At 39.9% G+C, this 72,089-nt stretch overlaps 1 protein-coding gene across 6 annotated transcripts; it reads right to left on the bottom strand.

Moving 5' to 3' along the window:
* Positions 1–40,480: 40,480 nt before the first annotated feature.
* Positions 40,481–71,575, bottom strand: PDK1 (pyruvate dehydrogenase kinase 1). 6 transcript variants are annotated; one of them, XM_054723532.1, is made up of 11 exons: positions 71,327–71,575; positions 69,326–69,467; positions 67,054–67,125; positions 64,306–64,490; positions 63,898–63,993; positions 62,093–62,170; positions 60,582–60,658; positions 58,700–58,798; positions 48,738–48,848; positions 45,400–45,513; positions 40,481–43,371 (listed from the first exon to the last, which is right to left on the bottom strand). In XM_054723532.1, the coding sequence occupies exons 1-11, from the start codon at positions 71,511–71,513 to the stop codon at positions 43,231–43,233; spliced, it is 1,302 nt and encodes a 433-aa protein (XP_054579507.1). In that variant the 5' UTR covers positions 71,514–71,575; the 3' UTR covers positions 40,481–43,230. The 6 variants fall into 6 exon arrangements, 5 of the variants coding, with proteins under 5 accessions (XP_054579507.1, XP_054579508.1, XP_054579509.1 ...); XR_008557549.1 differs by lacking the exon at positions 40,481–43,371 and adding an exon at positions 47,239–47,526 and having other exon boundaries at positions 45,448–45,513; XM_054723533.1 differs by lacking the exon at positions 62,093–62,170.
* Positions 71,576–72,089: the final 514 nt, after the last annotated feature.

Here is a 72,089-nt window from a genome sequence, read left to right as displayed (position 1 = left end):
TGTTCTTTTTGTATTTGTTAGAATTTATTACAGAGGAATTGAAGAACAAATGACCAGCCACTGTCCAAGGGTTCTAACAAAAAGAGATAATTCATAATCTCAGAGCTTTGAGACAATAGCTTCGAACTTTATTTTTTACACCTATTCCCTTTACTGTATTAATATGCCTATATTTTACATAAATAAACATATATTCTTTCAACAACAAAAATATAAGATAGGCAGTGAAGAATTTTTATTTTAGAGGTTTTTTTTTTCCCCCTAAAGCTTCTAAGACCTCTATTCTTTCTTTTGAGTAAAAAAAAAAAAAAAGCATCTATACATTTTATAAAGCCTTTTATAAATGTACAAATACCTAATATGCCTGAGCCTTAATTTTTTATTCTATGACTCAGTGACACTAATTTTAGTTTCTTCATTAAGAGCATGAGATATATTCATTTAGTCACACATTTAACAAAAAATGTATTCACCATTTCCTGTGGGCCTATCTGTACCGAACTATTGTCTATGGTTTGTATTGCCTTATGTGGGAATGTCAGCTGCGGAGGTGGGGTGTAGGGGTGGGGGAGACAGATGAGGTTATTGCAGGTTCTTGGAACTAAATAGTCTGGAAGCAGATCTGGAAGTTCTGAAAAGAAACTGAAAGACTGTCTAGTTCTTTATATCAGTCACAAGAGACATCGTTAGGCAGCTATTAATTCTAAACATTTCTGGGAGTAATGGTCCAGGCAGTGAAGACAGTTGCGGAGATTGAACATGAAAAGAAAACATCACGTGGAATTTGGCAGTAAACAAACCCAGTCTAGGCCTAAAGATGTTGACCTCTGAGCTCACCGTTATCACAGGGGAAATTTTTAGTTATGCAGTAAAAGTAAAAATTTTAGTTGGCCTTAGCCAGCACTTGGACTAATTAATTTCCAGTATCTCTTCCAACAACAGGCTTGTATCAGAAGGTTACACTCCAAGCACAGAATGAAATTAAGAGAGTTTAGTTAGCTGATGATAATTGCTTAATGTCTCCAGAGTCTCCTCCACAATCTGGCTATAACAACTAAACCACTGAGAATTAGAACATTCTTGCTGCTGGTGGGAATGCTTTTTGCCGCTCAAGGTTTTTGTCCGTGAAGGATAGGGCAGGACTAAATAAAAGATTGCGAACCACTTAGGTGTAGTGCGACAGTCTTTGGACAGTATCTCTCATCATTGGCACCTCCAGCAGAGGGCGGGCAGGTATAGGGAACAGAGAGGAAATGAGCATTTCTCAATGTCGTTTACAGGCAGTCCTCGCTTTGAACAGTCGTGAGGGACCATAACAGTGGCTGTGCAAGTTGAACCCCAAGCCAATCTTAATAATTGGTGGGGAAATTACTAGTATGATTGCTCCATGATCTTCAAAATGTTTTGCCAAAATTTAAAAACTCTTTTACCGTCAGTTATACGTGGGTGGGGAAAGAAAATAATAGTAAAAATAGAACTGATTTAGTACATTATAATTTGAAACATTAAGAGTTAAAGTGTTTTATTTCTTTGTTAAAAAACATTATCAAGAGTACTTTGAACAGTGCTTGCCTTCTTCTCTTGGTAGAACTTACAATAGGAAACAGGCATCTTTTTTATGTGTTGGCTAATTCCGAAATGTAGACCTGCTTCCAACATGTTATCCTTTGCACTTTCAGTGTTAACATACCCAAGAGGTCCTTTAACAGAAGTTCTTTGGGACTTGTGCTCTAGAATACACGACACATTAGCTTCCTGCGGTACCAAAGCAATTACCCCAGGTATTCATGGATTTACACATCTCCACCAACCCCCACCCAGACTCCACCTGCTAGCTCCTCCCTAAGTCACCCCCTGACTGACTCCCCCGCAGCAACCTTAGACACTAAGTCCTCACTTAACATCGAGGATAGGTTCTTGGAAACTGATTTTAAGCAAAATGACGTATAACAAACCAATTTCACCATAGGCTAATTGATAGAAATAAGAGTTAAAGTCCTAGGGCATATTTCTGGTCACAAAAACATCACCAAACACCTAAATAAAGACCCTAAACACTTCTAATATTAAACATGGAAATAAATGTGAGCTATGCATACATTTAAGGAATATTAATAAAAGCAAGTAAGATCCAACCCACTTATTGGCAGTTCAGGGTCACTGCCAGCCAGAGCCTCTCCCAGCAACGCTGGGCACCAGGCGGGACCCCACCCTGGATAGGACACCCCTCCATTGCAGGGTGCATGCACACACATACACTCAAACTGGTACAATATAGACATGCCCATTCGCCTCACATGCACATCTTTGGGACGTGGGAGGAAACCGGAGTACCTGGAGAAAACCCACACAGACATAGGGAGAACATGCAAACTCCGCATAGACAGTGGCCTCAACAATATAACCAAGTAATATCGAACGAAATGAAGTTATTTGAGGACCTGCTATTCAGCCTCAAATACTCATTTGACTGAATTCATTTGGACACTACTCACCTTCCTGACAAGTTTCTACTAAATTCAGCTTTTTTTTTTTTTAATCTAAATAGATGAGTTTTCTATCATGACAGTTTTTTAGTAGGGACTTTGACACACAAATGTTGACTCTTTACAGGAATTGGAGGATGTGTTTCCAAGCCCAAATTTATTTATCTCAGGTTCACTGAGAAGCTGTAGTTTTACTCAACTGAATCTCCTGATAATGACCCTCAATAATGAGTAAGTTTTTCATGCCATTTATTCAGTGCTTACTGTGCTCAGATCCTGCTTCTTATTCTATCATAGAAAAATGGTACATTTTCTTGCCATAAAAATTGCATATTTAAATGTCTAAGCCATCGAATTGCAGCAACCAGAAATTAAATGTTTCAGTTATTACAACTACTACAATTTTTTAATATTTAATACCAGCAAATTCTGGGTGTGTGAAATATATCCTAAGGTGTAATGGCTTTTGAATTATTCTAAATGTTCCCAAAAATATTAAAATATGCATTACTCACATAAAAAAAAAACAAAAACAAACGAACTCTCAGGTTTGGAGTCAAAGCCTTCTCTTGAAATCTCATTCCAACTTGCGTCTCTATTTAGCACGAACTTCCCTTATGGCGTCGGTTCTCACCGGGCCCCAAATTGGAATCACCTGGGAGCTTCTCTTTTAAAAAAGTACCTGGGACCCACCCCAAAAGGGTCTGATTTACTTGGTCACATATGTTGTTTAACGTGTCCACAGGGGGTTCTAACGTGCAGGCAGTGATTCTCAAGGTGCAGTCCCTGGATCAGCGGCATCAGCATCACCTGGGGGCTTTTTAGCAGTGAAAGCCCGCAGCCCACCCCAATGAATCCAAAACTCTCCGGGTAGAGCCCAAAAATCTGCATTTTAACAAGCCCTCCAGGTGACGGATATACACTAAAGTTCAAACGATTAGACTTAAAAGAATATAAAACAGAAATTGTCAGGATAATGGAGTTAAGGAGTGAGGGAGAACAAAGCCAGGGGGTGAGGGAGATTCTTGGGAGAGAGAAAAGGAAGGAGCAGGAAAATGATCAGAAGACTGGTGAGCGTGAAACTTGGGAACCTAAATGTTTGTTAGGACAAAGTGGGGAGCATCCATCCACACCTGCATGTAGCTACACATAAACAGATTGCAAACTTAAATTGGCTGGTTTAAGGCAATAGTTCATCTAGCTGTGTGAGGGAGACCCAGATGACTTATTTTTCTCTACCATAAAAAAATTACACAGTTGACTGGGGTCCCTTGAGGCAGAGATGGGTCATTTATCTCATGTGTAGACTGTATTTCAGAGTGAATAAATGCTGAAACTCTGATCATTCTATGGAGTTTCCACTTTCCAATGAGGCACTCTGATAGTTGCCAAGTTGGTAAGACCCTTTGGAGAGTATTTTACCATAAATTCTCCTCATTATCAAGTAGCACACAGTGAGGTCCTAGTATGCAGGTTTTGCTAAAATAATAACTGTGGCAACATACAATAGGAACGAGATAAAGGCAATTTGATTTCTATTGAGTGGAGCCAGGATCTTGGACATAGGGACACTTCTTCCATCACCTCAAGACAAGGATTATATATATATTTTGGAAAATTAAGGTCACACTACTTATTTTTAAATGGATTCCCCAATCTTGGGGAAAACCTAATTTAATTGCCAGGGTTAATTAACATCTCTATCTACACTCCCTGTAGGTCATTGCCACCCTGGCTCTCCTCATGTGGCTGCTTTCTTCATTGAGCCAGCAAGGAAGTCTCTAGAGTAAACCAGCTAACAAGCCAGAGTTTTATATGACATAAGATCATTACAGGAGTGACATCCATCACTTTTGCCATATTCTGTTGGTTATAAGCAAATCCCAGATACTGTCCACACTCAAGGAGAAGGGATTACACAAAAACTTGAACGCTGGGGAGCAGAATCATGGTGGAGGGGGAGGGCAGGCATCTTAGAGACTGCTCACTGCAGGTCATTTATTTAACCCCATCTGTGAAGCAGGAGCCCATGCAGTCCACACGTTCTAGCCCATGGGCTGTTGTGGGATTTAAATGAGCAGAAGGCAGGCCCTGACACAATAATAGGTTCTCAGTACACAGCAGTTAGCTCCTCTGTCCTACTCTCTTTCCTCCCTTTCCCCCACAGTGCTAGGATAATTTATTTTGTTTCCTATTTTTAAATTATTTTTTTATTTAGTTTCTCGACAAAACCTTATTTGTAAATTCTTAAATATTGGGGGTCTCTTTGGTCTTACTACTCTGAGACTACTGCTTTCGGTTAGTGAAGGATACTTACTGTAAAGGCAGTGCGGAATATAATTTCTTAACTCAGTGTTCCGGATCAGGAATACGTTTTACTTTGGAGACTGGGAAACTCATTTCCTACAGCTGAGGGTAAAGAGAGTTAAGGAGAGAGAGAGAGCAGCTGACTAGACCCCACTGTCCTCCCATGTCTCCTGGCCTCAGACCTCGGCTGTGGTCACCCTGCAGAGGTGGGATGGACGCCCCACCCCAACCAAAACTGGTTTCGATTTCCAGACTGGTGGTACTGCACATACATCAAGGGTGTGAAAAGGTTTATTTCTCACATGATGAGGTTTTCCTGGGAGAGCAGGGCAGGCTCACAAACAGGTCTGAAAATGGCCTGAGGCTGAGGAAGAAGGAGAGACTGACTTTGGCGTTGACTGTGGTTAGGGTGGGGCTGGGCTCAGGATTCCTGTGTGAGAAGTGGCTTGTGTGGACTGAACTTCCAGCAGTCACCAAGAAAGGTAGCATGTGGGTTTCCTTATTAGTCTGTCCAGATGTGGAAGAAAGAGGAAGAGACAGGGACAAGGCTTGGCATCTATCAGCAGTCAAAATGGACTCCGACGCTATTACACTTCAAGACATAGAAAAAGCAAGACCGCTCCGTGCTCTTCCCAACACTGACCCTGTCCCATTTGGGCTTATATGAGACACGTGGGAGGAGCTGCTCTATGCTATAGAAGCATAAAAAATCTAACACATCTGGCAGCATGGGCCAAGTTCCTTCCAAGTCATTGACTCATTTCATTCTCACGATAACCCTACGAGGTAGATATACTAATATTATTCCCACTTTACACCACTGAGGCACCGTCAAGTATCTTGCCCAAGGTTACCCAATGGCAAAGCCTGGGTTTAAACTTAGGTCGTGCCATTCAAGGCAGGTGCTCCTAAGCACTCCACTCGCAGCCTTTCTGCACAGACACTGAGGCAATGGCTGGTGAACTGATGAGACAATAACTTCCAGCCAGTGTGCCAGGGTATATCCACATTCTGACTCATGTGTGAAATGTAGTCTTCCTCCTACCACAGGGATGTGTCAGTGCGGTTGAAGGAGGGCAGAGTAGGACTCAGAGGAAGGTAAGAGGCTCACTGTGATGTCAGCTGGTCCTCAAGGAAGGTCCTGGGTTGCTTGAGGCAATGACTCAGTCGGGACAGCAGACAGCTCCATCCGACACCACCCAGTGGGTGCTGACGGGTGATCCAGAGGACAGGGGGACACTGTGGATGCTTTTGCAGGCTCTGTGAGGCTGTCACACTGAAGCAGTGATTGTGTTGTGAGTCTTGAAGACTTGGTTAGTGCCTTTTGATCAGCCTTCAAGTGGACGGCAAAAAGTTCTAAATTTTGAAAGTGTGTGGAAAACAAAGAGATAGTGGATGACTATTACAAAATTCCAGAGCTACCAGTGCCTTGTAGTGAGTCTTTTTCAAAATTTGTTTTTATGATACATTTCTTCATAAGTATGAAAATACACAAGTTATATAAGGTAAAAAGAATAGTAACACCAATTTTTATATCTCTACAAACAGATTAAGACATAGAATATTTTCAGTGCCTTAAACCCCCTGTATGCTTATCCCCAGGCACATCCCTCTCCACCCCACAAAAGGTCACAAAATCTTGAATGCCTCTATAGGTCACCTTAAAGCATGGATGGCTAGTCATGAAGTGTCATTGACTCCTTTCAGTGCTCCAAGGTCGAATCCTTGCCAATGTTTGGTGTGTGTGTGTGTGTGTGTGTGTGTGTGTGTGTGTGTGTGTGTTGAGGTGAGAAATCTAGCTATCTATTTAAGAATAATCCAAAGGGTAACTTCCCCAATGTCTTTTAATCTAAATTTATCTATCTGTCTGTCTATCATGATCCAAATAAAACTTGTAATTGGAAACAGCTAACCTAGACATTATAATCACAGAACGTCTGTCTTAGATCTCAACTTTAAAATAAGAGACTTAGGTTGAAAATGCAGTGGTTTTTAAACTAAAGATAATTTTTCAGAAGGAGAGTAATGTATGTACTATTGTTCTATAACAATTTATGTAAGCACATTTGCCATTCCAAAAACAAAAACAATCAAAATTCAATAATATACATGCCTGCTCCTAGTAATCAGAAGTGTCACCTTCACTGGGATTGGGGCACATTATGTAATAATAAGGACATTGTCCCTGGTTCAGAACATCACTTAACCTTCTCTTGACTCCCCTTCCTCTGTGGCTACCACCTCCTCCCCCAATAAATTAAATATTGCAGCTTACCTATATGATTGCTGCCGAACTCTCACCGAGAGAATGAAAACCTCTGAGCACCATTATTGTCTGAAACAATAGAGAGCACAGTATCCAGGCAGCACATACCAGCTCAGAAAAAAGCCACACTCTCTAAGCCTGTTGCCAGGTGAAGGACATGGTACAATTTCTTGCTGTAATTTATATATGTATCTCCCCTGAGTTGCTTCAGAGCTTAGGCAACGAGAATGAGCTAACAGTCACTGAAAAGAAAGAGAAGTGTCAATGCCTGAAGTTAATCCTAGGTTTTGCCTTTGTCCAGTTGGCCCTGGGTCCTCTGTACTTGCTCCTGAGACCTGCCTTCAACCCTCCTGAGCCATGAGAAATGCCTGCAAGCTGTTAAAATACTCACTGTCCCGTGTCCTCTGGCTGGAGAGCTTTGATGGTTGCCAAATTCACAAACTTAATGTCAGAGTCAAGTCTACAGGAGCCTTCCTTGTTTCCACAGACAGTGGCTCCTGTAGCTACAAAGTAAAAAGGAACAGCACGATTCATTTATTCATTTATTCAGCAAGCATTGATTGAGCATCAGTGTGTGCCAAGCACTGAGTACACTGAACAATGAACAAAATAGAATGGCCCCTTCCAAAAGCGTGCGATTCAGTGAAAGATACTGACAAATAAGCAGACAATTACATATGATTGTTAAAGGTTGTGACCCAGGGAGAAACCCCTGGCCCCCAGCTCCACCCCTAACCTATCAAATAACTCTACTGGTGGAATGGACCTGATATAAATGGTTTCTTGATCATTGAGAAAAAAGTGGCTTCAGATTAAAGAGAGCGTTTTTTGCTATTTGTTGTTGTTTGTTTTCAGCAGAGAATTCTCCTTTAAAAATAATTAATCAGATCAGATTAGATATGCTGAGTTCAACCTGGTTTCCAATAGACACATCTGTGTTATTGTCCTCTTTTTTCTTCTTCTTCTGGTTTCTGTTTTGCCTCCAGTCTCAATTTTCTTCTTCTCCCCATTTTTTCTCTCTAATTTTTCAGTTTAGAGGACAAATATGTTGAGCAACAATAAGCAGCAAATTCAGGAGCTGTTGGCCCTATTTCTACTGCAAATACTCTAAATTGGTTACTGATCAAGCCTTTGATTTAAGTATTATTCACTACTAAGCCAAGTACTTCACTGTGATGTTGTTTGCTTTCTTGTATAACTTTTTATTCCTCTGGAGTTAATAATTGCCTCTTTTTAAAATTTGCTTAAATTTTTTGTACTTTTCCCCCCAAAATGCTTTAACAGAGCTATGAAATTATAAGCAACAAGTTTTCCAAATGCTTGATAAGATCATTCTTTGACCAGAGCACAAGTCTATGCAGCTGCTCTTGCACAAATCTAAATAATAAATTTTAGGAAAAAATCATCTCACTGCTGCTCAGAAATCAGGAGCCTATTCAAAAAGACAGACTTTAGGGAATTTGAGGGAAGTTTCTGGAAGAGTTTTGTCCACTCCTGCTTTCTGGACTTGTAGTATCCTATTGAATTCCTTCCCAAAGATGAATTATGGCAAGCCTGATTGAAATATAGACACTTGTAGTCTCCTAAGCACCAATAATGACTGCAAGCCAGCTGCTGCTAGAGCAATTAGGAAAATCCCAGCCCCCTGAGCTGGTGGTCTCTCTACTTTTTAGCAATAAAACAAAATTGGAGAGACCCAAATAAATCATCAAGGTCCTATCCGTATTAGTTCCCAGATGTGCCACTTATACCTCTAACTTTCTAGAACAACAACAAAACAGTAATTATCTGTGAGTCATAAACCTTGTGATTCAGTTCCGTGATTACTATTTTTCTCCAACTAAATAAACTGTATACACCCTTCATGATTTAATTTTGAACTCAAGTGGCCTACTCTTGCTGCTTAGCTACAGATAGAAGCTTGGATATTATTGTGTCTAAAATGTCAGTTTAATAATTATTTTAGTCTCTCATCTTACTCTCACTTCATAGGAAATTATGGCCTCATTGGATAGTTGCTCTGCAGGCTGTAACCAAATGCCGACCAACCTTGGTGAAGATTGTTTCATTGACTAGCAACCATCCAGGCTAATGTCAGAAAACAGAATTATTTTAAATCACTACTATTATTGTAGCATAACTCTTAGTTGACCATCCTCTCAATACAGACAGCTTCTTGCCCATTACTCAATTACAAAACACTATTCTAGTTATAAACCATTTAAGTGTGTATAACTAGCATTATCAAATATATTAGATTTAATTCTGTAAATATAAAACAAAAAAAACAAGCATAAAATGAGTGTTAATGGTATGGTTGTTTTTGTTTTGCTGTTAAAGGGAAAAGATTCACATTAGAAATAAACACAGAATTTATCAAAGTCTATAAAATTGTGACGCTTTATGGCATTCTATAGGACACTTTCATATCAGTTATTTCATTTTGATTCACAGAAAGCTTTTGAGGGTGGTGGGACAGATGTTACTATTTCTATTTTAGAGTTGAGGAAGGTTTATGTAAAAGTAAAGCACTTTGCTTGCTCTTAGAAATATGACAAATAATCCGCAGAGCTGGGGACCAACCTAGACCTTATAAGACCTTCAAGACTGCTTTTTATTGATAGGAGGTTTTTTTCTTCTTAATTAAACTACACTCTGACATAAAGAATTAATTTTCCACTCAGATAAAATGGTATAACTATCCTCTCCCTGCACTAACCTTCACTCTTACCAACCCATTATCAGCACCTTTCCTTAAATATCTATTACTCTAGTCTCCAAAGACAGCCATCCATTTTGGCTCTAACCACCAGCCTACATGCAATCAACCCAAATGTTATGAGCTGATTTTTGTCCCCCCAGAATTTATATATTGAAGTCCTAACCCCCAACACTTTAGAATGTGACTGAAATTAGAGATAGGGGCCTTTAAGTGGGTAATTAAATTAAAATGAGGTCATTGGGCTGGGGGGTTCTACTCTAATACCACTGATGTCCCTGTAAGAAGAGGAAGTTTGGACACAGACAGAGAGATGAAGAAGACAGCCACCTACAAGCCAAGAAGAGAAGCCTCAGAAGAAACCAACTGGCTGAAACCTTGATCTCAGACTTCCAGCCTCCAAAACTGTGAGACAATGAATTTCTGTTAAGCCACCCAGTCTGTGGTACTTTGTTATGGCAGCCCTAGCACACTAATACAGCAACCACACCTCTTTTCTTCTTAAGTTCAGCAAATATGCATTGACTGTGTACCCATGTCAGACACGGGGCCAAGGATTTGAAGCTATAGGGATAAACTTGCAGACACAGTTCTATCCACATGGAGCTTCCAGTGCATCAGGGGAGATGTTTTAAGGCTTACTAGTGAGCATGCCTTTGATCTAGAAGTTCCTCTTAAGGAAAACGAAGGGCACATTGTTTTGCTATTGGCCTCTAATGTGCTACTCAGAGTGTGGTCCACAGACTCACAGCATCAGCATCACTGGGGAGCATGTTAGAAGTGCAAGTTCTTGTGCCCCTCTCAGACTTCAGGAAGCACTGGGCTGGGGCCTAGCTATAAACACTTTAATAAGATCTTCAGGGGATTCTTTTGCATCCTGAAGTGTGAGAAGCACTGCAAATATGTTATATTAGGGGCCCAGTGCACGAATTCGTGCACCTTGAAAGAAACTGTGGGCCACGAGGCTGCGGTGGGCATAGGGGCAGGTCTCAGCCCATCCTCTGCACCCCCACCAGGCCCCTCCCACCGCTGCCCCAGCCCCTCTCTGCCAGCAGCCCCGCGGTCCCTGGCCCTGCTCCCACCTGCTGATGCTGATGCGTGGAGCGATTGGGGCTGGCACCAGCAGCCGGGGCAAGCAGGGCCAGCACAGTCAGCAGGTGCGGGCGGTGGCTCTGGCACTGGCTGCGAGTGCTAGCGGGGCCAGCAGTGGGTGCGAGCAGTGGCTCCAGCTCCGGCGCCATGGCTCCCGATCCCGAGTCTGTCAGCAGCCCCGCTCCTGCCGCCACTCCCATACGCTGATGGCGCTGGCCCTGTTTGCACCTGCTGATGGCGCCGAGTGATCGGGACCGGCACCAGGTGCCAGCCGTGGGTGTGAGCGGCAGCTCCGGCACTGGCTTTGGGTGTGAGCGGGGCTGGCGCCAGCAGCAGATGCAAGTGCCAGGTGGAACCGTGGTGCACAGGAGCAAAGAATTTTCAGTAACCACCAGAGGCTCGCCCTGATAACAGCGCCCAGCGCCCTACCCCCTGCCTTGGTCTGGTGCCCCCGCTCACTTGCTCCACCATCCCACCATGGCCGACGCCCGCCATGTTCTATGCTCTGCCGCCTGCTGCCAGTGCCCGCCATGTTCCGTGTGCACCCCCTGGTGGTCAGCGCACATCATAGCGACTGGTTGTTCATTTGTTCAGTTGTTCTGCCATTCAGTCTATTTGCATATTAGGGTTTTATATATGTAGATTGTAGGCAGGCAAACACAGTTCAACCCTCTGGCCTACACACCCCACCTAAAGCAACTGCTCCAAGTTAACCACACACACACACACACACACACGCACACACACACACACACACAGGGATGTGTTTACCTAAAGATTCCCATAATCCAGTGCTGTCTTTTTCTTGGGTATCATCCAAACTGTCCCAAACATATGACTCTGTGCCTCTATAAAGCTGTCAAATTAAAGGGGAAAAGTAGATCCTTGTTTGCAAAGAGAGATACAGATATTCCAACACAGAGCACCACTTCCTTTTTTCTTTGATTTCCAACATCCTTCTCACAGAAGAAACAATGCCAAAAACAATAGCATAGAGTATATGGGAATTAAGTTGTCATTTAAACTCTTTTTTGTACAATGAGAATCACTCTCTGATAGACATATATAAGAAGGCTTCTTTCCTGTTGTGTCTTAAATTATCAATTGTGTACATTATTATCTATCTGTGGCAAACCCTGTAGTAAATTATAATAATCCAGTCAAAACAGTTCCCACTGTGCAATTATGGTGTTTTATTTAGTGTTTTATAATTAGGTGTTATGTGTTTTATTGTTAAAGGTACATGCTTAGAGAGAAAGGAAAGGATAATGGGTATTTGGCCAAGTTTACCCACAATAGCCTGACTCAACCAGTCAGTTAAATCCTTTAAAAATCACTTTTTATGTGATATATACCCAATTATACACATTATTTTACTACTGCATGATCAAACTGATTTATTCAATCATTTAGCCAATAAACATCCATTCTGCCAGGAATTGTGCAAAAACTGGGGGTAAATAGAGATGACTAAGGAAGCCTGATGGAGATGGAGACAGTTGTAGGAACCACTGCTCCAGTTTTGATGCTGCGACAAATCAGCTCCCCTTGAGTATACTCTTCCTGGGGCACAACTTTGACCCGTTCTCTCTCTTAGCAGATGTGCACAATCTACCCTCTGCTAGTAGTACATATGCAGGCCTAAAATAGACATATTTAGGGCCTAAAATAGACATTAAGAGCTCAGAAAACAATTAAAAATATTTAACTTAATTTACTTCTTATTTTGTGCTGTGTACAGTGCTAAGCCTTTTAAATGTTTATTGAATGTAATCAGAGCTGTGCTAGTAAATGCCTCTCCAGCAGGGAGAGAGCCTGATTTCTAGTGTTTGCTGATCTTGTGGCAGAAATATTCCCACCATGGCTAATTTCAAGCTACCTAGTGCCTTAACAACTGGCTTGCAAAAATCCTGAACATTTACTTAACAATTGGCTTGATCAAGATGGTATGAGTCGACCCCAGTACACTGCTGCACGTAATCTTCACAACAAGACTAGTTAAGTAACTTGTTCAGGGTCAGACAGTAAATGGTAAATCTAGGATGCAAATATGGGACTCTGGGAGACTAAAGCTAGTATTACATTAAACTGACTGAAGCTAGTACTACATTAAAATTTGAATTTACATATGGAAACTTGACTGGCATTATATTCCATGAACAAATGTGGAGCAAGATGAAGAGCTGTTAAAATTGCCATTGTAATCTTTCCAGATGAACCAAAAGCATTCTGGGTTTTGACTTCCTTCACATTGAAACATGAAGCCATTGCTCCCTTGTCTGGGAGACCTAAAGCCTTTTCCTTCTTGGGTTCAGGTTGTGTTTATCCTTTGGCTCAGAGATGAATCCATTTATTGAAGAGTTTGTGTTCCACTTGAAAGTTTTCCTATTATTCCTATAAGCAAATATTTGTGTAAGGACTAATAATCTATATATATAAAAGCCTAATATGAAAATTGTCCTCTCGGGAGTTCGACCAGGAGACCGATCATTTGCTATAACATGCACTGACCACCAGGGGGTGGCATGAAAGGAAGGAAGGGCCCAGCCGGCAGCCAGAAGGCCCCGATTGGCCCTGAACGCCAGCCAGGCCTAGGGACTCTGCCCATGCACAAATTTCATGCACCGGGCCTCTAATAATAATAATAATGACAGTTATCATTTATTGAACACATACAATGTGCCAGGCACTCTACATTCTACATGTTTCATTCCATTTTATTCTCACAATCACTCTAATAGCTAATAACTATCAGATCCAAGGTTCAAGCCACAGGCATGTGTTTTTGAGCCTGAACTCTTACCCACTATTTCATCCTATTTAGTCCCTAAATGCTCCATGCCATGATGCTGGCTGATTTTATATCCCAGCAGCCCAACTCTATGTTATGTGCCTTCAAGTTCTTTTCTGGTACATTTTTCAAGTCTCTCTTCTTGCCTATCCATGGTTAGCTCCCTTTGTCTTACCTAAGGCAGATGCTGGTTGTGAACAATGAGCTGTGGTGGCTCGTCTTTACCAGGGCTGATCTCCAAGTTCACCTTGCTAGCTGAAATTAACCATTCTTCATAGATGGCACTCACGGAATTCAATAATAGGAACAAGAAGGTTCAAGTTTCATATAATGTGGTGGGACATAAGTCACTGCGGGTGGCTGACCTACCTCTAACATTTGTGAGGCCTTGGGCAAGAATGGCAAGAATGCTAATGGAGGCCCACATACCATTTGTCTAAATATTTAAAAGTACAACTCAAGCTAGTAAGCTGTTAAAGAAAGTATATCCTGTTCTTCACAGTGCCTTAGTAGGTCATGTTTTAATTTAGAATTATTGAACTCCTTCAATTATTGGGCTCTGGAGAATTGGCCCCTAACTCAAGGGCTGCCCATGTTTTCCCACCGCTGGCTCTGCCCTTGCACACAGGACTGTGGACCATCTTACAGCCACACATCCGAGCTAGCTTTCCCTCCCCAGCGGCCCCTTGGCTCTAGCGGTACCCACACTGGAGCTGTGGTCTAACCCCTGCAGGCAGACCAAAGGAGGAGGCCTGCCTAGGACATGGATGGAAAGTTCAGGGCTCTTGGGCAGAAAATTCCAGGGCCAGGGGCTAGAAAGGAGACCTTGAGGCTTGAGGAGGATCTGAGTACAGCACAGGGCTCAGGGTCAAGGCCCCTCTTACATAGATCTGGGATTGGTACTGATGGTAGGAGCCTTGAGCATACTCTTCCTGGGGCACAACTTTGACCCTTGGAACATTAATTTTGAATGATTCCAGTATTTGCCAAAGGGATGCAGTGAGGTGAGGTAGCAGTCTAAACTTTATAAAATTGCCATCCTTATGAGCTTCATGCCAATGGCTAAAAGTCACCTTCTCAGCCCCTGATGCCAACAAGATCAATCTGAAAGTTAATGCAGCTTAATATAATTTGATTGATTGCTTGTAATAAACATTATATTCCCCCAAAATACTTTATTTTAGATAAATGGAAGGCTCGTCACCACTTTCTTATGTACAACACGACTTCATGCTGCCTCTTTCCAGAGTTCCTCTCTTTGAATATATACATTTAAATAATTTTTTAAAAAATTTTGCTTCACTTGAGTGTAAAAGCAGATGATCTCCTAAGATTAAAAGTTTGATGCTTAAATGTTCTAAATCTCAACAGCAAAACAATTGAATAAAGACAGCACCTTGACACACATGCAGAGTGCCTGTGGTGGGATGGGTTGCTGGGTTGGGGGGTCTCAATGAAGCACAGCAGGCCCAACTTCCACTGTTCTCTGGCCTGGAAGCTCTCAAACTCTCTTGTGTATCAGACTCACCTGGAAGACTTATCAAAACGCAGCAGAATGCTAGGCCCTACCCTGAGAGTTTCTGATTTAGTAGGTCTGGGGTGGGGCCTGAGAGTCTGCATGTCTAACAAGTTCCAAGGGGGGTGCTAATGCTGCTGGTCTGGGGACCCCACTTTGAGAACCACTGCTCTAGGTTCTGTACAGATGCCTCATGTCCTGTATTCACAGCCTGGCTTCAGTCTATAACTGTCCCCCTCCCACCTACTTAATCACACAATTGATAGACCATCTTCACACCGAGAGATTCAAATCAACAATGTAAGCCATTTGCACACCAGAAAAGAAAAAGTTGCCAATCACATATAGTTTTTCAAGTTAACGGTCACTTCTAAAGGTCATAATGATAATAACATCTTGCTTCTTTTTAAAAAAATATATTGTTGTTGATTTCAGAGAAGAAGGGAGAGGGAGAGAGAGAGAGAAACATCAGTGATGAGAGAGGACCATTGATCGGCTGCCTCCTGCATGCCGCCAACTGGAGATTAAGCCCACAACCCAGGCATGTGCCCGTGACTGGAATCAAACCCGGAACCCTTCAGTCCGCAGGCCGATGCTCTATCCACTGAGCCAAACCAGCTAGGGCACGTCTTGCTTCTTATCCTTTGGTGCTACAAAGAAGACCACGACCACTCCTCCATTCCAGCCTGGAAGCTTGTCCAACAGCTGTAGCACTAGGGGATGTTTTATGGGAATCTAATCTCCAAATATGCTGACTTTCACCATTTTTCTAAATAACCAGAACACCTTTCTTCTGAATTTGTTACTTGTGACGTTACCTAACCCCTTCCTGATTCTATTTTCAGCATATTATTACCTCTAACAAAAATAGGTTCCCTCTCCATGTAAAAGACTCGTGCCTGCCTATGTGACTGGCCTCGAGCAGGACACGCGTTCCACACACAGACCCAGGGTGTTTGAGGGAAGCACGCTAAGCAAACCGAGCAGAGCAGAGGCCTGCCTCCTGTTAAATTTCTAAAGGATTGTTAAGCTCTGGAACCACACTGTCTATCTATCAGTCAAACCACATATATTTTTTTCTGTCCCCCAGTCTGTTTGTGGCTCCTTTGTAGCCATTTGCTTTTTGACCACATCTGTCAATGGACAGCCCGAGTTTCCCAGGCAGTTTTGGTTGGAGTGTCTCCCTGCAGAACAGTGAGCCACGACCCAAAGTGAGACATAGTGTTTTTACTCACATCAACCCTAAGTACATATTTACAAATAAATCAAAGGCATGGTTTCCAGTTACTCTCAATTTCTGTACACTGTGCACTAGATAGAGACAGCTCATAACTTACACTTTACTAGCATGTTTAAATTCTCCAGTACCTTTTTACCCCTCTTCAGGGGAAAAGAAAAACATCTGAAAATAAATTTTAAAAATAAAACTAATCTTCTGTGACGGTTCATGGCCTCTATCACATTGTACACTTGCGATATTTCTCAAGCTTTCGGGGATGCTCACTGAGATCACAGTCCGCTCCTGGCTCATGTTCTGCACATTTGTTCTCCTTCTACTTATGAATCTGTTGCTAAGGCGTCATCACTGACTCAGCCTGCATTGCTGGCCATGCCCTTTACCTGGACTAAAGTCAGTGATCATGCAATGCCTGATGTGTCCCTAACATACACATAAGGGTGGGAGTCCCTCAGCGTAAAATCTGATGAAAAGACCAGATTCTTTATTCATTTTGCTGATTTTTAGAGGATTTCAGTCCACGTATATTTCACTCGCACAGTTTTTCATTCATAGTTTTCAAACTAAATTGTTTTGATTTTAAATAAAAATCTATTTTTTTACCAAGACAGCATTTAAATTACCATCTCTTATTTTGTGAATGACAATAATTGTACATAATTTATTAAATAAAAATCATAGCCTATTTTGTGCTTTTTGTGTGTGTTCAATGCTTTTAATGCAAAGAATCAAGAAGTCTAGTTGTCTCTGTTTAGGAAAGTCTATTGCAAGGCTCGTTGTCCCAGTTAGGAAACAGGGATACCAGGCACACAGCTAGGACACAATGGGTCACAGGAAAATCAAGTTCTGAAGCCTCAGGAAGAACAGGACTTGATCAGCCAGGTCTTGTGGAGATTGGACCAGTGTGTCATTCAGGATACTTACACCTGTAACCGTGCAGTCAGCTCTATAATTGCAGGGCCCCAGTGCAGCCCTTTGCTCAACAAACAGCTAAAAAACTAAAAAAACAAAAAACAACAACAAACAAAAAAAAACAGTTAAAAAGTGCCGTTATAGGTTCTAAAATATAAAGCTTTTTTTCTTCCATAGTCTCTCCACTTGTCATGATGTTTTTTTTAATTTGCTATTTAATGTCATTCTAAGTAGTAGTGAAGATGAAAGAAAAGTAAAGATTCAAGAGAGTGGTTGCTCCGGGAAAGGTGACAAATGAGCATGGAAAGAGAAAAACAGAGAACTTTAACTTTGTAATGATAATTTTGTTATTAAATAAAATAAGTTAAATTAATAAATAAAATAAAATTTTATTATGAAGGGAAGTTGACAGAATAAGTGAACTGAATGGATGTTCAGGGGTGAGACCATGCATGCCCCAACACAATGGTGATATATTTAGCATGCTCCAGAACGGATGCATATAAACATACTTTAAATAAACATTGTTTAAATCATAGTCATTATTTAATTCCTGTTATTGAATATCATAAACTGTTATGTAAACAGCTCACATATAATACACTGAGCTTTAGATTCTGAGAAACTTAAGATCCGGAGCGGGGAGGAGACTTACTTTTCACTGTTTACCCTTTGGCACAATTTGATTATTTTTCTACATGCACTTTTATTTTTAAATTTAAAAATGGAAAGAAGATGGATGAGAGGATACTGCAGTACACCTTCTGTAAATGATAGACATGTAATCATTTTAGTTATAATTTAACATTACTATGAAATATATACACAGTTTTGTAAATCTACCCCATTGTTATAGAAATGAGTATAATATAAATGCTCAGATATATATGTATGTGTGTGTGTATATATGGTAGATTTACATATCGAACAAAGCAGTCATTTTGTAGATTTAAGCATATATAACAAGAATTTCAATATTTCTGATGAAACAGTTTTGCATGTTTATATTTGCCGAAGGAAGTATATGAAAAAATGACTAGGTTGTACTTTTGGGGGAGGGAAAAGCACACAAGAAGTTTTTTAAAAACAATTTCGAATGAAATAAAAATTGACATTCTGAGAACTCTTTCATGGACTGTAATTACTTAGACCAACTTTTCATTAAACTAACATACTGCAATTATGTCATTCAAAGAGGGGGAAAGTCATCCTTAGAGCTTTTATCGATTATATTTTCTTTATGAAAAGAAATAAAATAACACCTATTTTTTTCTTTTAAAGTACATATTGTATTTATTGAGGAAATAGAAATTGTGGTTAAGGAATTCTTTGCACCTGAACATGAACAAGGAAATAGATTCAAAGTTCATTGCCTCACTGATTATAGTAATGAATTAATGGAAATAACCCCAATGTCTCTCAACAAAGGAATTTATAAAATACTATCCAGAACTTAAACTAAATAGGTTAAATCTTTATGTACTAACACGGCAAGAATTAAAAAATTTTGTGTTGAATGAAACTTGCAGAAATAGTATGTGGCACAGATATCATATAGGTGAAAATTTTAAATCTACAAAACAACACCATATATTACCTATGGATCCAGTTGTATGCAGTAAAAGTACATGAAACATATATGGGCTGCACTCCAAAGTCAAGAGAATGGTTGCCTCAGGGGAGGGTACAAATGATCATGGGAAGAGAAAAGGAGAGAACTTTAACTTTGTCTGCAAAAATGATTTTTGTCACTAAATAAAATAAGTTCAATTAATAAATAAAATAAAATTGTATTCTTAAAAAGGAAAGAAGAATTGAAGCAAATATAAAATGTCAACATTTGCTCATTTAAGAGGCTGGCTTATGGAAGTTTGTTATATTATCTATGATACTTCTCAAAATTTTTCATTAAAAATTCCACAAGCAAAACAAGAAAATGGATTGGCTCTGTATGCAAAAATATGTAAAAATGCCCTTAGTGTTATAAATTATTAGAATAAATAGTGCATGTAATAATTTGGAAAGTTAATGAGTATTTCTAAACAGTGCTCAGTTTTTATTTTGATTAATTGGAAGTTCCAAGGGAGTGGAAAAAGAAAACCAAAGGGAAAGAAAAGCAACAAATACAAAATATACTATATTTCTTTGAATGAGAAACCAACCATGGTTCGATATACCATTATTTTATGCACCAATAAGAGGGCAAGGAGGAGGGGGATATTGCCAATTATAGCTGTTAGATGTCATCAACCTAAAAATGGAGCCAGATTGCAATTATGTAAATGTAAAGCAAATGTAAAGTGTAAAGGAAAACAAAGTGCTTCTTAGACTTGGCAAAATGTCACAAGCTAATGGTCTGGATCTCCCATCCCAAATTAACCCAATAAAGAATGCACAGGACCTCTACAGGGAAATGTTATCAAAACTAGTTAAAACTCTTTCATGAAAGAAGATCTAAATAAATGGTGATTGGAATGACTTCCAATTGCAGAAATTCTACTTCTCCCCATATTAATATATAAATTTAATGCAATCCCAATTAAAATTCCAGGGAAGGTTTTCAAGAAACTTATTTTAAAGTTTAGCCCTAACCAGTTTGGCTCAGTGGATAGAGTGTCTGCCTGCGGACTGCAGGGTCCCAGGTTCGATTCTGGTCAAGGGCATGTACCTTGGTTGCAGGCACATCCCCAGTAGGGGGTGTGCAGGAGGCAGCTCATCATCGATGTTTCTAACTCTCTATCCCTCTCCCTTCCTCTCTGTAAAAAAATCAATAAAATATATTTTAAAAATAAAATAAAATACTTTAAAAAATAAAGTTTATATGAAGTAAGTAAAAGTATCAGTAAAACAAATTTGGAAAATAAGGGGTAAGAAAGGCTGTATCAGTAAGAAATATATTTACAAATATCAGGAAACCCTAATGGAGGGGCTTACACAGACAGAGGGTGATTTGATTCATTCATTAAGTCCAGAGGCAGTATTGGATTGATACTGACAACTAAACAATGCAATCAGTGACCCAGGCTCTAAACTAAAAGTTTTCCTGTCCTGTCACTCTGAATATATAGACCTTTGACCCCATGCTTGTCACTTCAGAGCACTATAGGCCTCAGATTTACATTCTAGGCAAGAAAAAAAGTGGAGAAGAGATGAATGGCTTTCTTGTGGTAATCTTTATAACTTGGGGGGAAAACACTGTCCTTAGAGACTTTTGCCTCTACCTCATTATTCATTACTGTTGCACATGGCCAGCCCTAGCTGCAAGAGAGGCTGAGAAAATGAATATTTATGACTAGGCATACTGCTGTTCCAAATAAAATTGGAGGTCTGTTTATGAAGAAGGGGGAGAATGGATATTGAATCCATAATTAGGAGAATCTGCTACAAGAGGACTTATTTTCCTAGTAATAAACAATCAAATAAACCATCAGTGTACTTAAGGCACAAGTCAAACAAACTAACCATGGAATAGAACAGGATAAGATAGGGTGAAATGAGATGGGGTGGAATGAGAGTGTTTGGGATGGAATGAAATTGACTAAAATAAAATGGAGTGGAGTGGAGTGGAATAGTATAGGATGGGATAGGATTACAATAGAATAGAATAGAATAGAATAGAATAGAATAGAATAGAATAGAATAGAATAGAATAGAATAGAATAGCTCAAATTACTTGTGTGTTTTTTTATAGAGGTGGCCCCACAAATCGATGGGTTGCTTAATAGATGCCATTTGGAAAACTGGTCCATTGTATAGAGAAAAATAAAGTTGAAACTTTATGTATCATACTAGAGGCCCGGTGCACGAAATTCGTGCACAGGGGGTGTGACCATCAGCCCAGCCTGCACCCTCTCCAATCTGGGATCCCTCTCACAATCTAGGACTCCTGGCTCCTAACTGCTTGCCTGCCTGCCTGCCTGCCTTCCTGATTGCCCCTAACCACTTCTGCCTGCCCACCTGATCACCCCCTAACCACTCCTCTGACAGCCTGATTGATGCCTAACTGCTCCCCTGCCAGCCTGATCGCCCCCAACTGCCCTCCCTTGCAGACCTGGTCCCTCCCAACTGTCCTCCCCTGCTGGACATCTTGTGGTGGCCATCTTGTGTCCATATGGGGGCAGGATCTTTGATCACATGGGGCACCCATCTTGTGTGTTGGAGTGACAGTCAATTTGCATATTGCTCTTTTATTAGATAGGATAGGATTTATTAGGAGGCCTGGTGCATGGGTGGGGGTTGGCTGTTTTGCCCTGAAGGGTGTCCAGATCAGGGTGGGGGTTCCCTTGGGGCATGAGGTGGCCTGGGCGAGGGGCGTGTGGTGGTTTGCAGGCCGGCAATGCCCCCCGGCAACCCAAGTGGAGGCCCTGAAATCTGGGATTTATTTATCTTCTATAATTAAAACTTTGTAGCCTTGAGTGGAGGCCAGGGCAGGCCAGGAAGTTTGGCTTCCTCCATCTCCAGGGAAACCCAAGCCTCCTGCTCACTCAGTGGCCACAGCCATTTTTGTTGGGATTTATTTATCTTCTATAATTGAAACTGTGTAGCCTGGAGTGGAGGCCAGGGCCAACCAGAGCAGGCAGAAAACTTGGCTTCCTCCATCGCTGGGGAGACTCAAGCCTCCTGCTCGGTCCGTGGCCAGCTGCCATCTTGGTTGGGTTAATTTGCATACTCACTCCTGATTGGCTGGCGGGCGTGGCTTATGGGTGTAGCGGAGTGATGGTTAATTTGCATGTTTCTCTTTTATTAGTGTAGATAGATATTACCACATATATAAAGATGACTTCCAAATGAATAAGACCTACATGTTCAAGGTAAAGCTATAAAGTGAATGGCAGAATATGTAGGGGTGAGGAATGACTTCTAAAGATTCCATAAGTGTAAAAAATAAATATGACTATGGAATATTAAGGATTTTTATTCAATAAATGATGCAATAAATAAGATTTATAGTCAGTTGACCATTTGGGAGAACATATTTGCAATATTTACAATTGACAAGGGATTAATATTCAACAGTGCTTTCTATGCAATAGAACTTTGTAACGTTGGAAATGTTCTGTGCCTGTGCTCTCCAATATGGTATCCCCTACCCATATCAGGCTATTGAACACTTGAAATTGGGCTAATGTAACTGAGAGCTAGGTTTTTAATTTTAATTCATTTAAATTTAAATAGCCACATGTGGCTAGTGGTCACCTCATTGGACAATGAAGAACTAGAGTATTTAAAGACTTCTAGCAAACCAACAAGAAAAATACAAGTTTGCCTAATAGAAAAAAATAAATATATTGACAAAACAGAAAGCCCCAAGAGCTAGCACTTATATGAAAATATCTAAAAATCACAAGTAATTAGAGAAATACAAATTAAAATCATAGGATGTACATATTGCTAAAGGTTAGAAAGTCATGTAACACCAAATATTGCTGAGGCTGTGAGGAAAAGCCACCCTCATTTACTGCTGAAAGTTAAGGGTCATTTTTTGAAAGACAACCTGGGGAGATTAAGTATGCTTACATCAAATAACACATCAACCCATCTCACTTTCCCTAAAACAACTCACACACAGGTCAAGAAGGTGCATTGTTCAAGGATGTCCATCATGATTTTGTATATGATGCTTGAGATTTAGAGACAATATAAATTCATCATGGTGGAAATGGAAAATGAAAATGCAGTGAAGGCATGCTCTGGAGTACTCTGCTGCAGTCAGAAATAATGAACCAGAACTACATACAGCAATAAGACAGAGCATAAAACCTGGTGTTTGGTTTTAAAGAGATAGAGAGAGATTAATTGACATGTGTTGTATAATCCTACTAACTCACACAGCAACTATTATATTTCTCAAAGATTCTTACTAGGTATACCAGTTAACAATGCATATTTTTTTCAATAGATGGAGTTACATGTATGTTGATATATATGCGATTTGATATGTGTGCTATTTTGTTGTATTGACAACAAGCTTCAAAACTTAATATGTCAAATTTTCTGAAGATGTTAACATCATAGATATTTTTACGCTTAAAAATGTCAAATTTCGTGCCAAAAAAAATAAAAGAGCATTTGCGGGAAGTTTTAATTCATTACTTCATTTTGTAGAAAAGTGCTGCTGAATACTTCGGGAAGCTCATGGTGAACATGCTCCATCTCAAGATACTTGTGAACACTGGTTTAAACACTTTAAAAGTGATGATTTCGATGTGAAAGACAAAGAACATCCAGGTCAACCGAAAAAGTTTGAAGACCAACAATTACAAGCATTATTGGATGAAGGTGAGTGTCAAACTCAAAAACAACTTGCAGAAAGATTAAACGTTGCTCAGCAAACAATTTCCGATCGTTTACAAGCAATGGGAAAGATTTTAAAGGAAGGAAAATGGGTGCCACACCAACTGAACGAAAGACAAATGGAAAACCGAAAAGCCATCAGTAAAACATTGCTTCAACAGCATGAAAAGAAAGTCTTTTTTGCATTGAATTGTGATTGGCGATAAAAAGTGGATTTATTTTGAGAATCCCAAACGCACAAAATATGGGTTGATCCAGGTCAACCATCAACATAGACTGCAAGGCCAAATCCTTTGGAAAGAAGACAATGCTCTGCATTTGGTGGGATCAGGAAGGTGTGGTATATTATGAGCTTCTAAAACCAGGTGAAACCGTTAATACTAATCCCTTCTGACAACAAATAATCAATTTGAACCACACTTTGATCATGAATTGACTAGAATGTTCCAGAAGACACGGCAAAGTAATTTTGCTTCATGATGACACACCATCACACATTTCAAAACCAGTTAAAGACACATTAAAAGATCTTGCCTGGGAAGTATTAACGCACCCGCCATATTCACCAGACCTTGCTCCTTCAGATTACCACTTGTTCCGATCGCTGGCACATGCACTTTCTGAGCAGCACTTCAAAATGTACAAAGAAGTGGAAAATTGGGTCTCTGAATGGTTTGCCTCAAAACAAGAGAAGTTCTATTGGGACGGTATCCACAAATTACCTGAAAGATGGGGGAAATGTGTAGCTAGCGATGCACATTACTTTGCATAACACACTTTTAATGTTTGCGGGGCAGGGGGAAGGAAATCGAGGAGCAGGGATGAAGAGGGTAAAGAGAGAGTCCTGCTGCAAAGAACAACAATGATAATGTACCATCAATGAAAGAATATGATTATCTTAACCCTCTGAACCTGATGTCCAAAGGTGAAGGGATCAAAATGAGGCCTGGCCCTGGCCAATGTTCTCAGTGGTTAGCGTATCAGCCCAAGCACCAGAGGCTCTCAGTTTCGATTCCTGGTCAAGGGCACGTACCTGGGTTGCAGGTTCAATCCCTAGCCAATCGATGTGTCTCTCACATCAATGTGTGTGTGTCTCTCTCTTTATCTCTCTCTATCTCTCTCTCTATCTCTATCTCTCTCCCTCTGCTCCTCCCTCCCTTCCACTCTCTCTAAAAATCAATGGAAAAAATATCCTTAGGTGAGGATTAAAAAAAAAAAAATGTGGCCTGGTACCTGAATTTCCTGAATCTTCTGATCACTACCTATGGGTTTTTTTTATACTGTGCATATTTTATAAGCTAAATAGAAGCACATTTTGTGTTCTGTTGCTTCTTTTATGCCAGTGATTGCTTTAAACACAAGCATGGTTATAATTTATTTTACTGGGCTCTGCTGATTTCTATGAAATCCACCAGCTGCAATTGCTTTTGCTCAACAGACTGTTTTACGTTCCACTCCAGTATCTCCCTAAAGAACATAAGGCTTTGTGAAACCTGTATTACAGACATTACCTGAATATTGAATTGAAACTGTGAGAACTGAAGAGCGAAAGGGCCGAGAACAGAGCCCATGACAACTCACGGGTGCTCTCGGCGCTGCTGGGCGTGCAGGTTTAGATGCTATTCTTTCAGACAAGGTTCTCAGCCGAGTGCATCAGTTAATCCCTTGCACCTGAAATGATTTGAATACTCATGTGGCTGGGCCTGGGATTTGATTCCTATGGCAACTTTGGAGCTTTTTCAGAGTCTCTCTCTCTCTTTTTTCCTCTCTCTTTTGGAACTTCAAAGAAATGAATTAGTGGGTCTTTTTTTTCTTTTCATTATTTAGAAGCTGATCTTGTGAATCTTTTATAAATTGAAAAGAAAGCAAATGGACACTGTTGTATGTTACTGCACCTTCCCTAAGGCACTTATCATGGTCTCTCTGTAAATTAGTTGACCTCTTTGTGTTTTTTTTAAATTGACTTCTCAAATAAATGAATGGCCTCCCCAAAAATAATGTGTGGCTCTTCAATAACAAAACTGAATCTTTAGCCCTAGCCACTTGGCTCAGTGGATAGAGAGAGCATTGGCCCGTGGACTGAAGGGTCCCGGGTTCGATTCTGGCCAAGGGCACATGCTCCGGTTGCTGGCTCGATCCCCAGTGTGGGGTGTGCAGGAGGCAGCTGATCAATGATTCTCTCTCATCATTGATGTTTCTATCTCTCTCTCCTTCTTTCTTCCTCTCTGAAATAAATAAAAACATATATTTTTTAAAAAAACAAAAAACTGAATCTTTAAAATGATGGAAATTATTGTCTAGATGGATTTCCAAACTACAGCCAGAAAAGAAGTTACTTCATTTCGTTCCTTATAAATATTTCATCTCCTGCAAAATAAGCATGCCTCTCAAAAATGGGCAATAATGATATGTTAGCAAAAAATGTAAGTATGCAAATTAATTTTCATTCATCATCCCCATTATTAACAAGTGACACCCTAACTCCAAAAATAACCCTGAAATTTAGCATGTATCTAACTTAGGCTATTGAAAACTTTTTAAAGACTTTTATTATATGTACACACACACACACACACACACACACACATGCATATATGACATAAATCTATATTTTCTTCTACGTGCTTAGGTGTGGCTCTAGGCCAGGGATGGGGAATGCCCGGCTGCAGGCCATATAAGGCCCTCGAAATCATTTGGTCTGGCCCTGTCAAGTCATTAGGAGTGAGTTAATTAAATGTTTGAGCAAATATAGAAGGCTGAATTTTAAGTTGGTGATTTTGTATGGTCCTCGAATGACGTCACAAATATCCAAATGGCCCTTGGCAGAAAAAAAGGTCCCCCACGCCTGCTCCAAGCCCTGGGAATGCAATACCCACAAGCCCTTACAGAGCTTATAATCCAGAAGGGGAAAACAGGCAATTAAGCAATTTAAATAAGATGTCATAAGTGCTTTTCTAAGATAAATAAAGCGCACTGTGGGAGCTCGGAGCAGAGGCAGCTGAGTAGACTAGACTAGAGCGTCAAGCCGGCTTTACTGAGTAAAGGGATGTTTAAGCAGAGCCCTGAGAGATGAGCCAGACTCGGTCCTGTGGAAACAAGAGGACTGTGTTCCAGGCACAGGGAGGTATGGCAGGGACTAGCAGACGAGGCTGGAGGGAGTTACAAACAGAAGCATCACACCATTAGATGAAAATTCAGAAACATTCTTCCTGCAGAGTGAGCATGGAGAATAGTTAAATCTGTCCGGAATCCAAACAAAAGCTGAACTACAGTAATGTGGTAAGGATAGAGAAAGAGGATTTATGTAAAAGGTAAACCCACAAGATAGCTGCTTGGTTAGCTGTGAGCCAGGGGGGAGGAGAACAGTTGATCTCAGCCCTTACTTGAATGTTAGCCATAGCAGCGAGCAATCACAGGGTGATCTCTGTATTAGTTTACTCCCAGGGGGCTCTGTCCTTGAGGTGACCAGGATGGGTCCAGCATATCCAGACCCAAACAGTCTCTAGTGCTTGTGATCTCAGGACATAAGCTTCTCTTAGCTTCCTGGATAATGCCTGACAAAGGATTCCGGACAGTTTAGGTCAAATGAGGGGGCTCACTGGGCAAGTCATTGTCTTGTGTGTATTAGGCAGGGTTCTGCAGACAAATCACTATATAGATAAAGATTTCTTGTAGGAACTGGTTCACGCTGTTCTGGAGGGTGAGAAGTCCCACACCCTGCGTCTGCAAGCTGGAGAGCCAGGAAAGCTGGTGGTATAACTCAGCCCATGTCCAAAGGCTTGAGAATGGGGGGCTGATGCTGTGAGTCCTGCCTGAGTCCAAAATACCAAGAACCAGGAGCACTGATGTCCATGGGCAGGAGAAGATGGATGTCATAGCGGGAGAGGGGGGGCACGGGGAAGAGAGAGAGAGAGAGAGAGAGAGAGAGAGAAAGGGAGGGAGAGAGAGAGAATTTGCCCTTCCTCCACCTCTTTGATCTATTTGGGTCCTCAGTGGACTGGCTGGTGCTCACCTGCATTGGTGATGGCGATCGATCTTCTTTACTGAGTCTTCCAATTTAAATGCTAATCTGTTTCAGAGACACCCTCACAGACACACCCAGAGATAATGTTTGACCAGCGATCTGGGCATCCTTTAGCCCAGTCAGGTTGGCACCTGAACCATCCCAAAGTGGATGGGGAACTTTGGCCAGCCTGAACCATACCCCTGCGGCAGGGGAGCCGAGGTGTCATGATTGGCGGTTCCATCTGGGATGGGAGGAGGAGTTCCTGAGAGGAACACAGCTGCTCTGATACCAGAAAGCAGGAGTAAGTAGTTGAGCTGTACAAGCAACAGCTGTCACCAAAAGTATTAAGAGTTTTTATTTCCTCATCAGCCTTTAGTCTAGAATCTTGGTAAAGCTGAAAGGGAGAAAGTGAACCTATTGAATCTTAAGTTAGGAGGACCCAGAGAGAAACCTCCTGTGGTCGTATGCTATCAAGTGTGGTAACGAAACAATTTCCATCTTGTACTGGTAAGTCTAGAATGTCAGATTTTTTTCATATCTGTATGTTCATTGGCATTTTATCTTTAAAACAGCATAGTTTAGCCTCAGTTTTTAGCCTATGCTGAGGTTTATAGGTCTCTTGTGGAAAGCTAAGGTTAGTGTAAAACCTACTCTGTATTAAATCACAAAGGAAAAATGGCCTGCCTTACCCTGTTGGAATATGATTTATGAGTCCATGCTTCGATGTTTTATTACTACATATCATAACTTTTATTAGTGCTTCCATTAATATTGCCAGTCATGAGCCATAAATTCGACTCAGAGTGTATCCATGGGCTTTGATAAAACTCGTTCTAAATCACTAGTTTTTCTGTAAATCATATAAGACATTTTTGTTTAAAAAAAAGTGGCAATTCACTTGGTTTTGGCTTAGCACTCACATTTTTTAAAGTGTAGAATCCTCGCTGCTCAGAACTACAAAAGCTCTTCGAAGTCATCTAATCTCACTCTCTATTTCTCTGTGAGTGGAGGGTAGGCAGTCTGTACATTTAGTGAATGAATGAATCTTCTCCATGATGTCATGCTACTGGTAAACTTATTACCTCACAACATACAGGTTTTTGTGGGACTTTTGTGCTGTTGTTGTTTTTGTGTGCTTTTGAGACAAATTCTAATTATCAGAAATCTGCCCTAGTTGATTTTTATTCCTTTGAGTCCCACAGAATTAGCCTGGACATTACACATACTGACCTTGTCGCTTTCAGATTATCCATGGTTCCTGGGGCTTCTCTTCTTCAGGCTTCATGCCCTCAGTTCTGTCCACTTTCTTCGTGTGTCCTAATTTCCATAGTCTCCCTCAGCTTGACTTTGGCCATGTTGCGGATCTCACTGGGGATAGTGGTTCATCGTACTACAAATCTACCAACCCCTCTATTTTTGCATCTTATTCATAGTGACATCTCTGGAGACTGACAAATTATTTGCTGGAGTCCATATTTCAAGACTTTTGTCTGACCAAGACAAACTAAGAAAAAGAAAAAGGCAATGAGATAAGGTTTGTCTGGAATTTTCCCTATGTGGAACATTAAGATTACCAGTTTATAAGTCTGCAGCATCCTCTTTCTTTCTACTTTAAAAAACTAAATGGTCCTAGCCAGTTTTCTCAGTGGTTAGAGTGTCGGCCCTTGGACCAAAGTGTCACAGGTTCTATTCCCAGTCAAGGGCACATACCTCAGTTAGGCTTGGTTACTGGTCAGGGTGCATTCCAGAGGCAATCACTGGATGTGTCTCGCTCATCTTTCTCTCTCTCTCTTTCTCTCTCTCTCTCTCTTCTCTCTCTCTCTCTCTCAGGAAAAAAAAAAATCAATGGGGAAAAAAATCCTCGGTAAGGATTTTTTTAAAATGGAGATTTTTTTTTTCCTGGCTTTGATCATCTTCTTTTCACCCCTTCTGGCTAAACCATCAAAGACTATTACAACTTTCATTGATCTCATCCCCAGGTCCTGCTAGGATCCTTGGATGTAGATGTGGCAAGATAATATTTTGAGATGTTACCTAAGATTTTCTTTTCTGAATTTCTTTTACTCTTTTCCCTCCACTCATTTAGTCAATGCATTCATTGCTCCTGGAAAAGGTTGTTACAGCAGAAAAGCAAAGAAAAGGCTTTTAAACTTCTGAAGCTTATGCCTTTGGGGAGAGAGAAACACCTTAGACCCAGAGGGAACTCAGGTCATAAAAATTAGATGGGAAAACACTGTTATCTGCAGTCAGATCAGCTTTGTCTGATCCTATCATACCCCCTGCTTTCTGTTATCTGCACCCGAGGTCTAGTGAGCTCCCTAAATTTCTTCAGCCTGGAGAAAGAGGAAGGAGAAACACTCAATATGTTTGAAAATCTAAGAAAAGACATTATTGTGGACATTCTGCTTCTTCTGGACATGAGAAAACCCTTAAGCCCTAGAAAAGAGGTCGGGTGTAAGATTTTTCTCATGTCCAGAAGTAGCAGAATGAGTGGCAGTGTCTAAATGATGTATCTAGGCAAACTAAGACAGCCTCACAAATCCCTACTTTCCTCTTGCATCTTTCGGAATGGCAGAATAATGTCTCATGAGCCTGAGAGTAGCACAGGAGGTGAAAGTCATGCTGAACTGGAGCCTTAAAATAGATTAATGAGTACTAGAAAGGAAAAACCTACATTATTTATTGTAGCGGATACTGTGATATTTCACTCAGATTCCCTCCTTAACCGCTTCCCCTAAGGCTATCACCCTCCCAGAAGGATAACCTGTGTGACTGATACAAGAATGGAATGGCCCACCCCTCTCTTCTCAAGTAGGGACAATTCTGAAGCACCATCCTGGTTCCAGGAGCTCCCAGGATTGATTGAGATCTCAGTGACAACCACATTGCAGGAAAGCTTTCTGCTTTGCCCACTCTTGTCACGCTCACTTCCTTCCAGGTTTATCTACCAAAAACTCTCCCCAATAAATTTTCTCAGTTCTCCACTTCATTCTGTTTCCAGGGGATTGAATCTAAGACATCTACACATGTGAGGCCATAACTTCAGAATTCATCATTCTGTCTCAAGTATACCTTTTCCAGGTTTGGAGATAAATTATTTTAGAGGACTTGGTGCACTATTATACTTTTTTCCTTCACTTATATTTGGCTTCAGTTCTCTCATACCAATTTTACTTCTACTTTTATCTAATAATAATTATGAAAGTAAAGCAAGGTAGGAACTGGGTGTCTTAACCTTTACTGTATTGCTTGTTACCATCATTGTCCAAACATTGGATCAATATCTCTTTGGCCTTCTTCTTTTTTTAAAGTTCTACTTTCTCAGCAACTTTAGATATTCAATACAGAATTATTAACTATGGTCACCATGCTGTACATTACATCCCCATGACTTATTTTTTAACTGGAAGTTTGTACCTTTCTGCCGCAATCAGCATGGCTAGGGTTTAGGATCTGAAGAAGGGGCCAATGCACAAATGAAAACACTAGACAAGAAATATGAATTATTAAGGGTTGGGGGCCAGGTGGTAACCTCTCTCTAGGAAAGGCACACTGAAACCTGGCCTTGCTCACTTTTATTCAATTTTAGATACACATCTTGCCCTCAGTAAAGCACGGCAAACAGGTAGCAGACAGACAGTCTAAAAGGTCAGTAAAGATCAGTAAGTATTTATTTTTAGGATATCAGGTCAGGAAATTGCTTCAAGACATCACTATCTCAAGACAGAACAATTGGTGCATAGCTTTGGCCCTGGCAAAGCTCAAGGTCCATCAGCCTTCCAAGTTCCTTGATGCACTCTCATGATAGTATTGATAATGGATGGCTTCCCGCACCTTTTGGCCATCTTCTTTTGAGTAAACTAAAATGAACCCCTTGCTTTGTCCTTAGCATTTTTCAAAATCTCATTGTAAGGTTTTAGCTTTTCTTTTTCAAATTTATAAACTTCAGTAATTTTATATCTTATGATGAATGACAACTTTAGGCTCCCAAGCTAGTGTATAGAGACCTCTTTTGCAAGTCCTACCTAAAGTGGTCTAGCATCTCCCTTTAGAATGTAGGGTAGTTGGCACCTTTTGGTTTATTTGCAGACTTGAAAGCCTCAGCTAAAACTGATATAGAAAGAAGCTCATTTAATGTCGTATCACATCGGCAATGACCTAAATACACACCTGTCACTGAGTGTTTAAATTTGATTCTGACCTATCCGTTACAATGGAAAATGATCTAAACCCCTAAAAGTATTATGGTGATTTATGGGTGAAATCATGATATGAAAAAATGTTACTCTTAAGTAAAAGAATAAGTTGTTGAATAATGTAAGCAAACAGGTTTTGTGTTTTATTTTTAAAAGGACATGTGTTTGGCGTGTTTATACAAATATGCATATGCCCAAATGTAGTAACAGTAATCATGTGTAAGGAGTAGGATTGTGGAAGTTGAGAAGTGCAGAGGGGGAAAATTTATTTTCATTTAAAGTCTTAAGTATCGTTTGACTATTTTACTGGTATAATAACCAATCATTATTTTTATAAATTAAAAAGAAGAAAAAAACACTTTAGTGATAATGTATAGTGTATGCTGTTGTGTTCTGTTTTTCTATTTATGTTAAAGTGGACTTTCCAAGACCGCTAGCCTGGGAAACAGAAATATGGGTTCCACAGTTAGTGCTGCCATTATGCAGAAATATGCTATACAAGACAGAGCATTATTTTATTGCTTTTTAAATTATCCAAATAATTTAAAAATATTTATAAATTACAAAAGAACATATATATCATATATGCAAATTATGTATCAGAATATAATAAACCTCCTATCCAGCACAAGGAGTTTTGCATTTATCATCCTCTCACTTTTTTAGAAAATATAGTTTTACATAAGCCTGAGCAACAGTGTTTTGTTTCATTTGTTTTTGAGCTTATAAAGATGGTATCATAGAGTAGGAGTCTTATGGGAATTGCTTTTCACTCAAATTATGTTCCTAAGATTCATCCATGTATGCAGTTGTAGTTCATTGATCTTCACTGCTGTATATTACTTCATTGAATAAATAGAATATACCAAAATGTATTTATTTCCTAGCATTGGATTTGGGGGACATTTCCAGTTTTTTCTGTTATTACCAAAAGTGCTGCTTCAAGCATTCCAATACATGTGCACGTTTCTCCAGGATATATATCTAGGAGTGGAATTTTAAATCACAAGGTATGTCAATGCGTGACTTTATAAGAAACTGCCACAGAGGTTTTGAAAGTAAGCTATAAATTTGCACATCATCATAACATACACTGATAGTTCACGTTGACCCATATTTTCAACCTTGGCTTTGGTAGGTTTTTAATCTGAGGATTATAAAATATTGTCTCAATGTGGTCTTAATTTGCATTTCTGTGATTACTGAAAAGGTTGAACATATATATATATATACATACATACATACATACATACATACATACAATTTGGCCACATGTTTTTCTTCTGTAAAGCACCTGCTCATAGCTGCATACGCACAGTGTCTCTTACATTCGTAGGCACTCCGTAATGTTTGTTGAATAAATGAATGAATCTCCATATGGCAAAATGAGACTTAAGAGATGAACTTGTTAATTTAAGAAAGATGTTTAACCACAGCAACCACTGGCCCTACTTCCCTTACATTATAGTTTAACTTCTCTTGTGTAGCCAGTTCAGTGTAACTAATTGATAACTGGTTCTTTTGCATAATTTTTTAAGATTTTTAATGGATTTTTAGAGAAAAACATCAATGTGAGAGTCTCCTGCACACCCCCTACTGGGGATGGAGCCCACAACCCGGGCATATGCCCTGACCAGGAATCGAACCAGCAACCCCTCAGTACCTGGGACAACGCTCAACCAACTGAGCCACAGATGACTTTGCAGATTAATTATCTTTGAGGAAATGGTACTCTGTTTCGATTATTTAGTTTTAATGGCAATAGAGCAGTTCTCAATATTATTCTAGTGGTTGGACAATGCAAACAGTGCTGTTTTTAGAATACTACGCATTTTTCAGAAAATCATGAAATACTGGATCTAATTCCAACAAACAAAGTAGAAGTATTTTTTTCTAACAGAAAGTGGATACTGGAAGTAGTATAAAATCACATCCACAGAACTATGTTTAAGAAAATGTATAAACAGAAATCCCTGTTTATTCCTGTCACCGAGGCACCAAATTTATGACAATAGAAGAAAACTTAACATTGAGAAGACTGTGTCTATACATCACCTTAATTTTTATGATCATTTTTCCTAAATATTTCAAAATTAGATCTAGGTTATTACACTGTTTTAGCTGATAGGTGTCCCACAAAAGTATGACTTTAAATCACCTTTCTCAAAGAAGTCTAGATAGGTGAAGCAGTCACTGGCAGCAGAAAAGCTCAAAGAGGAATTTTACTTTTCTAAGTCTTCTCCAGCATCTCTTCTGAGGAAGTCATGGAGGTGTACTACTCAGGTCTCCCTCCAAAAAAGAATCTACAAACCTGAAATCCTCAACCCCTTCACCTTTTCACCCAGTCCCCCAGATTGGTAGTTACAAAATAGGCATGGGGATATAAAGTACAGCACAGAAAATGTGGTCAATAATATTGAGGGCACTGGAAATATCAGGGGAATCACTTTGTAAAGTATATGAATGTCTAATCACTACGCTGTACACCTGAAACACAAAAATTATCATTGAAAAAGTTAAAATTTAAAAAAAAAAAAAGGATTCCTGGTTAGCTATCAAGCGTGAGTTAGCTGACAAGCTCCATCTGTTGGTGCCTTCAGGCTCTGCTCCAGCTTTCCAGCCAGACTCTTCCAGAGTAGTCCAGCCAGTGACTGTGCATGCGGATCTCTGGCCTAAATGGGACCCTCGTGGGCAATCTTTGCTCCCCAGCTCCTCCTTATGTTAGCCAAGACTGTCAGACCTGCACCATGATCTGAGGCTCTCCCTGCCCAATACTGTTCCCTCCCCAGTTCGTCTCTAAATTGTGTTCTAGTTTCCTCTCAATAATTGTTTTGCCCTACAGCACTAACTGTCACAGCATCTGCTTCCCAGGGTACCCAACTGATACTTTTCTGTAGAGAGGGCGTTAATGAAAACATTAGCTGCAACATTTGTTTTTACTGCCATGCATATGCAGCATGTAGATGGCTGAAGTCTACTAAGTCTACTACAGGGGGAAACTACTGGTAAATCTTTCATTGAACCTTGGATTGATAGAGCAATGGTTGAACTTATGAGAGCATAAATGTGTTCCCATCATATAGGACTTTGAATTTGAAAAGTTTATCAATAGCTTGAACACGCTTTACATTTTTTTTAAAAATTGCCCACAGCAGTAATGTTAAGAAAACCTTATAACATCATTATTTTATAATACTGATACTAATGGCTATCATTTATTGAGTACTTACTACATGGCGGGAAACTTGCTAAGCATTTTGCATACATTATTTTAGTTCTAGAGGCTGTAGTCTAAGTGATATTAAATTATGAATTAGTTAATTGGTCTTAAGAGTTTCAGCTTTAGCCAGGAAATACATTAGCACTGGATCTGGAAATTGATATCCTGGCTATAAAGTGAATGTATTCATTCAGAGGTTAATGTACAATGGTGTCTCTTGGAAACAGAAATGTTGTATTGTTTATTAGCTTAGTCCCATGAAGTGCATATACCACAGGCGTGATTATGAAGTTCCAATTACATTACTTATTTAGAAAAATACAATTTTCTCTATGTGAAAAAATCCCACTTTTAAATGTGGGTTGGAAAATTCTGATACAATAAATCTGTCTGATATACCATTTCCATCCATGTATTTCTTTTAAAATCTGACTCCTCCACAAAACGAGATATGAAAAGCATTATTGTTATACAGGGGAGTGTCAAGGGTGGGAAAAGTTGCCTGAGAATGGAGTCAACACTATCAGATCCCAAAGTTGGGAGCCCTGGCCATTTTCAATGGGGTTGGATTTTGTCAAATGCTTTTCCCGTGCCAACTGATACCTGTCATTAGGATTTTTCTTCATTAGCCTGTTTATATGGTAGATTACATTGATTGATATTTGAATGTTGAACCAGCCTTGCATATATGGAATAAATTCCACTTGGTCATGGCATATGCTTCTTTTTATACATTGTCAGATTAAGTTTAATTTTTTTTTTTTTTTTGAGATTTTGCATCTAAATTCTTGAGAAATTTTGGTCGGTAGTTTTGTTTTTGTACTGTTTTTGTCTGGTTTTGGTGTCAGAGTAATACTGGTTTTATAAAATAAACTGTAAAGTGTTCCATCATCTCCTATTTTCTGAAAGAGATTATGTAAAATTGTTATTAATTTCCTTAAATGTTTGGTAGACATTTCCAATGAAATCATCTGGGCCTGGAGATTCTTTGTTGGAAGCTTTTAAACTACAAATTGGATTGCTTTAACAGTTTCTTTAAAGGACTAATCAGATTAGATTATCTAGCTCATTTTGGGTGTTTTATGGTTTTCCTCTTTGAGAAATTTACAGAGTATAAAGTATTTTATACTCAGGATTTAACTATAGACTTGTTAATCATGAATCTAAACCTTTTCTGAATACAATATTGGGGGGTTGGTTTGTTTTTCCTTCTTCCACCCTAAATCTCTGATTTTATTGGTTAAACTAGGGGCCCAGTGCACAAATTCGTGTACCTTGAAAGGAATGGTGGGCCGCAAGGTTGCGGTGGGCACAAGGGCAGGTCTTAGCTCATCCTCTGCACCCCCACCAGGCCCCTCCCACCGCTGTCCCCAGACCCCCTCTCTGCCTGCAGCCCCGCAGTCCCTTGCCCTGCTCCCACCTGCTGACACTGATGGCATGGAGTGACTGGGGCTGGCGCCAGCAGTGGATGCAAGCAGGGCCGGCACTGTCAGCAGGTGCTAGCGGGGCCAGCAGTGGGTGCGAGCACTGGCTCCGGCTCCAGCACCAGCAGCAGGTGCGAGCTGGGCCATCACCAGCAGCAGGTGTGAGAGGCGGCTGTCAGCCCCGATCGCCCCTCAGGAGTAGGGGGAGGTGGAGAAGCCCTCAGGGGCAATCAGGGCCAGCAGCCATTGCTCGCGGCGCCGGTAGCAGTTGTGAGTGGTGGCTCCGGTGCCGGCAGTGGGTGAGAGCAGGGCTGGCGCCAGCAGCAGGTGCAAGTGCTGGGCAGGACCACGGCGCGCAGGAGCAAAGAATTTTCATTAACCACCAGAGGCTTGCCCCAATGACAGTGACCGGCACCCCACCTTGGTCTGGCACCCCTGCTCACCTGCTCCACCATCCCACTGCGGCCAATGCCCACCATGTTCCACGCACACCCCCTGGTGGTCAGCACATGTCATATAGACGAGTCATTCAGTTGTTCCGCCATTCAGTCTATTTGCATATTAGGTTTTATATAGATAGATAGATAGATATAGATAGATAGATAGATAGATAGATGATAGATAGATAGATAGATAGATAGATAGATTTGCAGATTAAAGGTAAATGATTCCATTTTTATGCTACCAAAATCCCAAGATTATAACAAGTGTTTTACTTGAAATCATATATGGAGTCTAGAAAGTAAAAACCTTCTTCAATAAAGTACTTAAACAATACTTCAAATTGGTATTTTTATGTTTATAACTGAATTGGTCAGGGATAATATGGAAGACACAAATTAAGTATTTTGAATAGGAGATTCGGAGGAGGGAATTGATTATACAAATGGTAAAAAACTAAAAGAGCAAAGAGGCAATTATAAAGTAATCCAAATATTAATAATTGCAAGAAAACAATTTCTCAGTTCCATCCAGGGCTGCAGAACAAAAGGGTAGACAAGTTACAAAAACCTGGTTGTGACGAGGAGAACAGGTGGCTGGTGCCGGGACCTCCCAGGTGTTGTGTGACTGTGCTCAGGGTTCTGGGGGCATTAGGGGCTGAAATGCCCAAGCACACTGGACACCAATCTGTCTGTCAAGTGATAACTACAGAACAAGAGGGACAAGCAATCAGTGACACAGTAACCCATTTCAGAGAAGACATCAAGAGCCACTGTTGAATAGACATAAACCTGAAATAACGTATTACAGAATTCACAACAAAGATACAGATGGACAAGAGGTAATTCAGCTGGAAAGTTACAAATTAAAAGCAAATGCAGATGGTGACTCATACTCATCATCAGGAAACTACAGATTGAGCCCAGGGCCTAGTACATGTGTGGGATGGGTAATTCAAGTTAACTTTTGGAACAATATTGCAAATAGAAACAGCAGAATAAATCATGCCTTCTGATGATGAGCATTTAAGGAAACGCATATACCCATTTTACATACCTAGTATCCAGGAGTGTTTCATTTTATGTCTTTGGGTTGTTTGGAAGAATGTATTTTTTTGTGGTCTTTATTTTATAGGGTATAGTGGGTAGCTAGCTTAGTGTCTGCAGCAATAACACTGCAAACTGCACTACATCAAATTCACTTCATTTATAATGCTTCTGAGAAAAGTTAGAGAAAAACATAAAATCTTATTTCCTTTATAGCAAGTAAAATTTCAGACTGTGTGTAATAGGATACTCAAGAGGGAAAAAGGCCAGTTGTTTGCACTGACGGGTAGTAAAAGCTGTCTTTTATCTTGTTAGAGGTTCTTGTCCATAGTACCACAATGCTCCCCCTTCTAAGGACAACTGGAGAATCTTCCATTTGACTGTGCTCAGTTTTCACTTGAGAATCATTTTCTGGGAGCTCTGGGTGAACTTGTCATAGCATTACACAGAGCACCCGGCACTTCCTCTTTGAATTGAAATCAAGTGCTGCTATCTGCCGAGTGGAAATTAACAGTGCATGCAGTGTGCTACCTAAAAAACACCCACTATTAACTCTATTCCTTTAGAAAACGTAAGTCTGAAGCAAAAACAAAAATTAGTTTTGCCTATTATAATTAAGTCACAATAACCTTCCATGATTTGGGACTGACATGTGTTTTTCATTATAGAAATTCAAAATGATACCACTTAATGTGGCTTATGAAAATGTCAATTATCTAAGGAGCTTCCAAACTTTCTAAAAATGGAATCCAATCAATTGAGTGACTCTGAAATGATATGGGGAAAGAGAAATTTAATCCTATGATCTAGAAAAGCCATCTGAATATGCTGTTTATCTTTCTGTCTTTTTAGTCCCAGTGTTTGAATACCGTAATGGAAGACATCTAACTATAAGACCATTGCAAACATACTGTGGCTTTTTATATTTGAGTTAAATTTTAAAATGCCCTGGCTTCATAAATGTTCCCTGAAGGAATTTTTCACCTTTTTAAAAACTTGTCAACATTTCAAATAAAAACTACCAAATTTCTCGCAATAGATGATGTGACAACTATAGGAATTACACTCCCAAACTTTCAGAAAGTAAGCTCCTGAATGAAGACAACACTCAAATGGAAGTTTCTCTGGTTTATCTACTGGAATAAAAATTGTATATTTTTGCTCAAAAGTCTCTAATTTAACCGAGTAAAATATAGCTGTCTCATTCTTCAACATAAACAACAGCTTTTCTAAGACAAGAAAAAAAGACTGAAGTTTTGTAGCAAAAACTGCCAATCTTGTCTTTTGCAGTTAAAGCGGTTAGTGTTGACTAAAGAAATGGGAAGACTCTAGAAAAAAATGGGGGCAATATAATGTATAATTTTTTCCAACTATGTAAATGGAACAAAAAGTGCAATAGTTTAAAAATGCCAGAAATAAGCAAACCAGTGGGGTATTCTTTGTTGACGCACCATATTATAGTATTTTTTCAAGCGCATTCGGCCACACTGTAAGAAAGCTAATTATTGTGGCCAGAAGTTAATCATATCACATATGATAAAAAGTTCCTCCAGCAAAAGCCATGTTTGCAAATGAGCTATCTCAATCCTGATTATTCATCTGTTAAAATGGCACTTTCATGTCACAGCAATTGAAGACATAAACTGAAATTGGGTGACTGATTTCTGACTTCCTCTCTGATTAGCTCTTCACAGGCCATGGAGGGACCATACCACTAAGAGTGTGTGTCCCCAGTTCTTTATCTGTGATGTTCTGTTACGGAACTTGTTGCCTTTAACAATGAAGGGGTATTGTAGTCCTATCACATCCAGAAACAGGATAGGAACCTATTTTTTACTAGAGGAGTTTAGATCTGACTTTCAACTGATACAAGCAGAGGGGTAATGCTTGTTAAATTAAGACCTTTTCAAAACTTATATATATAAAAGCCTAAGCAACTGTTAGGCTGGAACAACCAGAATGACTGGTCAACCAGTCACTACGATGTGCACTGACCACCAGGGGGCATATGCTCAATGCAGGAGCTGCCCCCTGGTGGTTAGTGCACTCCCACAGCCAACCTCCTGCAGCCCCTCCCCCTGGCCAGCCCCCCAATCGGCCCCGATAGGGAGGACTGGTTGGCCAACCTCCCGCGGCGCCTCCCCGCAACGGCTGGCCAACCTCCCATGGTCCCTCACCCTGGCTGGCCAGGCCCCCTAATAGGCCTCGATCACCATCCAGGCCCAGAGACCCCACCCGTGCATGAATTCGTGAACCAGGCCTCTACTTATATAGTGAAAAGTTACTCAAAGAGCACTTAAATACAACCTTTCAAAAATCACACAACATATTCATTCATGAAGTAAGTCATCAGGGGATGTTTGGATAATGAAAATCTAGTAAAACTCAAATCATACAAACTTTCCTCTGTCTTTCTCCATTAGAATAATATACATTGGAAAGCTAAGTTCCAAACACTTCCTCTAACTGAAGATAGTGAGATTTAGTGCAAGCCACCTAGCTATAACTTTTTGAATGTTACAGAATGTTGACCCTTGATGACGTAAAACTTTTATTTGAAAGACATGATTATATTTTCAAAACCCAAATTGTCCCAATTTAATTTTCAAAATAAGAATTGTTCCATGTTTTCCGTTTATTGCCATTCACAAAACATTTTATAAAATAACCTGGTAGACTTCCACTTCAACATCTTCACAGTACAAGCAAGTGATTGCTATTGAGTATATCTAAAGCCAGCCAGTATTTTGAGTATAGGGCAGAATATTTTTGCAGTTCTTCCTAAAAAATGTTGGCACATTCATTAAATGCCCATGTTATAAAAATCACTTAGTATCAATTCTTATCCTTCAGTATATTTTCATATCTACATAGCATCACATTAAATGTTAATGGGCAAAGGAGTGTAAAAAAATCTAAAAAACATTTCAGTTCTTAATGATTTAAAACCAACTAGCAAAAATCTTTCCTCCAAATATTTTATATGTAATTTTCTGTCAATTACCACAATAACAAAGAGCTATTATACTTTTAAAGAAGCTTAAGATTTCACTTTTCCTTTCAAACACGATTTCTTAGCTATTAAATAAAGAGGTAAAACTTTACATATGGGTTTCAATTGGGGTGGGTGAGAAGACGAGTCATAAGTAAAAACATCAAGTTTATGTCAGTTGTAAAAATGTCTCATTTAGGAAAGAAAGTAGAAATTTTGATTAAAAAATTCTAAAATATTTTGTCATTACAAGAAACGTGTCATTTTTTTTCTGGGGCCTTGGGGGTGATGGTGGGTTGGTAGGTGGGGCTCCTGAACTTTTTCGCTCCCCCAAACAAGACTGGCAGAGGCGTCTATGCAGCTGTGGGCGGGGAGCAGCCAGAGAGCAGAGGGATCCCGGGTCTGAGGGGAGGAGGCCAAAAAGGTCTCCAGGAGGCGCCTCCTGCTACTGTCACCTCCCCATTCCCCTCCTCCCCCCCCAGAGCAGGGACACCACAGCCACCGCTGCCTCCCAGGCACATTGAACTAATAAAATCATCTATTAGCATATCCTGTTGTTTTTCACAAAATCCATAATAAAGGAACCATAGGTTAGGCAAGAGATCTTTTTTCCAACATTTGCTCAGATTAGTGAATTAGCCCCCTGCAAAAAACACCTCCAAGAATCATCCTCTCTCAAATCAGGGGTCTAGACTAACTGCCCTTCAGCATCCCTCCCAATTTACAAACTTATATAGAATTGTTAAACTTGTAAAATGCTTTTGAGAATGAAGTGCTTCAACTCAGTGTATTTTCCAGATAAAGTTTCCCCAATTAAGTAGTAAAGGTGTTCTTATAAACATTTTTAATCTTACTTTAACATTCATTTTCAATGTATTTCCTTGTCACCTTAAAAGAAGATGAGGTATCACTAAACCGGTTCCTAACTTCCTGGTCTCCCAGACCTGGCAGCTGACTGGTGGCCTGCAGACATAGCCTGGGCCCCGGCTCCGATTCTGGGCAACTTGGGCCACACTCTGAGTCCCAACACAAGGGTGACACCACCTGCTCTGTGTCCCTCTCTTTTAAAGCCCAATAGAGTTACCATAATATCCCCAAGTATCTGTAGACTATAAATTACTATGCAAATGCAAAGGATTGCTGTCATAAGCCCCAACTGGCTTTTTCCTGATAACAAAGTCTAGATATTTCTTATAAAGTACATGTTCTTTGCGCATTTATGGTTCTGATCCTTCCGTTACCTACTATTCTCCGGTAGTCATGTTTTCTCCTGCTTCAAATTATGCTTCCAAGTGCACTAGGCTCGAGATTCAGTTTCTCTCCTAGAGTCTAGAAGTCTGACCTGTGCAGTGGTGAAAACCAAAACCTAAGATCTCTGTTCCTTTAGTAAATGTGGTATCATCATCACTCACTTTAGAAGAATGGTTCCCTAAGCAGGTGATGCATCAGACTCACGGAGGCAGCATTTTAGGAGAGTCTAATTCAGTATGTCTGGAGTGGGAACCAGAAAAGCTCTTTCTCAAAAGCTCCACCAAGTCATCACGACAATCGATAGTTCAGGTTTTGGGACTCACTGTTTTGCCCACAATTTCTTCTCTAGAATGTTAGCAGCTGCTAGTTTGTTTTCAGTATAAAATTTGCTCCTGGTGCTAGTCACAAGCACATTCAAAGTAGACTGCCCTCAATCTAGGCTCAGATCCATAGGGAACTAGTCATTATAATCTTTTGCAATAAAATTTTAAAATAACTTCAGAGCTAAGATAACGCATTGAAGCTTTAAGGTGTGTGGATCTATACTAACAGGATAACTGTTTCTGCTTTACTTGTAGGTAGCACTTCACGGTAAATATGAAGACCATCTTACTACAGTCGCCACTAAGTAAAGGATGGCAAAACTCCTGCCAGTAACACGAAAATGGCTAACTAGCTAATCAGTATTATTAAGAAAATGTTTCCAGCAGACACAAATGAAAAATGAAAAGTATTTTACAAAACCACTCAGCTTCCTGTAGAAACCCAAAGAAGTCTACCATAGAGGGGAAAGCTGACCAAAATTATGGTTATTTAAAAATATGTTCAACTAACTGTGAAAATATAAGTGTCAAATAGGTACAGTTTTATCCTTGAGGAGGTTTAATAGGCATAAATGGAATTCAGTTTTCGTTTATTCTATCCAAATAGTTGTGAAAAGGACATGAAGTATTTGGTATAATGTAGTTCTAAACACCATCCCTCCAAACTTAACACAGGAGCCACATTTGGATTTCCTAGGGGCCCAAGTACGTCTAGGCACTGCGGAACGTTGTCATGTCTTTCGGTTCTCTGCTGGGGACACACCAGTCGTCAGCTTCGTGGATGGTTTTGTAATGCTTCCAGGCAGCTTTGTTATACACTGGGAGTCTTTCTATGGATTCTGTAGACAGAGCCTGAAAGAAAAGCAGGACCTAAGTCTGGCATGTTTTTAGAATCCAGTATTTAAGAAAACATACAGTGGCAAAAAGATTACTACAAGTTAAACAATACTATATTGGCTATGTATTTTATTAATCAGAACAATGTCCCCACACGTTTTTAAGCAGTGTACATATACATACAGGTTTTTAAGCAGTGAACAGACTTGAAACGTATAATTGACTGAGTCTATGGCACTGCCTGGTGTGCACGTGGACTGAATTTGTTGCTTGGGGTAATTGTCCAGCCAGCCTGGATGCCACTGGATTGAAATTTTACACAAGTGTAATAGATGCCTCTTATAAGACATGACCCAGAACAGAAGTTGGTTCATTTAAAAGTCATGTAAGTATAAAAGCACAAAAATTGACATATGTACCTTAATATACAATGGTACAATCACTTAATGAACTCTATTTTAATTATTTATTAGAATAAATACATTTTTTCAGTATAGTCACTGTACTTTTAAAAATTCAACATAATATTATTATCAATAAATATAAAACTAGGTCTAAGGCCTCTTGGCTTTTGCATGAACCATACTTGTCCCTGGGTTTGACCCTCTGTCTTTTCCTCCTGCCATTAGAGCCACCAATTTCAGTTACAGCACATGTGTTTCTGCATCATGCATAATTTCATGTTTCTAACATATCATTGCCATTAATTCACTATTCTTTTTATCTTCATGTAAATCACTGGAACTTGAAATAAACTATGTTCCTCATTATCTTCTTCAATAGAATTTCACAGTTAATTTTACATAGGCATTCCCCAAGATGTAAAAAATATTGAACTAAAATTCCATTCTAATAATGCAAAGGAAGGTATTTAACATTGATGATTTTAATGATTCTATAAGACTTCCTGTCATCTATTTTTTCCAAAATGGAACTATAAACCTTACACCTATATATTCTCTTTGAATGTGCCAGAAATGCTAGCACCACTTGATCTTATAGACTGGATCAAAGATGTTACATTTAATGATAAAAATATTGCCTTCATGTTGCCCTTTTTAAGTTCCTTACAATTGAGACGGTTTAAAAAAGGAAAAGAGAAAGAATTATTATCTTGAAAGAATTTAACCTTTTCAGATAAATGTATTTTTCCAATATAGTCTTCAGCATTTCCTGTAAAATAGGTGCCATCTAGTGGCCAGAATAAGAAACTAGAGCCACTAAATAGGTACCAACATTTTTAACCAATTCAGTGGATTGATGGGGCTAGTGTTCTCCACCCGGTAAAATATACTGATCTCTGCATAAACACATAGAACATCCAAGGCCAATAGGCTCAGTGCCTCTGCTCCCACCTAGTGAGCTATCGGCTTACCAAGAGTCACCTGTGCTTGTTCCCAAATCTGTTTATGCAATTTTATCTGTCATTGTAAATACATAATCTAATCAGATATTACTTAAAGTGTTGAAAAGAGGGGAAGGCTTCTTTGAAAATTAAGATGAATATTTTCAAAAAACTCATGAAGAAAAGTCACATAAAAATTGCTGTCAAATCAGAGTCAGAAGACATTTTTAAAGGACTGCATACAAATAGAAAAGGATTATGCACTTGGTTGTTTCTTTGTTATAATAAACCTCAAAAAAATGCATTGTACCCCTTCCGCAAGGAAGATACTGAAACTGCAGACCCAAAGAAAGGCCTGGGCAATAAATCAAAAGATTGGTGGATCAATGCCCATTCATGAGTTTTTTGTTAAAATTAAATTTATAAGACATAAAACTTTTTATGATTCCCCACTTTAACCTAACTTTTTTTTTTAATTAACAACCATAGTCCTGATCATTACATACATATAAGCATTTCTTTTCCTAGAGTCAAGGAGATCATTTGTCAAAAAAGATGAGGTCCTATGTTAAAAACTATATATGTCTATTTAAATAGCATGAATTAGAGGAAAATTTCATTACATTATTGTTAAATATTGGCATCTTTTCCTCTTATCAAAAGAAGTCTCATTCACTCAAGAAAGCTACCATTACTACCTTAATGAAGATCACAGCGTCAGTCCCATAGCCCTCGAGGGAATACAGCTTCAGGTCTCCTTGGAAGTACTGAGCATAAAGACGGGAGATGGGCAATCCATAGCCAAAACCAGCCTGTTGTGTGAAGAAAAGGAAATTCTGAAATTCTATTCAGAAACCCACACACTGAAATACTTATCTAATGAAAGCAAATGCTACTGAGTATCCCAGGCTATCAGAAACGCTAATACCTAAGTATTTCTAAAGATCAGGCTGGAGCCCAGCTGAGTACTGCATTAGGTTACTCCCCTCCCGTCACTGGAAGTCTTCATTCTTCTTTCTACTATAAAATGACTTGGGGGGGAGGGGATCTGAAAAAGCATGTTGCTTTTCTTCGTTGGCCTGCTCTAGAGCATCCCAATACTGCTTTGGGCAATATCATATAAGACATGTTCTCTCTTTCAGCAGGAGTAGAAAAAGCCTTGTGCGGCCGAACAGATATATCTTGTGACTTCATACCATGAACTTCCAGCCTGTGTTCTGAATCTGGAGGGATCTTTCTTAATTCTCACTTACAGGTCACTTCCCTGCTTACAAATCTTCAAAGCACAGCCCCCTCCCCCACCCACTGGCTTGAAATAAAAACCCAAGCTTCTACAAAGAGCTTTCAAGACCCGATAAGATCAGGTCTCTGCCTCCCACTTTCCAGTCCAGCTGAACTAAATCTCCTGCTCTCAAGTTCTTCAAACATATGCTATTTTTTATTTTCGTGTCTTTGTTCATCCTATTCCCACTGTCGAATGGCCTTCTTTACCTGGATAAATCTTACCAATTCTTTAATACAAGCAAAACCTTTAGATAAATGTACAAATGGTTTTTATCACCAAATGAGATGTTCAATGGCATTCCATATAACATTTCAGTTGAGAGCTTATGTGGATTCAGCAATCAGAGTGCTATTCACAAACCCAGGCTCCAGCTTCATCTATCTCCACCACTATTACTTGATTTTACTAACTGGAGTGTCTCTTCACCCCTCCAAATCAACTATCTGTTCTCCACACGTCTCCTTGCCCTGGGAGGCTGACCTGAATGGTGATGACAATGGATTCCCTTCCCTCTGCCTCCAGTGGGTCCAGCCAAGGGGGAGCCCAGTAGGAGTGCAGAGGGAGTCAAGTCAGGGTATTCACTCCCCTGCTTCCTTCTGCCCGAGGTTGCTTCCTTTGGGCAGATGGGGCTTCTTGTTACTAAGCAGCTGCTCTGCAACCTTCCCCTTTTCTGGGTCTGCTGGCTTCTCCTCCGTCTCCCTTTGATTCTGGGTGGTGACAGTTCTGCTGCTGCTGGCCCTGGATCCCTGTACTATCCGTACTCATAGCTCTGTAATTTGCCTTTCTGTAAATAAGCCTCCCTTAATTATCATAATTTGAATGAGCTCTCTTTTCTGTTGGGACCCTGACTAATACATTAATTAGTTCCAGAAATGGCCCCAAGGAAACTGCACAAGCAGGTGGCTCAGGATGCCATGACCCGACCTCTCCCTCAACCACACCTACGGACTTGTGGGGCTTCCCCTAGAGAAAAGCACAGACAAGAAAGCCAGCATGGGCCTGGCCCACAGCTGGATCTACACTGGATGCGGGCACCAGCCAGAAGTGGACTGCCCTTTCACCACCACCTCTCCCAGGGCAGGAGCAAGTCCTAGCCATGGGCAGAACTTGAGGTGCAGCACCTACAAGGATTCACAGGCGGCAAATAGGCTGGCCGGCTGGTCAGGGACTTGGACAGAAGGAAATTGGATAGCTAGCTGATGACGAGGAGATCTGGAAGAGAGAAATGCGATGGTCCTCTCAGTGGGCTTACAGTGTGAAGAGAGGTGGTGTCCACCAGAAGGAATCACAGGGATGAAGCCCTCAGGAGTCAGGCAGACAAGATGACCACTCCTGTGCTGTCAGGCAGCCTTCCTCCAGCCGCCCCGGTGCTGCTTACGGGGTCCACGTACAAAGTGGTCACGGCATCAGGAAGGAGGCTCGGAAAGAGCTTAACAGCAGTCTTCCCTTGGAAACCAGGCTTCCTGCTGTGTAGCTCCCAGGGGAGCCTGTGCCATGTCAGGCCTTCTATTTTCTTAAAAATTCACATAAAGTCTGCATCCTAAACAACAAACACTCATATAGCATTGACTTTATGCCAGGCACTATCAAAGGTATTTTTACATATATCAAATGTCAGCCCTTACAATAACTTGATTTTTAAAGTTGAAGAAACTAGGGTATTAAAAGGTCCATAATTTTCCCAAAGCTATACAGCTAAAATGTAGTGAAGTCAGGAACGGAACCAGACAGTTTGGATCTGCAATCTGGACTAATATGCTATGCCGCTCTCCAAAAATATTCTACAGTATTTGTTTGCTACAAAAGCAATCTATCTCTTTTCTCCCCTTACTTCTAGAGTAAAATTAGACTCTAAGAAATGCTCATGTTTATTATTTGACCTCATCTGTCCCGTGGCACATGGATGCCTACCCCAGACACCATGTATCTCCATTTGAGAAGCTCGTTACTATATTAATATTGTACAAGCTTTGTAAGACATGAACCATCTTACAGTTGTAGCTACAGAATTTGTGCTGCATAACAAGTAAAACTATTATAAAAAGTCCTTATAGTAATTTCCTAGAGTCTAAAACAGATCCATCATATACTGCGTTTCATCATGACAACTCCAGTGCCTGTGCCAGAAGATTCCAAGCCTAGAACAACAGTTCTTCCAGAATTAAAGGTTAGGGATTTGGCAAAGCGCTCTTCTGGCAGGTGGAGAACAAGGATAGAGTCAATTCAAAAGCTAATTTAATTAAACCTGAAAATAGATGACTATTAAGATGAATAAAAAATACCAGCAAAATGATTATTGGAGCCATTTCCAGGTTGATGATTAAATTGATCAGAACTCTAGTCTTATTTCTGAATCTAGAATATGAGTTCTATTATAAGTACTTGAGGGGGAGAAATCAACATTGAAGATAAAATCAGTGTTGACCAAATACCAGTAAAACTGCTAATTTAGTCTTCACATTAGAAATAGTGTATCAAATGCAGTTTACCACAGGAAAACTACTGACATATCACTATCAAGCTTGGCAACGAGACCTCCAAAACAATACTCTTTGTCTTGTGCTCTTCAGTCAAAAGAAAAAAATAACCAAAACTTAACGCTATTTAAATTTAGAGGGAAGTGTTTTTTTTCCTAATAGCTTCCCTTCTTCCTTGGGGTGTGCCCTACACAATGGCTTAACTAATGTATTTGGGAACCAATTTGTTTTCTTTGGCAATTACAGACGCACTTCATATTTCTTGATCACATACCAGGGGTGCCGCTCGGGACGTCTCGACACGCGGCCGGGGTGCAGTTGAGTACATGTAGTTGAAGAGCCTGTCAATTTTCCTCAAAGGAACACCACCTCCTCGGTCACTCATCTAAGATGAGAAAGGATCATGCAATATGACCAAGTCCCTTATACAACAAAATAAGGACACACAGTGTCACAGTTTTAACTGCTCTCTGCAGAGTCCGGCTTTTCACAACGAGTATCATGCAATCCAAGTTGCAAATGTAAACAATTCCTTCACTGCTGGACTTAACACAACTCATGTAACATGTAGAATTTTAATACAAAATAAACTCCATCATAATACAAGTTCGGGGGGTGACTTTGTGTATTACTGAAATTGCACTAACACTGCAGTATAGCACCGAATGCGGCATAAACTAAGCCTATCTTGGATGTAAAAATAAATGTATTATTCTTTTTTGGTGGCCAGTTTGAAAACCAGGTGAAAAATGCATAAACCCTCTCTGACCCAACAATGTTTATCAAAAAAATAAGCAGAAAAGTATGCAAAGAATGTGTGAGACTATCCATTACAGCACTATAGAGAACAGCTAAAACTGGATTACAACCTAACTAGAAGACTATTTGAGTAAACTAATATACACTCTAAAATAGAATTTAGATACTATTTAGCCATTAAATATTGTATGGAATTGAATGTATTAGCATGAGAGATGTTCACAAAATCTTGTTAAATAGCACAAAGCTATGAAGAAGCATTTATAATATTCTAATTTTATAAAAATTAAATTATAAAAAGTGTAATGATATATATTTTTGTAATGATATATTTTTGTCTATGAAATTATGAGTGATTTTCTTCTTTTGGGTTTTTAGTTTCTGAATATTTTTCACAATTACTTCTATTATGGGAAACAACAGTATAATTTTCATTTTCAGGACAGAAAAAGCAGAGCCACTTAATTGTGTTGTAGAATCTCATGTACCAGGCATTTCATAGAATAGACTCCAGACAATTCTAGGGAGTTTATAAGGTACACTAGAGGCCCAGTGCATGATTGAATCATGCACGTGTAGGGTCCCCTACACGCTTTCCCTTTCGATCACGGGGAGCTGGGTGCCTGTCCGCTGGTGCACCAGGCGCCGGAGGCTTCTGAAAGGCCTGCTGCCTGAGTGGACAGGCACCCAGCTCCCATGCTTTCCTTTCGATCGCTGGTGCACGAGGCTTCTGAAAGGCCTGCTTCCTGAGCGGACAGGCACTCAGCTCCCCCGCTTTTGATGGTCCGCGTGGTGGGACGTCAGCTCGCTGCCCCAGAGGCCCCTTCTGTGCCGCAGCACAGCCATGGCGCAGACGCTGAGCTCGTGCCACTGCTGGCGACGCAGCTCAGCATCCCGCCGGCCCAATCAGCTACCCCGGCCACCCCAAGTCCCGCCCCCCCGCGCCTCCTGGCCAATCATGGGCAGAGCGAAGGTACGGTCAATTTGCATATTTGTCTATTACTAGGTAGGATAGGTTTTTATATTGTGCTTATGTCATTTTTCAACTCAAATCATATGGTAGACTGGATTTAATAATGTATTCACAGATGGTCTTCATTTTGTATTCCTTCACAGTTATCATGGACTTATTTTCCTAGCTTTTGTACACCTTCCATTCTAATCTAATACAGCCATTTTCCTTTGTTACAAAATCTAAATTGAGTCCACTATCTATAATATTAAAATAGTTGTCATAACAAATCTGCTTTTAACATAGGTACATAGATATGAATAGACATAAAAATAGTTCTGAGTGCTACAAAAAGTCAATAAGCTAGATGGCTTCTAGTTAAGTTTTTGTATAGTCTTTTTATTTATTTATCTCTATTGTTGAAAATATTACAGATGTCCCCTTTTTCCCATTAACCCCCTTCACCCTGCTCCTGCCTCCGCCCCAGGCCTTCACCAAACTATTATCTGCCCATGGGTTATGCGTATATGTATATAAGTTCTTTGGTTAATCTCTTCCCACCCCCTTCCCTCTGAAATTCATCAGTGTATTACATGCTTCATTGTCTCTGATCTATTTTGTCAGTTTATTTTGTTCATTATATTCCACATATCAGTGAGATCACTGTGATACTTGTTTTTCTCTGACTGGCTTATTTTGCTTAGCATCTCCAGGTCCCTCCATGCTGTCTCAAAGGGCAAGAGAGCCTTCTTTTTTACAGCTGCATCGTATTCCATTGCGTCATACCACATCTTTTTCATCCACTCATCTACTGATGGACACTTGGGCTGTTTCCAGATTTTTAGCTATTATAAATAGCACTGCTATGAACATAAGGGTGCATATATTCTTTCTGATAGGTGTTTTGGGATTCTTAGGATATATTCCTAGAAGTAGGATCAGTGGGTCAAATGGCAGTTCCATTTTTAATTTTTTAAGGAAACTCCATACTGTTTTCCATAGTGGCTGCACCAGTCTGTATTCCCAGTTTTCGAATACTCTTTAAAATTTTTTACAGCATGTTTACACAGTAAGTCCTCACTTAACATCAATAGTTTCTTGAAACTGTGATGAAATGATAGGCTAGTTAATATAAACAAGAGGTAAGTTCCTATTTTCATCAATGTTATGACTAAACAATGTTAAATAAATGATGTCATTCGAGGACCTGATGTATATTTCTTTCACAATAAAAATCATATAGCTATTTTAGTTTTTAAAATAAAAGTTCACTTTGAAATACCATTTGAAGAGCTGCCTCTGATATGTCTACAATTAGATCACTGCAGTATAAAAATATACAAGGACTTTATTAAGAACTTAAGCTTGAAATTGTTCCTGGCCATGAATTCAAACCCTGTGAAGAGATTTATTTTAGTAAGATGAATAAAGAGCTCTGAGTATTTTCTGAGATCCATCAATTTGTTAATTATTCATCCTTTAATTTAATGCTCTGTTGCACACTTGTTGGTAAGAAGTGTGATTGTTCTATAAATATTAACTAAGTAAACAACATATTAGAATAGATATTAAGATCAAAAGGCAGATTCAATGAACTGGTTTTTCTTAACCTTCTGGCATCCAGCAAGTATACAACAAGAAGTGACTTCCAGCCACAGGCGAGCATGAGGAAAGCAGAGCACAGAGCAGAAAGGACAGGTGACTCTGAGAGGCACCTTCTTATTACAGGTGAAGCGGGTAAATGAAGCCACAGGAATACTGTTAAAAACTGACACCAGTAAATAAAGGTGACCTCCTTTGCTCTGCTGTCAAGAAACAAACTGGAACCAGTAGATTTTTTAAGTGGTCATAAGAGTTCCCAAGAGAATTGTAAGAGATAAAAGTATACCAGACGGACTGAGTTCTTTGGGAAAAGGGAGGGAGGAAATAATGGGAGAGAGACAGAGACAGATGTTTGGTCTGTATACATTTAAGACAAGAAGAATGGCACTCTGATGACAAATATACTGAGAAAGAGATTTTAAAATTAAACAAAAAAATCTCTGATTAAGATAATTTGAAGAAAAAAATCTAGAATCATGGGAACACAAGCCTATGCCAAGAGAAAGGCAAGAGATTATGAAAGAGATGCATGGTGGGGAGTAATGTCAACAGGAAGGCTGAGGAGGAGAAGTTTGCCAATTATTTTTAAAGTTTTCTCTTCAGTGCATGAAATTACCACTTCTCAATGTCATCGAACCAAGAGCTGCCATTCCTAACTTCCTGTTCCCCATAACCCTGGGCTCCCTGGGTCAGTTCATGTGAATTTCAGGTTCAAGGGAAATGAACCATGGCTAACCTGATGACAGCTCTGAAGGCAGGAAATGTATTAACTCTAAACTCTCACCCAGAGCTCCTGAAGTCTCTTACTCAACATCTTTTTTTAATGTCAAATTTATAAAATCAGCAACAGTGAATGAACCAAGATATTTACATTTTTACTTTAAATACATGTGGCTTTAACACTTACATTATTTACTGAACATAAACCAAACATAAAATCTGAAAGAGCAGCTAGAGTTCTGAGACAGAAGAAAATAATTCCTTCACAGGATTTTCAGCAGAGGAATAAAAGGTGAAAAATGTCAACAATTTGAACAAACTTAAAAAATGGTCGGAGGAGGGAAGGGGGGAACAGACCTTGATCCTGAAAGTCTAGCATAAGTAATGGGGGTAAAATCTCTAGTGAAGAAAATTAAAGCAAGCATTTAACACATAAAGAGATAAGTAACAAGAGTAGATACAGTCATGTGACTTTAGATGTAAGGAGGCAGAGATCAATATATAGGTAGGGCTTTTATAAGTCTGTTCAAGACCTTTATGAACATTTTTTATAGCTTTTTTAATTGACTTCAGAGAGGAAGGGAGAGATAGAAACATCAATGTATTCTATTATATGGACATGTATCACATTTTGTTGATCCATTTATCAGTTGATGGACATTTGAGCTCTTTCCATATTTTGGCTATTGTGAATAATACTGCTGTGAACATCCATGTATACGTTTTTGCTTGAATATCTGTATTTAAGCCTTCAGAGTATATACAGACCTAGAGGTGGAAATGCTAGGTCACTATGAACCTTTCTTGACACCAAACAGATTCCCTAAGCGAAGTCTGTCCGTCCACCAACACAGAACGAGTTTGTGACCATGTGGTGAGATAACCACGGTAACGGAAAGCGTCGGCAGACCAGGGTGCTAAAGCAACAAGAAACAGCAGCAGAGGAAGCTACAAGAAGGATCACGCTGTAGCATAACTGAAGCCCAGATGGGACTTATTTTGAATCAAGTAAGACCTAGTGGGCAAGTAGCTGACACATAACTAACCAAAAAACAGACACACATTAGCACCTGGGCTGGAAAAAACACGACGCATTCACATTACTTTTTCAGCAAACAGATCGTACAGCCATATATTTATTTGTGCCTCACTCCTTTAAATGAATAGCCAAGAGAGATTTAAAAAAAGAAAGAAATTCAGAGGTAACAGTGCAGACAGCAGAGACAACTTAATTTTTTAAAAAACAGCTATCATTAATATCCTCAGTTATTAAAGAAGATAAAACTAAAACGGAATACTATAAAAAGAATAATAAAAAAGAAGTTGAGCCCAGTGGCGTGGCTCAGTAGTTGAGTGTCGACCCATGAACCAGGAGGTCACAGTTCGATTCCCGGTCAGGGTACATGCCCAGGTTGCAGGCTCGATCCCCGGTGGGGGAGCATGCAGGAGGCAGCTGGTCAATGATTCTCATAAGAGAGTAAAACTAAAAGGTCAACAGAAGGGCTAGTAATTTAAAGTCAAGGAAATCTCACAGAGTAGAATAAAAAGTTAAACAGATTAAAAAAAAAAAACGGAAGAAAAAAGATATGAAAAAAGAGAGGATCATATCACAAAACCCAACATCCTCCACATGTGACCACTGGAAGAAAGGACGAAGGTCCAGCCCAATGGAAAGGCCCACACTAAGTCACATTATTATAAAACTTCAGAATAGAGCTGGAAAAAGATCTTAAAAGCTTCAATTAAACAAAATCTCACAAATCAGATTGGTCACACACAAAAGAATGGGAATTGGAATAAGCATACGTATTCTCAATAGGAACAGCAAGAACGATGTCAGCAAAAATAGTGGAGAAAGGAGCTCCAAAAATTCTCTCCTCCATCAGAGCACCAGGAAAAAGGCAAAAATGGTCAGAATCAACTTTGTTCAGCTCTGGAAATTAACCAAAGTCTTGTGGCAATCTTGGGAGCATGCAGTCAAGAAAAACAACAGTGAGACTCGTGGTGTTTTAGCTGCCTTATTCCCACCCCCAACAATAACATGCAATCAGAATGCAAGCAGCAGCCTAGCAGCCACTGCATTTTTCTGACCCGATTCTGAGCTCCCAATGCAAAAACATATTGCATGAACCTGCTTCCCATTATCAGAAACATTCCTCAAAAACAATCAGAGGTGCCCTGGCCAGGTAGCTCAGTTGATTAGAGCATCCTCCCGAGACACCAAAGAATGCAGGTCAGGGCACATACAGGCATCAACCAATAACTGAATCAATGGGTGGAACAACAAATATCTCTCTCCCTTTCTCTCTCTCTAAAAATTACTAAATAAAAAATTTTTAAAGAGACATAAAAGCATGGAACAGACTGTAGAATCTCAGAGGGAAGGAGGAGGTGGGTAGGTGGGTGGGAAGAGATCAACCAAAGAACTTGTATGCATATATGCATAACCCATGGACACACACACACAACAGGGTGGTGAAGGTCTGGAGTGAGGGACAGGGGAAGGGGGGAGGAGGATGGATTAGCAGGGGTCAATGGGGGGAAGAGGGGGACATAATGTAATACTTTGAACAATGAAGATTTCATTTAAAAAACAAAGAAATTAAAAAGTGAGAGGGAAAAAAAAAACACAATTAGAGATAATAAAATTTAGGGCCACCTGAGGCAATATACAACAGTTAAGGCAAACAATAGGCTAACCAAAAAGCTTAATAAGAAAAGCTAGGGAATGAGATATATAAAGGGGTTTAAAAAGCTCAGAGATGTCCTGAGAATCCAGAAGGTCATGTTAATGTCTAGGGCTATGCTCATGCTCAGGAAAAACCTGAACAGATCCCTAAGCTTTCACCTCTGACTGACCGTGAGTTTCTGTATAAGCAGGACCTAAGGTTAAGTAGGGTTAACATATTCATAGTGCTGAAAGCAAAAGACTAACTAAGAAGTCTATACCGAGCAAAATTATCCTTCAAAAATGAAGAAAAAATTAAGACATCTATCTATATACTATAAAAGGCTAATATGCAAAGTGTCCCCATAGGAGTTCGACTGGGAGACTGATCCCTCTTTATGACGTGCGCTGACCATCAAGGGGTGGCATGGAGCGAAAAAAGGCCCCGGCCAGCAGCTGGCAGCTGGGGAAGGAAGGCCCCGGTCAGCAGCCAGAAGGCCCCTATCAGCCCTGATCGCCAGCCAGACCTAGGGACCCTACCGTTCACAAATTCCATGCACAGAGCCACTAGTTCTCACATACCAGGTGTACCGGTTAATAATGCATATTTTGTAATCAAAGAAAACAGGATAATTTCAAGAGAAACATCAAAAGTGCATTATTCAAAGTGATGTCCATTGCTAGCTACACATTTCCCCCATCTTTTGGGTAATTTGTGGATACCGTCCCAATAGAACTTTTCTTGTTTTGAGGCAAACCATTCAGAGACCCAATTTTCCACTACTTCGTATGTTTTGAAGTGCTGCTCAGAAAGTGCGTGTGCCAGCAATCGGAACAAGTGGTAATCTGAAGGAGCAAGGTCTGGTGAATACAGTGGGTGGGTTAATACCTCCCAGGCAAGATCTTTTAACGGGTCTTTAACTGGTTTTGAAGTGTGTGATGGTGCGTTGTCATGAAACAAAATTAGTTGGCCGTGTCTTCTGGCACATTCTGGTCGTTTTACGATCAAAGTGTGGTTCAAATTGATTATTTGTTGTTGGTAGTGATCAGTATTAACGGTTTTACCTGGTTTTAGAAGCTCATAATACACCACACCTTCTTGATCCCACCAAATGCAGAGCATGGTCTTCTTTCCAAAGGATTTGGCCTTGCAGTGGATGTTGATGGTTGACCTGGATCAACCCATGATTTTGTGCATTTGGGATTCTCAAAATAAATCTACTTTTCATTGCCAGTCACAGTTCGATGCAAAAAAGACTTTCTTTCATGCCATTGAAGCAACATTTTACTGATGACTTTTCAGTTTTCCATTTGTCTTTCGTTCAGTTGATGTGGCACCCATTTTCCTTCCTTTAATATCTTTCCCATTGCTTGTAAACGATCGGAAATTGTTTGCTGAGCAACGTTTAATCTTTCTGCAAGTTGTTTTTGAGTTTGACATGCATCTTCACCCAATAATGCCTGTAATTGTTAGTCTTCAAACTTTTTTGGTTGACCTGGATGTTCTTTGTCTTTCACATCAAAATCATCACTTTTAAAGCGTTTAAACCAGTGTTCACAAGTATCTTGAGATGGAGCATGTTCACCATAAGCTTCCTGAAGTAGACAATAACTTCCAGCAGCACTTTTCTTCAAAATAATGAATTAAAACTTTCCGCAAATGCTTTTTTTGACACAAAATTCGACATTTTTAAGCATAAAAATATCTATGATGTTAATACCTTCAGAAAATTTGACATATGATGTTTTGAAGCTTGTTGTCAATACAACAAAATAGCATACATATCAAATCGCATATATATCAACATATGTATAACTCCACCTATTGAAAAAAATCTGCATTATTAACTGGTACACCTGGTAAGCAAACATTGAGAGAATTCACCATTGGTAGACTTGCCCTATCAAAAAACAGCCTGAAATGAAAGAACACTAGACAGCATATATCAAATCCACATGAAGAAATAAAGGCCATATATTTACCTAGAAAACTATATAGTTAAATATAAAGGATAGTATAAGTATATTTTTTTGTTTGTAAATTTTTTCTCCTATATTATTTAAAAGATAATTGCATGCCCAGCTGGCGTGGCTCAGTGGATTAAGCATCGACCCACGAACCAAGAGGTTGCCAGTTCGATACCCGGTTAGGGCACATGCCTGGGTTGTGGGCTTGATCCCCATTAGGGGGCATGCAGGAGGCAGCCGATTAGATGTTTCTGTATCATTGACATTTCTATCTCTCTCCCTTCTCCCTTCCTTTCTCTCTCAAATTAATAAAAACATATTTTTTTAAAAAGAAACAAGGAGAAAATTAAAATGGTTCATTAGAAAACATTTTAACAGAAAATACATCAGGAATGGAGAAATAAAGAATTAAAAGAGACATAGGATATAGAGACTACATATGACAAAATGTCAAACAGATCCTATATTAACAGTAATTGAAATAGACAATTCAAAATAATAGTTGGAGACTTCAATGTACCACTTTCAATAATGGCTATGACAACTAAACAAAAGAACAGGAAATAGAAGACTTAAACAAGACCATACACCAACAAGACCTAACAACTATCTATAGAACACTCCATGCAACAACAGCAGAATGCACATTTTTCTCAAGTACACATGGAACGTTTTCCAGGATAGTCCATTTGTTGGGCCATAAAACAAGTCTCAATAAATGTAAAATGATTAAAATCATACAACTGTATTTCTGACTAAAATGCAATAAAATTAGAAATCAATAATAGAACAGAATGTGGGAAGTTAACAAGCATATGCAAATTAGCACAGACTACTAAATAACCAATGGGTCAAAGAAGAAATCACAAGGAAATTAGAAAATACTTTGAAATGAATGAAAAAGAAAACACAACACAAAAAATGTATGGGACACAGAGAAAGAGTGTCTAGAGGGACATTTTTAGCTGTAAAATGTCTCAAATCAATAACCTAAACTTCCATCCTAAGAAACTAAAAAGGAGCAAACTAACTCCAAAGGAAGCAAAAAGAAGAAAATAATAAAGATTAGAGTTGAAATTAATGAAATACAGAATTGAAAATAGTGGAGAAAAATCAACAAAATAAAGAATTGGTTTTTTGAAAAAAAATAACAAAATTGACAACTTTTAGCTAGACTGACCCCCAAAAAAGGGAGAAGACTCTCTCTCTCCCTTTTCCTTCCTCTCTCTGAAATCAATAAAAACATAGTTTTAAAAAAATGAAAAATTATTTACTATCTACATAACACTGCAAATACCCAAATATTTTAGATTTATCGAAGTGAATATTCATGATCACTGCTAAGCTGTCTGCCTCCAGGACTGACTTTAACATGAATCATCTGAATTAGGGACCAGAACAGAAATAGACTCAAGTGATAATTCCATAATCTGTCAGAAAAATGAAGCAATGTGCTTATTAGGTATAAGGGATAGGATTTCTTTCTCCTAATGATAAATTATGCCTTCTAGAAATTATGTGCATGCCTGTATATCAACTTAAAAAAAATAAAAGAAAAAGCATTTACCTTCACAGTCAAATCCTCAGTGCCCAGGGTGACGTGGACTTGAATAGGTGGATAAACACCTTTGTCAGCATGATGTTCCATGGTTGCTCTCATTGCATTCTGAAATACATTAGGTTTACATTAAAAATACAACTTTTAAAAAAGAAAGTAATTATAATTTTCAACTAATATGCACTACTTGAAATTTTAAAAGTTTTAATTCAATGGAAATATGCCAAAGAATCATTATTCTTACAACCATATTTAAAGAATTACTTTTAAGAAAATTATGAAGTCAGTTTTGGAGGAGTTGTGAGACATTTTGATTTAAAGATTTCAACTAAATTCTGTATATTTTGCCAAACCAGATGTTTTAACACTTTAAAGTAGTTTACACTAAAGCAGAAAATTTTACCCAAATGTTTTTACAATTTAGTAGATAACAGACAAATCTATTTTTGAAAACTTTCATCTCTTTTTATAAGAAACATTTTATCACAAATTGCTTTAAGAAAAAAAAATTTCATATACTATTTACAGCAATGGTCTTATAGTGATATAAACTAATCCAATTTACCATTAGTTTAAAACTAAGGACATTTACTTGTAAAACTGTTTGGAACAATTTCTAAAAGATACAGCGTACAAACTGCCAACCTGTCATAAGCACTAAGTGATAACATGGCGTATAGCACTGGAGTAGAAATTGGTAAGACTAGATAAAGCAAAAAAGGCAAAAGACAGGACTTTGGAAATAAGTGTGACCAGGCACACCAATCTCCCTAAGGAGCAGATTCTATCATCTCTACCGAAGGCCCTTTAAGATCAGGTTCCATATGGAAGCTATTACTACTGACATTATATAAAATCGCTTATATAACACGGTAGTATTTCTTTTATTAAGCATCATGGGGAACAAGATCTTTATGTTCTGAAATTTCAAGGGAAAAATTAGTTTTAATCCTTTAAGTGCCAATCATTTATTTAATCACTTTGAAATATTTTTGGAAGGATTAGATATGTTCTTGCTGTCTTAGAACAAAAGAGCACTCTTGAAACCTTGCTGTTCTAAGACATTATTATTATTCCATCAGTTTTTCTGTTTCGGTATATTTTTCATTTTCCTTATCAGGCTGAAAGCCACATCTTCTCTCTTCTAATTTGCCGCTGGCTGAAGACAAGGTAACCAAAGTAAGAGAGACTACAGCTTGACTGAGGGTGCCATTTTCAGCCTCAGGGGCCTGTACCACTTCTCATCACCCACTTTCCTGTCCACCAGCAAGTGTGATTGGGGGGGATGTATTCTCAACATTACTAGCATAATTTTTTTAGTTTTCAAAATTTGTTGTAAAGAGCAAATATAACAGCAGAAGCCCTGTACATGAATATAAATGACTTTCTCAAAAGAAAAAAAAAAAAGCATACAGCAGGTAGGACTCTGGTCCTTTAAGGGTGGAAAGTTAAGAATCATTCTTCTAAGTGTTTGTTTTGTAAAAAATAGAACCTTAAGGAGCCCCCACACTGTGCTGAAATTGTATTGGACATTCAGTATGTTGTCGCCAATCTTCATAATAACCTGGATAGTATTACCCTTGTTTTCCAGAAGAGGAAACAGAGGCTCAGAAAGGTTGAGCGACTTGGCCGAGGTCACACACATCATTAAGTGGCAGAACTGGAATTCAAACCCAGGTCTTTCTGCCTCCCCAGGCTGAGCTTACCACCACACTGAGGTGCCCATCAGCGCTGTCAAAAGGCTGATCTCCAGGAAGGTGACATGACGCCGAACATGAAATGACATCTTTTAATTAAACGGAAGAAAACCCGGTAGAGTGTTTAACTTTCAGAGCAGATTCCTAACCTCAGGAAAGGACTGATACAGGTTATGTAATACTATTTTACAAACCTTGAAAAGTTCAAACACCATGTGATAGAGATGGGATGGTACATAAACCACTTGTATTGGCTGTCCTGGTGATTTTGCTACAGAGCAGAAGAGAAAAATATAAAAGTACAGAGAGATGTGCTTAAAGCATTTTAAAGAATATATTGTGTAGTGATGAAAAGAAAACATTTACCATGGAGGATAGCATCATTTGGGGGAGAAGTGCCACACCAGTTCTTCACCGAATCAGTGTCTGAACCCCATGCTCACTTAGATTAATACCTGACAGTGACAACATGAGTCCTGCATCACAAATAACCAACCCTTCTTCCCATTCTTCTCTATGACGGCCAGTCTTTTTAAAGGACACTCAGCCTTAAGGTCCAAATTTTACTCTCCAAAGAAAGTGTTACAGTCTATAAATCCCATGGTCCAACTTACATAAACACATTCTATTTTTAAGCCATTTTAAAAAATGTTTCACCCAGGTGGAATGTTTCCTGTTTTATTTCAGGCATTTCCATGGATATAGATCTGAAGAAAAAAATTAAGTTGGCATCAATTTACCCAGGAATGTTGATTTTACATTCAACCATTAATAGGTGCCCTGGCGGGCAGATAGTGTGTAAAACAGGACGTCGGGCAGTGCAAAGGAATAGGCTCACCATACCCGAGGATTCTAATGTAGCCAACAAACTGGATTCCCCTCTGAATAAAATGCCCCTTGGAAACATGGTGGGACATCTGGAAACTGCCCAGAGTAGTTCAGGTTCCCAAACTATCGCTGGTGCACTGTGATTCTTATTTACTGAATGTACCATGATGGGCCAAAAGCATTAATACGGCTTTAGAAAAGCACCAAACAATCCTATTTTCAATTGGGTAACGTCCACTGCTGTCCAGAATACAACTTAGTAAAAACTGTTTAAGTTTATTCTTCTCAAAGGGTCATGTTAACTTAGGAAATGTTTTCCCCCCTTTTAAACTACCCTACCTCTAGGAAAACCAGTATTTTGTCCAAAAGGCACTGTCAGGGTGAAAAAAAGACCATTAGAGATAAACAGATTCTCAAATAAATGAGCGTCTTTATTTCTTCCTTACACCTCCAGTCTTTCTACTTCCTCAATAGTAAACAATGATTTACAACTCAGGAAGTAAAAATATTCTAGGGTAAACCTTACATTATTGAAGTGCATATAAAAGTCAAATGGAATTTTCTTGGCACCACTTTTCCACTTTTTCTAACCAGAAAACCAAAAATAAGTAAAGAATCAACATTATCAATTTAAAAAATTTTTAATGGGAAAGACCAAAATGTCTTTCAGAAAGAATCCAACTACATTAAATACACACACACACACACACACACACACACACACACATAAATATGTTTTAACATGATTTCTCTCACTCGGCTTTCATATGAAGAAATTGATGAAAAGTCCTTTTATATTAAATCTAAATTATCCTTATAGTTCCTTGTCAAGTCATCAAAACAGTGATCATTGAGGAATAGACAGCATCAGGCTTACCATTTAGTTCTTCAAGCTCTAGTTCAGGAGAGTTAATATAATACAGATCACAAAGACGCCTAGCACTTTCATAGCCATCTAGTGTGAATCAAAACAACAACAAAAAAGCATTAAATAAATTTACATCTGTTTCATGCATTAAGATGGCAATAGTATTGACAAATGAAATTTTCAAATTTTTTATAGAAGAAAATATACTTTCAAAATCTTAGTTTTTAAATATGACATGACAAAGCCTAATAGCCATAAAGGAGAAATGACAGATACAATACAAAAAAAAAAACAAAAAATCAAGCAAAACCCACATCTATATAGAAAAAGACACCATAGCCCAGCTGGTGTGGCTCAGGGGTTGAGTGTTGACCTATGAACCAGAAGGTCATGGTTTGATTCCTGGTCAGGGCCCATGCCCAGGTTGCCGGCTCAATCCCCAGTAGGGAGCATACAGAAGGCAGCCAATCAATTATTCTCTCTTATCACTGGTTTCTCTCTCTCTCTCCCTCTCCCGTCCTCTCTGAAGTCAATTTATATATATATATATATATAATTTACAATACATATAACAAACATTTAGAGTTGGTGAGGGTTTAGGAAAGACACTCTCATTCACTGTTTGTTACCTTATGGGACGTATCAAAATTTTAAATGCACTTTAAATGTTTTTAATTCTAGGAATCTTCCTTTCTAAAATAATAGCAAAAGTCAGCAGATATCTAAAGATGTGCATTGCAGTATTGTTGGTTAGAAAAAAAAGTGAAAACAAACTATGTGCATCAAAGGATGGCCCGGCCAGTGTAGCTCAGTGGTTGAGTGTCGACCCATGACCAGGAGGACGAGGTTTGATTCCAGTCAAGGCACATGCCTGGGTTATACGCTTGGTTCCCAGTAAGGGGCATGCAGTAGGCAACCAATCAGTGTTTCTCTCTCATCATTGACGGGTTTTTTTTGTTTTTTTTTTATCTCTCTCCCTTCCTCTCTCTGAAAAAAAAAATTAAGAAAGAGTTAAAAAAAAAAAAAAAAGGTGGGGGGAAGATGGACTAATAGATTCTGGTACATCCATACAGCCATTCAAAAACCTATATATACTGAACATGGTACAATGTCTGTAAACTTATAGAAAAATATATATAGATTACCCCATTTTCTAAATAAACAACGTAAGACCAGCAATCATATGTGTGTGTATATCTATCTATCTATATAAAAGCCTAAGAGACCGAACGACAGGTAGACCAGTCGCTATGACGTGCATTGACCACCAGGGGACAGATACTCAATGCACAGGATCGGGCTCCCTCCTGTCTGGATTGGGCTTGCAGGAATCAGGCTCCCTCATGTCTGAATCGGGCCGGCTGGTGGGGATCGGGTCGAAACCAGCTATCCAACATCCCCCGAGGGGTCCCGGATTGCCAGAGGGCGCAGGCCAGGCTGAGAGACCCCATCAGTGCACAAACTGTGCACCGGGCATCTGGTGTGTGGTATAAACAGAAAAAAGTGTGGAAAGATGCAAACCAATTATAAATTATGGCTCCTAGATAGGGAATTAGAAAGGGGAAAGGGGCTTAAATTTTTTGAAGTGAAACAGATACCCAAATAGCATCACCATACTTTACCTAACAAAACATTGTATGAGCAAATATCCTATACATAAGGCACAATTAACATTATAAAGCTACTTGCAAACCCACATATTCACTCCTAACATTTTTATCTCGGGATATAAATAGCTACTTTAATAGCAAGAACTGACACTCAACCATTTTGATTCCTACATCCTTTCTGAAAGGAGAAATGTAAGTATTTACCTTGAATAACTTCAACTACATTGCAGTTTGGGTTTATGCTTCCAATGTGTTTTCGATGAGATGGGCTTCCTTTGTCTTTCCCACCAAACAACAAAGCTATTAAGAAATGAAACATCAGAGACAAATAAAATAAGCTAAAGTATCCAAAGCCCATTTCCAGATTTGAAAACTGTTTCTCTAAATGGTACTTGAACAATAGAACAAACATTTTTCTTAAACATAAACATAAACACAGTATTTTACATTCAATAAATACACCTCCTTTGTATAGCGGTCTACTTACTTTTCTTAATACATAAAAAAAAAAAGTAAAATTAAACATTTTCCTTAAAGGGAAGTTTTCTAAATAAATTTAAAATATACCAATACACTTTATTTAGCTTCTTTTCTTGACTTCCAGACACTTACAGTGCTGATTGAGTAACATTCTAATTGAAATTCGACTCATGAAGAAGCGATCCAAAAAGTACTGAACATTCTGGCTGGTGACAGGATCCACCCCGAAGCTCTCCTTGTATTCAATCACACCCTGAGCCATGGTGGGAATCACGTCATTGTGTCGGTTCCTGATCCGTATCACGGTATCTGTAAAGCTAAACAAACCTGTCTCTCAATACAGCCAAGTATTTTTGACAAGTGAATCTAATACTAAAATCTAAGTTTAACCAACTACACTAGGCAAGCAATCCCTAATTCAGCAAAAGAAGCCTCAGTGCATGTTGTCCTACACCTCTATAAACATATTTCAGATCATTAAATATACTGCGTCTGTGACAGTATAAGAACCTCCAAAATAAAACGTTTGAAATTTAATTATTTTCTTGAAAGTCTTAAAGGAAGGCTGCAACAAAACATAATCCTAAAAATGCTATGGTTTTCCTGTAACCATTGTCAGCTGGGGTCATCTGAGCACTCACTATGAGGACAGTGTTCAGGGACATTCGGTCTAAGACAAGACGGAGCACTTGCTTCTAGGGAACACATGCTCCGTAAGGAATGAAGATGAATGAGCCAATAAAGCCTGTCTGCTTTGGAACCATTCCCTGGGGCTCAAAGAGAGAAAGAACCACTTAGAACAGAAAAGTAGGAAAAAATTCTAATTCCACTCATCCTATAAGTTTAAAAATGGGAGAGGAAAAGTCAACTATTGTGTGAAAAGAAAAATTTTCAAATCATCTGGCCTTCCCATTTCTGTCATTTAGAAGACATTCTTGCATGGATAATTTAAAGAACTAAATAAAATAGAAAAGGAGTCTTAATTAGGAAGTAATAAAATCCATTTTGTAACATACCCATCAGAATTTACACTTTCGAATGAGTGCTTTCCCATTCAAAGTCATCATCTGGAGTACTATTAACTTATTCCAATGATGCTCTTACAGCTCAAAACATTTTTGAAATTCCTAGTTTGTAATTAGCTTCAAAACCAAACTGTTAATCCAAAATACAAACAAGAAAACTCCTCAAAAACAGCAAACAGTTCATCATTTCTAGTCACCCCTTTATTAGTTTATTTCACCTTTCCCTCTTTTTTATTATTATTTTTTAATCCTTACCTAAGGATACATTCTCCATTGATTTTTTTACAGAGAGTAGAAAGGAGAGAGAGGATGGGGAGGGAGAGAAACATTGATGTGAGAGAAACACTGCGATTGGTTGCCTCCTGAGTGCTCATGCCCAGATGGGGGCTGGGGATTGAACTTCAACAGAGGTTTGTGTCCTTGGCCAGGAATCGAACCAAAGACCCTTCAGTCCATGGGCTGACACTCTAACCACTGAGCAACTGACCAGGGCATGACCTTTCTCTCCTTTTTTAATGTACAAAACAGTACTATTCTGCTTAACTGCTCTGAATGACTGCTTCCAGAAGGTTCAGTAACATAATCCATGTAACATAAAAGTAACATAATGTTTACTTTTAAGGCTACTTGTGCCCAAATCTGGGCACTACCATTTGCTAGCTATTTGACCTCTATGCTACCTTAAGTTACTTAATCTCTTTGTACAGAAAGTAGTATCTCAATTGAGTTGTTTTAAAGATTAAATATCATTCATGCAAAATGTGCTCCATAAGCATCACAGAGTACATCCTGATGTTATTTTCAGACCAAAATCACAAAACTGAAGTTTTAAAAATGAAGTGTTGCCATCACCTTTACAGACAGTCAAAAAAGGGTATTAAAGACGGAGGACAACAAAAGAGGTGGTCCCCAACTTTTGACCAACATTCACTGGAATAAGAAGGTAACTGCCTGAGGGGACTGCTTGGGTTTACCAGTTCTGATATGTTGGTCACTGAAGTGGTCATATTACTTACATTATCTTACAGACCACAGGTCATACACTAGAGACCCACAGACATTTTTTGTAGGCCTTCAGTATTTTTAAAATTTTTTAATTAGTTGCCTATCGTTCAAAATCGGGAGATTTTACATTAAAAATCTAGATGTGTGCCTGGTGTGGCTCCGTAGTTAGAGCACTGGCCCATGCCCCCAAGTGCTGCTGGTTCGATTCCCAGACAAAGACACATACCTGGGTTGCAGGTTCGATCCCCAGCCTGGTCCGGAGTATGCGGGAGGCAACCAAAAAAGTGTCTCTCTCACATCGATGTTTCTCTCTCTCTCTCTCTCCCTCTCTCTCTCTCTCTCTCTCTCTCCCCCCCTCCATCCCTCTCTTCCACCACTCTCTCTAAGAATCAATGGAAAATATATCATCAGGGGAAGATTAACAAAAAATCTCGACTTGTGACTTTTCTTTAAACACACAAAAAACTTAAATGACCCGGGTGGTGTTTCGGTATGGCAAGGATCGGCTGGAGCTGAGGGTGGCTGTCCTTTAGACGCATGCACTCTCCAGGTGAAAAGTCCTCACCTTCCATCCAGGGGCACTGAGGCCACATCTAGATACCTGTTGACCACCACTCGTAAGCTGTGTTTTTTCTTACACTAGAGATCAGAGGAGCATGAAGCATTTCTTGTTCCCAGGACAGTTTCCTGCTTTATGTTACTTCCTTGCCCGTATGGGCTGCTGTAGACAAATATACTGCCACATGTTCCACTATAGTGGGAAACTAAAAGTTAATCAATTTCTATCTTTGTATGATGTTTAAAGGGTACAAAAATTATGTTCAGAATTAGGTCAAAATAGTACACTTACTCATAAATAGCTTTAGCATCTTCAGCACTTTTGTCCTTAAAATCAAGAAGCTCCTGAAGACTCTGGATATACCTAAAATACAAATCAACAGGGTAACCTTGTTCTTTCACACTTTGAGAGTTCAATATTGTGAAAATGCTCAAAAGGGATTTTTAACATTTCTTATTTTTTAATTTAGTATAGTGCTCTAAATTACCAGTATGGTTGAAGTGGGATTTTTTATACATAATCACATTTGAGCAAAGTTCCTGGCTCAAACTAGCAGAATGTGCACATTTTCTCCTAAAAGCATAGGTTAAATTTGACCTATGTAAGATTTCCTACCTCTTCTATTTTTTTAAACTTCTATAATCTAAAATAGTTATCTTTAATAAGTAGCTTTTTAAATTTTTTATTCTTTTTTTTTTTTTTTAAGAGAGACGGAGAGGGATAGAGAGATAGAAACAGCAATGAGAGAGGAACATCAATCAGCTGCCTCCTACATGCCCCCTACTGGGGATCGAGCCTGCCACCTGACATGGAATCAAACCAGGAATGGAACTAGTGACTCTTGGTTCATGGGTTGACACTCAACCACTGAGCCACACCAGCCAGGCTAAAATAGCTTTTATACTTCCTAAACTTACCACTGTAAATTACAGTATAAATGATGATTGTCATGAGAACTGTGTCTATAACCAATAACTATGTGATCATGGGCAAATGCCTTGTCTTAGTCTCAGTAAAATGTAAATCCCAGCCTATCTTGGCCTAAGAGTCTAACTTAAAGGTCTGTGTTTTAAACCTTAATTTTAGATGTTCATGTCCAATCAACAAATATTTGTTAAAAGCCTACAATCTATTACCACCTAGTTCTTTTAAACAGAACTGAACAAAAACACAAAAGTCATGGGAATGTAGGTTTTAGTTTATCTAACATCTCAAGGTAGTAAATTACCTGTTAAGGAAGGAGCCAAATAAAGTCCAAATGACTTTCTCAAGGTCACACCACCAAGCACAATGGTCGTGCAGGGCCAGAGCTAAAAACACGCCGCTATCATTCAATGATCTTCAGGAGTACAAGGTCTGTTTAACTGCCCTAACTCAGCAGACATGGGGAGGGGCAGGGGAGGGGGGAATTAAAGTGTTTTTAAAATCTGCAAATCCATATGTTGGCGTGGAAAGCTGTTGCTGACAAACAACTTGCCTCTCTACATTCCAGAGTTAAGTGACTCTGACACCTACCGGTCTCCTTTAACTATTAATTTTCTCTTCGTTGTCAAGAAAAACTGCTCTTTTATTCAAGAGAGATCTGAATACTTACAACATGGTAGGCACAGATCGGATTTTTAAATGCAACATATGCTATTTTTTAATGAAGAATTAAAAAAAAAAAACAGGCTTATGTGCACTGCAGTACATAAGCTTCCAGAGAAAAGTATCTTCTCTTTCATTTATTATTTAAAATTGATGTTAGATCCGCTTCTTGCACCAACTATACTGCCTACAAAAGGAAAGCAAGGATCTCCATGAATCATTATTGGGAAATGTCTTGCAGCTAAATTTTATCCATTTAAACTGAACTCTGACAGACTCTTTTGTTTGAAATGCTTAGTGATTAAGAGAACGATTAAGTTAATAACATTAACAAGGAAGAATGTATATAGGTGGCCATATATGTTGTAAACCCTTCATAACTCTTTTGTCATTTCTTTGGAAGAGAGATCAGTTTCTATACAATTCCAATAACTTCTAATTGTTTTTTAAATGAAAAAGATTTTAACTTGTGACTTATAAAGATATACTTCAATAAAATAAATTCAGTTTATAATAATATATGCACTTTTTAATACATTTCATCTGACAGTAGCATAGTATAGTAGAAACAAAAAAATCCAGGTTTGAATCCCAATTCCAGTACTAGGCAAAAAAAACTTCATCTGTTGGAACCTGTTTCATCATCTGTAAAATGGAGATAATAATGACTACTGGGCAGGGTGTGGAAAGGATTAAAGGTGCTGTATATAAATTCCTCACTTCAACAAATGGCATATATTATTATAACATCCCTGCAGATTGAATAAAACAAATCTTAAGCTTAGTGTCTGCATTTCTGTGCAGTTCTGATTGTTTTTCTCAAAACCAAGGAGTGGTAGCATCCAGGATTCTACTAAAGAGCAACCTTAAGATTCTACTAAGGAGGAAAAAAAAAGGGGTGGGGGGATTTATTTGCTTAACTTGAGTCTAGTCCACAACCCCATTGCCATTGAAACTGCAAACACAGCAATCTTACCAGCTTTGTACCAATTGAACTGATGGCGTCCTGAGAAGATTATCTGGGAGAAGACTTATTTCTTTCATTATATTTGCCAATCTAACAGGCAACTCTTGCCGCAGAAACATAAAGGAGGTCTTTTCACAAGCATTCACAGATCCTGAAAACAGACACGGTGGGAACAGCCGTGAGTGGAAGCCACAAGGCAGCAGAAGCCAAGAGGCAGGGAGAAACACAGAGGGAGTTACTGGGCCAGAAACATCAGAGGGGTAGCATCGCCATAATGACAGGGTAAGGAAAGCAGGGCGAGGGAGGAGATAACCCAGTCTCCAGAGCATCCTGAATAAACCTTCCAATTCCTGACATTCCAATTGCTATGTAGAGCAATGAAGAAACTTTCCTGTCTCCATTATTCGCATCCTCACTGTAACTTCCTGTCTTAGAACGAATGCAACCTGAGCAAGTCTGAGCAAGGTGAGGAGTCTAATTAGCAGGACCTGCAACGCCTACCCTATATAAACTGCTGCTGCCATCATGTACAACGTGTTTCCTAAGTCTTGGTTTATGAGAAGTGAGTACCTGTCAAAGAAACACAGAAAATGTTGTCAGATGCACAGGAACCACTATACTAATTAGAGAAATCCTGTCATGTGCATGGGAACCACTATACTAATTACTATAACCAAAGAGTAAGTGTAGAGTAGGGCTTTCAGGCAACAAAGAGCAAAAAATACGAATGCCTGTTCAGCAACCATCCTCCAGTGCCTCCTCCCCGCCAGGTCCCATTCAATTGTCTAATTCCAGGAAAGCGGCCTGCTCATTCCTCCACTCCTGCATCAGGATGCTAAGCAGGCCCACTGTGGAACGTCCTCAATGGCTGGCAGTTCCATTTTAAATTAAACTGAAAAGTCAGATCATTTCAGCAATGCATTCGGAAGTCACTGATTTACTAGTAATCTCGCTATTTCAGCAAAAGACAACCTTAGCAAAAATTAGATTGTCAACAGCAGGAACGATGGTATTAAAGGAAGACATTTTCTTGTGAAAGTTGAAAGGTATACTGGTCAACAAGGCCAAATTGACCCCTTAGTCACACTAGGGTCATTTTCATATAAAAACAAAAACCCGAGGACGTGAGCCCCCAACATTTGCCCCTGTAAACCACAACTTTAAGATAAAGTGGCCAGCGCCATGCTGGTATCTTTCAAAAGCCCACTAGTGATCCATTCATGACCTAGCAGCACTCACAATGCAGAAGGTAACTGTTTCACTTCAATTTTATGACTTCATTCGAGTGTATCAGAGTTTTCCCTTTTCCCCTCAACACCCCCATCTGAGAAGTCAAAGAGCCTAACTTTGCAATTCCTCTGTAATTTGTTGTATCCTTTCTAGAAAACACACACACACACACACACACACACACACACACACACACAGCACCCATCAGAGAAAGAGGAAGGTGGGTAGTCGCTTCTAGGGGGTGAACTGTACATCTTGCACTCATGCACTTCACACGTGCTCAAGACTTATTTGCTGCTGATGAAATGAACATGCTATTGGCGGAAACACTCAAGCCAGTGACAAGAAAAACATTCCATGAGACACTGGGCCAGTTACAACCTGCTTCCCCTATCGTCAGGCCAATTCTGTGCAATCATCACACCAAACCGGGCATTTATCATCGCTCTGCACTGTCTGCCACGACCCCCGGAGGTGCCCTCCCCCAGAAGCCCGGCTCGGGCAGGGGCCTGGCCGCCGGGGCGGACCTGCACACGTGCGCTGCCGCCGGGCGGCCGTTCCGCCGGGGCCCTGCAGGTTTTCAACAATAACCACAACAAGGCACACGCCCCGGTTCTGGGTCCGACCTGCGGGCCCGGCACCGGAGCGTCAGGATCGGCCCCGGGGGAGGAAGGAAGCACCTAAGGCGCTGGGCGGGGCGGGGGGCGGGGGTGCAGGGCCGGGGGCTCCGCGGCGGGCGGCCGGGGCCGCGCACAAAGGCCGAGGCCGGGCCGCACTCACCGAAGTCCAGGAACTGCTTCATGGAGAGCGGGGACGGCGAGAAGCGCGCGTAGAAGTCCACTTGGCCCGGGACGCCGCGCTCGGGCGCCGGGCCGGAGGCGGAGGCCGAGTCCGAGGCGAGGCTGCGGCGGGCGCGCGGGCCCGGGCCGGCCGAGGCGGCTCCGCGCAGCAGCCGCGCCAGCCGCATGCCGAGCCCGCGGAGGAGCCGAGCCCGCGCGCCAGGCGGCCGCTCGGCTCGGGGCGGCGGGACGTGCGGGACGTGGCGAGCCGCGGGGGCGGGGCTCTGTCAGCAACTGTCACGCCGCGGCCGCCGCCCCCCGCGCCGCGGGGCCGGGTCCAGGGGAGGGAGGGAGGGAGGGAGGGAGGCGGGGAGCGCGCGGGGCGGAGCCGGCGGGCGCAGGGCCGGCGGCGGGAGGCCGCTGGGCGCCTCCCCGGGGGGACGGGCCGGTCCCAGCTCCTCCGGGAAAGCCTGCGGGGCCGGGGCCGCCGAGTCGCACCGGCGGTGGGGTGCGCCCCCTTCCCACGCCCTTTGGGGACAGATCCCGCCTTCCTGCCTCCTCTGCCTCTGCCCCGAAGGCTCGGGGTCGGGCCTGCGTGGGGGCCTGCGGGGAGCGCGGCCCAGAAACCCTCCTCTGCGATGCCAGCCCCACTTTTCCCGGAGGGGAAACTGAGGCAGCTTTAGAGAAAGAAGGGGTTCTTGTCAATGACCAGGAGCCGCCCCCCTGGCCAAGCAGGGGCGCGTGCAGACGAGTGGTGCGCGCTG

Source organism: Eptesicus fuscus, chromosome 11 (assembly GCF_027574615.1).
Source record: "Eptesicus fuscus isolate TK198812 chromosome 11, DD_ASM_mEF_20220401, whole genome shotgun sequence".
Lineage (NCBI taxonomy): Eukaryota > Metazoa > Chordata > Mammalia > Chiroptera > Vespertilionidae > Eptesicus > Eptesicus fuscus.
The sequence above is the reverse complement of the archived record's forward strand: the minus strand, read 5'-3'. Positions and strand labels throughout refer to the sequence as shown.

What these genes read in the sequence shown, in the direction of transcription:
- PDK1 (XM_054723532.1), bottom strand. Translation starts at nt 71,513, where the DNA reads ATGCGGCTGGCGCGGCTGCTGCGCGGAGCCGCCTCGGCCGGCCCGGGC. An exon ending in GATGCTAAAGCTATTTATGA is followed by an intron (nt 64,491 to 67,053) that starts GTAAGTGTACTA and finishes AGGTTTGTTTAG; the next exon opens with CTTTACAGATACCGTGATAC. An exon ending in TGTAGTTGAAGTTATTCAAG is followed by an intron (nt 62,171 to 63,897) that starts GTAAATACTTAC and finishes GATTCACACTAG; the next exon opens with ATGGCTATGAAAGTGCTAGG.